Source organism: Dipteris shenzhenensis, chromosome 21 (assembly GCF_047967505.1).
Source record: "Dipteris shenzhenensis isolate YYH24624 ecotype China chromosome 21, Dip_SZ_1.0, whole genome shotgun sequence".
In the NCBI taxonomy this organism is placed as follows: Eukaryota; Viridiplantae; Streptophyta; class Polypodiopsida; order Gleicheniales; family Dipteridaceae; genus Dipteris; species Dipteris shenzhenensis.
In genome coordinates, this window is record NC_141616.1 from 2,984,112 (window position 1) to 3,056,200 (window position 72,089).

Here is a 72,089-nt window from a genome sequence, read left to right on the forward strand (position 1 = left end):
TTCTTTTATGGGCTGATTTAGTCTGCTTCCCATAGAGACAGTGCTCACAAAATTCAAAATCAGAGAAACTCAAATGTGGTACATAACCCAAACGGCATAAGAGTTTCATTCCATTCTGGCTCATGTGCCCCAACCTGCAATGCCACACAGAAGTGCTTGGCTGCTCGGTTATTGCAACAACATGATCAAATACCCCTGATACATGTAAGAAATACAAAGTCCCACACTTGGCACCCCTACCCAAAAGCATAGAGCCCTTTGGAATTTTCCGAGTTTGAAAGCCAAAAGTGGTGTGAAAACCAGCATCATCTAGCTGACCCACTGAAATAAGACTCTTGGTCAACTTAGGCACATGTCTCACATGTTTCAAAATAAATGCAGACCCATTTGCAAAAGAAAACTTTATGTCACCTACTCCCACTATGTCACATGCATAGTCATTTCCAAGATGCACAGAACCTGTCTTTCCACTATCATAAGTGGAGAACCATTCCCTATGGGGAGTAACATGGAATGAAGCACCAGAATCCAAAATCCAATCCTAGGAATATGCATCATCTGAAGTGGTAAGCAACTCTGCAGATAAACTAGACATGAAGAGAATGTCATTGTCACTATCATGTGTGACTGCATTGATCTCCAAGATCTTTACTTTTCCTTTGTCCTCCCTTGGACTCTCTTCCTTTTGATTTGCACCCCAATTTTCATTCTTTTTCTTATCCTTTTGCTCTCTTTTCAGCTTGTAGCAATCCTTTTTCATATGGCCCTTCTTGCCACAGTGGTAGCACTCAATGTTCCATGCCGTGGATTTGCTACGAGACTTTCCTCTTTCTTGGGACTTCCCCCTGAACTGTGATCTGCCCCTTTGCACATTTAAGGCTGCATCCTGCTTGTTGCCGTCCATAGACTTCTGTCCAATCTCCTCGGCCAACAAGCTACCCACAACATCATCAAATTTCAGTACTCCACTAGGTGCAGAGTTACAGATAGCTGTACGGAAGGTATCCCATGAGGATGGCAATGAACATAAGAGAAATATTGCCTTAGTCTCTGCATCAAAATTCATCTTCTGAGCGTGAAGCTGGCTGAAAATAATATTGAATTCATTCAAGTGAGAAGCAATGGAGACCCCTTCCTTCATCTACAGCTCAAACAACCTCTTCATGAGGTAAACTTTATTAGAGGCAGTTTCCTTTTCATAAGTGGCACACAGTACAGCTCAAACAACCTCTTCATGAGGTAAACTCTATTAGAGGCAGTTTCCTTTTCATAAGTGGCACACAGTTTCTTCCACAAATCTTCCGTAGTCTGCTCATTTACTACTGTGAAATAAACTGACTCTACAAGATGAACTCTAATAGTAGACTTTGCTAATGCATCCAACTCATTCCAATCATCCTCAGACATATTTGCAGGCTTAGCTTCAATCCCTACCAAGGGTTTAATCTGCTTCTTTTGAATAAGCACATCCCTTATCTGTTCTTTCCACAAAGAAGAGTTTGTCCCATCAAACTTTTTAATGCTAAAAAACTCCTTTTGAGACATGGAAGAGGATCCATGATGCAAATAAAGCAAAATCCCAAATGCTAGTGCCTACAAGAGAGAATCACACCAAATACCAGGTGCACCCAAATGTGTATGCCACAATAGAGTGAAATATCACCAAAATTCATGTCTCAAAGCATCTGACTCATGTGCATATACTATGCATCCATATGAGCAAATCTGGCCCAAAAGAAAATGCCAACTGCAATGGCAATCCAAAATGCCAATAAGTGCCAAATGACTCAAGCATAAACACCGTCCATGGGCATATACATTAATAATATCTCATCCAAGAGAGCATAGCACTATCAGTGCATCACATGCAATGTGTCAAAGCTGTCCCTCAGCATAAAATAGCATCCATGTGCAAAGCGTCCATAAAAATAGGATCCCACAAGGCAATTCGGGCCTATCAGCACATCCAATAAGGACAGCAATGCATCCAAATGGCCTATAAATCATCCACTGTAACCCAATGTACACCACGAATGAGCGCACACTGCTCAAACTGCAACCAGAGTGATCTGCATAAGGTATGCTCAAGAAATCATAGTCCCACGGTAATGACCGCTACTAAAAATAGAACTTGAGATGCCTTAAAACATGGGCGCCATTGCATAATCGGACTCAGCAAGAAAATCTGCAAATATCTCTCTTCTGCCGGAACTCCAAAATCCCAACCAATGAGTGAGAAATGGGAGTCAACACTTATCCACTACCATGTGGCATAAATCTAAGGTTTCAAAAACTTAGAATGAATAATGCATAACAGAGAGACAAAATCGAATACACAGAGATCTATAACTCTGAAAATCCTCCACCGAATCGCATAAGAACTGATAGGTGGGGGTTTTTGGGCGTCCGGAACGGAATGGGACAGACGGTTTTGGAAACCGTGGTCTCAATCACTGGGTCCAACACACGGACTGAAAAACGTTTTTGGAAACAGAGTTGTTTGTAAACTCCACCGGAGTGCGAATGATGAGCAACATAGAAGTTTTAGGACCTCTTGAGTCCACCGAAATTGACAGATCTATAAATGGTTGCTCCAAGCTTGAGTTTCAACTTTCAGGCAAAAAAACGCAGAAACTGACAGTGAGTCAGAAATCCAATGAAATGATCCCAGATTTAAGAATAAAGGTGTTTCCAAGCTTTCGAAGTGAAGTGGACACCAAAAGCAAGCAATAGTTGCCTCTACAAGTCAATACAGAGTCTGTCATCGAATGCAATAGGGAAAAGCTCAAAAAATGACTTTTTCTTTGAAAACACTTAACAGGCTCTCAAAACCACTTCGCAAAACCAAAGTGACTTTTCCAAAGGTTCCTCCAAGGTCTCTGCACACTCGGATGCAAGTAAAGTCACCTACAAAGCTTCCCACAGAGCTTCTCCTTCCTCCCACAGAGCTGTTGAGCTTCTAGGCATTCATGCACGCTCAGCTAGATCACCCGGGCTCTGATACCAGTTGAGAGTGCTCTCAATAGAAGCAAGAACGGAAGAGGGAGAGAGAGAAACAGAGAGCCACACAAGTTTTATGGGTGCAGAACACCCTAATCTTCTTTTTCATTCATTTATATATGTGTTTGAGTATTGTACATAACCAGGGTAAAGGCACAGTGACCTTTAACCCCCACACTTAGAGCATTTGTGGAAGTGTTTACAATGATGTTGGGAGGTGTCTTTTAGCTTGAATCCCATGAAACGCACATTCACAGTATGTAGCAGGTGACTCGTGGGTCATGTTATGTCAACGGAAGGAATTGCGATTGATCTAGACAAGGTGGCTATGATCATGCAAGCTCCTGCACCAACAACAACTAAAGAGCGCCTGTGGTTCCTGGGTCAAATCCGATGGCATGGCGGACATTTGCGGTTCCTGGCTCATATGGCAATTCCCTTGAACGCACTCAGTCATGTAGAGACAAAGGCATTTTTGTGGACCGAGGAGTGCGACAAAGCATATCGACAACTCAAAATTCAACTCTCACGAGCACTAGTGTTGATGTCTCTCGATTGGGAGAAGAATTTTCACGTGTTTGTTGATGCTTCGGTGGGGCAATTGGCAATATCTTGATGAAGGAGGATGTGGACAAATGGTATTGCCCAGTCTATTATGTGAACCAATGACTTTCTACCACTAAAAATAATTATTCCGTCACTGAACGAGGAGTGGGAATGATTTATTCAGTCAAGAAATTTTGGTACTACCTGTTGGGCCGACCTTATGTGTTTCATGTTGACCATTCTGCATTGCTGTACTTAGTTAAACAACAAAATCTTACAATTCGATTGGCACGTTGGGTGTTGTTGCTACAACTGGAGTGGAAGATGAGTTCCTTGATGCAACGATTGTGGCTATCTTCCCAGCAGATATGATCGACATGGAACCCGAGGTGGTTCCAATAGGCTCGTGGTCCTGGTATGATGAGATGCTCTCATTCCTGACTACTGGAGTGATGTTCAAGTACCTGAATTGAGACCAAAGGAAGCGATTGGCATCGCGAAGCCGTTCTTTTGAAGTAGTGCTAGGCCAATTGTATCAACGACATTTGACGGAGGCCTTGCTATGGTGTTTCCAACCTCATGAGCAAGAGGCAGTGCTAATGGAGGCCCATTGCGGGGTTTTGGGTGGACATTTTGCGGGGGCAATAACCGCAAAGAAAATTCTACAAGCAGGCCTATGGTGGCCAACCATGTAGAAGGATGCCCAGTGGTTTGCAAAGAGTTGCAATCTTTGTCAACAATTGGGTCAACCCATTGTGAAGATAGTGGGAGAGAGGGAAGGAGTCTCACTTGAGGCTTTCTCACAAGCACAATGGGGGAATACACACAAAGGTGGAGGCTGAAAATAGTTTTCCTCTTCTTAGTTGTGTAAGCCAAAAAGAACTCTAGTACAAAGAAATAGAAGAACCCTATATGTGGGTCTCAAACCAAACTCAACTAACTAAGGTGGCATACTAACTGAGCCACGAACTAGTGTAGATAAGGATAGCTGTCATCCAGCTATTATTCGTGGGAGGTGTACCAACCGCATCTGTAGCTAACAAGTCGGTGACATAAATGCACAACGGTCACCATGGCATATCGCGAGTGGAGCTCGATATCTCAACACTCCCCCTCGAGCTCAATCCCAATTCCTGCACACCAAGCAAGTCTCTGAACTTGCGCAGCTTCTCTGCGCCCAATGCCTTTGTGAATATGTCAGCTACCTGATCCTCTGTGCTGACATAAACTAGATCAATAAGACCTAGTAAAACCTTCTCCCACACATAGTGATAATGCACCTCAATGTGCTTTGTTCTAGCATGATAGACTGGGTTATTTGCCAAGTGTATACTGCTCATGTTGTCACAATAAATGACAACTGGCCCATCTGTAGACTGATGCATATCATAGAGTAGCTTATGCAACCAAGCTACCTCACATGCAGCCATTGCTGCACCCCTGTACTCAGCCTCTGTGCTCGACAAGGCAACTGTAGGCTGTTTCTTGCTGCTCCAAGTGACTGCAGCACTCCCAAAAGAGAACACATATCCACTGGTAGATCGTCTATCAGAAATACTACCAGCCCAATCAGCATCAGTGTATCCATGCAACTGTATCTGAACCCCAGCCTCATAAAATAGTCCATACTGCAATGTGGACTTCACATACCTGAGTATGCGTCTAGCCACATCCAAATGCGGTTTCCTTGGAGCCTGCATAAACTGACTTACCAACCCAACAGCATAGCTCAAATCTGGCCTGGTAATAGTCATGTAAATCAAACTTCCTACTATGCGTCTGTACATAGTAGGGTCTTCCAGAAGCTCACCTGCATCTGCGCTCAGCTTCACATTCTGCTCCAAAGGAACTGAAATAGGCTTACAGCCTGTCATCCCATATTTGGACAGCATGTCCAGTCCATACTGCCTCTGCAAGAGCTGTATCCCACTTGGTGATCTAATCACCTCAATGCCCAAGAAATAACGCAACTCTCCCAAATCCTTCATCTCAAACTTCTGCCTCAATAGCATTTTCACATGAAGGATATCTTCATCACTATCACCTGTGATGATCAAATCATCAACATAAATGACAAGCAGCATAATCCCTTTCTCTGTTTTTCTCACATAGAGTGAGAAATCTGCCTTGGAAATCTGAAAGCCAACAGTAACAAGATACTGTCTTATCTTGTCAGACCATGCTCTAGGTGCTTGCTTCAAGCCATACAAGGCTTTCTTCAACCTGCAAACAAACTCAGATAGAACAGCATGCACATAACCTGGTGGCTGCTCCATATAGACCTCTTCTTGCAAATCACCATGCAAGAAGGCATTCTTTACATCCATCTGATGTAAAGACCATCCCTTTGATGCGGCCATAGCAATGAATGCTCTTACAGTCGCCATCCTTGCAACTGGACTGAATGTTTCTTCATAATCAATGCCATATGTCTGTGCATACCCCTTGACAACTAATCTTGCCTTGTATCTGTTCACAGAACCATCTGCATTGTGCTTCACCTTATAAACCCATTTACAGCCAATTGCATTCTTGTCTTTAGGCAAAGACACCAATTCCCATGTTGCATTTGCATCCAAGGCATCCATTTCTTCATCCATGGCTTTCTGCCATTTTTCTTTTCCCATGGCTTGCTCAATAGAAATGGGTTCTGGTTCCTGTATCACTTTGACGATATAGGCATAGTGAATGGCTGTAAATCCGTCATATTTCAGCCTATCCACAGGATACCTAACCCTGGTAGACCTGCGCAAAATAGGCTCACTTCCAGGTGCTCTCAAAACATCCCTGGTCTTCCTTACTCCAGGTGTAACAACAGAAGGAATACCGAACTCATCATCAATGCTCTGCTCTGAGCCACTGGATTCACGATCCACATAAGAGTGACCTGCATTCACATCAAACATGGGCTGATCTACCTTCTCTTTTCCTTTTCGTGATACTTGCGTACCACTATCTGCATTGCTTTGAGGAGATTCTCCTGATCTCAATCTACCTGTCCATGGCGAAGTATGTGAACCACTGCTAGAGGACACTGCAGGTCCACTGATATTTTGTGATTGCTGCTATGAATTTTGTGCAGCATTACCATTTTGTGCATCTACATCAATCATCACATTTACTGGTTTATACCAGCTGCTCATCTCATCAAAAACAACATCTCTGCTCACTGTGAACTTACGTGTAGAAGGGTTATAGCATATATACCCTTTCTGCTACAGAGAATAACCAATAAAGACGCACTTCTCAGCCTTTGGATCCAACTTGGACCTCAACTCATCTGGCACATGAACATAGGCAATGCAACCAAAAATTTTCAAATGAGAAATGTCTGGTTTCCTACCAGTATACATCTCCTCTGGCGTCATGCCATGTATTGCTGCAGTGGGAGTCATGTTCATTATATAAACTGTTGTAGCAACTGCTTCAGCCCAATAATAATCTGGTAGATCTTTTTCATTTAGCATGGCCCGAGATACCTCTCCAATATGCCTGTTTTTCCTTTCTGCAATTCCATTTTGTTGTGGGGTATGACTGCATGAATATTGCTGCTTTATGCCATGCTCCTACAGGAACCTTGCAAACTCATTTGAGAGGTACTCTCCCCCTCCATCTGACCTTAGGCATTTTATTTGCAGGCCTGTTTCTTTTTCAACCGTAGCTTTAAAAGCTTTGAAGTGCCCAAACACTTCACTTTTCTTTTTCATAAAATACACCCAAAGTTTTCTGCTGAAGTCATCAATAAATGTGACAAAATAGTGACAGCCTCCAATAGATGCAGCTTTAGTAGTCCACACATCAGAGTGGATTAATTCCAATGGCTTTTTACTCTCTTGAACATGCTTAGGAAATGGTTTCCTTGCCTGTTTTCCAAATTGACAGGCTTCACACACCTTATGCATTTCTGCAACCTTGAATTTAGGCAATCCTACAACAATATTTTGGGCCTGCATTGATTTAAGTCGCTGTACATTAACATGACCAATGCGTTTATGCCAGATATCAATATCTGCAACTACACCGGTCCCATGTGCAAACATTGCTGCACTCAATTCAGGCATGTCCGCATCCAGCGTAAACATCCTGCCTTTCTTCTTTCCTTTTGCTATCAAGCGACCATTATTTTTCATATCCTCAACAAAACATCCATGAGGATTGAATCTGACCTGCAAGCCCTGCTCAACCATTTGACCAACAGAAACCAGGTTCTTGGTGATGTTCGGGACATGAAATACATCAGACAAGTATTTCTTTTTCCCATCCTGCATAGACAAAGGAATTTTGCCAATCTGCACAATAGGATGTGCAGTATCATCACCAGTCTCCACAAATCCTAGTTTTTCCATTTTCCTTGCATCCTGCATCCATTCAGCATGACCTGTCATGTGGTTTGACGCACCTGAGTCAACATACCACACATCATTGCTTTCTTCTGCACTTGTCACAGAATTTGTCATATGCTGTACCATAAACAAATTCTCATTTCTGTCATCACCCTGTCTACTAGAGGATGCATAATTGCCTTGCTGCAATTTTCCATTCATAATGTCATTCTGCTTTTTGTAGCAGTCTTTAGCCATATGCCCCATTTTACCACAGTAGTAGCATTCAACATTACTGTTTGCATTTTGGCCTCTCTGCCATCCACCACGACCTCTTTGGCTCCCCCTGCCTCTAGAGTTACCACGTCCTCCTGCATAGGACTGGTTTTCTTGAGTTTGCTGCCCGAGTGCTGCGGAGAACTTCCGCCTCCAAAACGGGCCCCGAAATGACCTCGAATCAAAAAAATAAAGTCACCTAGGGCTTTGCCCTAGTCCCGCAGCATATAATGCCCTCTCGCCACACCGCGAAGGGCATCTCAATCTGAGACAGTTCACTCTTGCACTTCCGGCTGTGCTACCTGCAGAGATTTGCTCCCAAACTCGAAAAAGGAAAGCAACACTAGTCCTCTTACCAGGACACTGCGAACTTGGCTTGCTTTCTTGAGCTCCTTACCACGAACAAGGCTCTGATACCATGTGAAGATAGTGGGAGAGAGGGAAGGAGTCTCACTTGAGGCTTTCTCACAAGCACAATGGGGGAATACACACAAAGGTGGAGGCTGAAAACAGTTTTCCTCTTCTTAGTTGTGTAAGCCAAAAAGAACTCTAGTACAAAGAAATAGAAGAACCCTATATGTGGGTCTCAAACCAAACTCAACTAACTAAGGTGGCATACTAACTGAGCCACGAACTAGTGTAGATAAGGATAGCTGTCATCCAGCTATTATTCGTGGGCGGTGTACCAACCACATCTGTAGCTAACAAGTCGGTGACATAAATGCACAATGGTCACCCTGGCATATCACGAGTGGAGCTCGATATCTCAACACCCATAGATCATGATCGGATGCCTCTCGACCCCATCTTACCACTTGAGCCATTTCAAAAATGGGGTCTGGACTTCATGGGTCCATTCCGGCCAGCTGCCTCCACGCAAAATTGTTACACGCTGGTGGCGACTAGTTACTGTACCAAATGGGTGGAGGCATGGGCTTTACGAGATAACACCACAAACTATGTTGCAAAATGCCTCTACCGAGATGTGTTCACTCAGTTCTCTATCAAATTCAAACTACCTTAGTGGCTATAGAGGCAAGGAAATTGGCAATTCATCTTTCTCAAATCTAGGTGGAGAGGGGACTCCATGCTCAGATGTAGGTGGAGCAAATGATCTTGCGTTAGTTGCCTAGGCATTGGTTGCTCTTCCTTTGCATATTGAACCACCTTCTTCTTGTTGACTCTCTTGGGAGTTTGGAAAAACATGATACCAATCGAGAAGCATAAGGTTTTCTGACTCCTTGAGCTCAAAATTTCTACCTTCTTAGACCTGCATATACATAGGATTAATTGTTGCAAAGTGTGTAGAGATGGCCACAGATATTGAACTCATCCTTATATTCTTGGCCTTGCTCATGCACATTGCATTCAAATCTATGCAATACTTTGTAGCTATTGGTGCTTATACTTCAATTGTCATCCTATCTTACTCCACCACTAGTGTAGCTTGAATGGTCTTGAATGGTCTTGAATGGCCTTGAAACTTACATACGTCATGCTCTTCCATCCTAGCACTCTATGGTTGTAATATTATGTGTGAACACGTTGATTACTATAAGCTCATTAAAATTCTAGCATCCTTGCTACTACACACATGCTTCCCAAATCCTCTATGTTTGAAATAGGCTGCATGTATTTAATGAGGACTTGATCCGGTGCCTTGAACGGGGACCTAATGAACATGTTCATGGTGAAGCACACATGCAATGAACAAGCTCTACTTGATATCCTTTTCACTATTGAGTTAGAGGCATGCCATTGCGCGAATGTGAACCATCTAAAGCAAGAGGTAGTCAAACATTAGTAGGATATCGACATTGGTATCTTGGAAGAATACATCGACTTCCTATCAATCAAGGGAAAGGCACAATGATAGCTTTTTAAAGATTATCGTAGCCCACCTAAATTCAAAGGCATCTCAAGGAAGTTGCAACAACTAAGGAAGATGATGAAAGTGGAGAAAGCTGGGAGAATTCCAACAACGTGTCGATACCTAGCTCAAACAATGAAGTGTTGAGCTTGCTTTGTCTTCTCTTTGTAATCCTACTCCAATTTGAGCCATTAATCTTCATGAGATTAGAGACCTATTTGGTGTCTATTTTCACCATTGGACCTCATAACTCACTCATTGATATAAGAAGTACTAGTAATCCACAGTTTCCAAGAGAATCCACAATAAACTAGGTTTTGTCCAAGGTACCTTCATTAAACTTGCCAACTATACTGTTTTGATTCTCAGGACTACATATTTGCACTCATATTTCTAGACCATTATGGATGAGTTTGACAAAACAATTTCTATGGATTCTAGGAATTTTCTAATGTAAATTTCAGTTTGAAACTTTTCAACGCATCGGGAAAAACCTTGACCCTAACCCTAAGGGGTAAATTTGTAAAATTTCTTCATCATGTTCATAATACATGTAGTGTATAGTTATAGTACCCTAAACTTAACCCTAAGGGGTAAAGTTGTATATCTTCTTCATCATGTTTATAATATGTATGTAGTGTATAGTTATATATCTTGTGCACTCCTCTCTCCCCCACTCCTCAATATTCCCTCATACCTTTTGTGACTTGCAATTTGTGCCATCCTCCCAAGGAACCTGAGTATCTCCAAGGTTTGGATCGTGAGGACTTCATCTAGTTTGGCCACAATGTTGAGCCTTGACACCTACTTGCTTGGAGTTTGCATGTCGATACTCATGATATTATCACCTTGTCCAATCAATTGGATTCTAGGTATTGTGTGTCAAGAATATCATGGTGTTCTTAAGCTTGGACATAAGTATCCCATGCATGGAAATCTTTCATATGCATCTTCGTACACTTTGCACTTGTTTGACAGCACAAACTAGTATTTATGTTAATGGTTGTTCTTTCCATGAGTGTATGAAGTTCTCCCATAGGCGAGTAGATTGCATGAGTAAGGGTTTCATGTAAGAACTAACACACTTAGAGAAGATGAGGAAAATTTGTCCAAACAAGCTAAAGACAATGCAAGGCATTGCTTTGATGAGATAAACATGGAATTTCTCTGATAAGAAAAATAAGGAGATATTTGTGTGCTTCTCACCCCACTTGAGATGGTCACTCTTTGGAACGATTCCTTGTTTTTGTGGAATCTAATATGTGTTTCTGGCAAGTCCAAGCAACCTTAGCTACTACTAAAATCAATAGTACATGGAGCCTTAACATTGTAGCATTACAAGAGACCAAATGTGATGCAAATTTTCATTTTTTTGAGCTCTTTTCTTATATTCTAAGTAATTTCTGCAGAAACCAATTTGTGGTGTAGAGGTAGTAGCCATTTTGGTAAAGGACTACTATTGTGATATGGAAAAGAGGACACATTATGGCCTACCTAGGAAGGTATAAAATGTTATCTTTGCTTTTGTCCTACTCTCAATGTATGTTCCTAATGATGTTCTTGACCAATTCGGATGCAAATAGATATCATACTGATAATGATTAAGAGTGAGATGAAAATAGAGCAATGCAGAAGTCTAGTCAATGCACATCACCTCAAAGAAGTAGTACCTATTTTGGCTAGGCATTTTGCATCTTTTGGGACTGCTACAAGGATGTCATTCCATATTTACTGTAGGGACGTACACCAATATTTGTGACTGGTCATGTGTCAAGAAGGTCCATTGTCATCAATCATTGATTCTTGACCTTCTTTGCTATTTCCATCTGTTATCAAGTCTCCTTGATTTATGTCCTCCTTGTTTCTCTGATGGCGACTTGTTGTTGTGAGGCGTTATTATAGGTGTCTCTAGACCTCCTTGTTGCTATGAGTGTAGCCCAATTTGAGGTACTAGTGGACCCCCAACACTGAAACATGAATTGCACCATAGGACCCTTCATATAGGGTTGGAGAAGATCAACCTCATGTGAATGGACTTCCTTTGGATAGATTTCTTCTATCATGAAAAACAGCTCCATCTTAGCTTGAGAACTATTACTAAACTCTTTTAGCATATAGTCTGTCTCCTCTCTATAGCCTTGTTTCTACTCTTATTTTGAATAGGGATGCTTTTGTTGCAACAGAAGCATTTTATCTTTCTCCTCTTCTTATCCTTTGAAGAAGAGTAGTTACTCGTGTCTTTACCTTTCCATTCTTCAACCTTGTAGAGAAAGATGAATCATGTCGTACCTAGCCTTTTAACGCATCTCCTCCTCATGAAGCATGGTGCTAAAATCCTCAAAGGTAAGTGAGGATATCTTAAGATGCACATTCAACACCATGATGATGAAGCTATTGTACTTGGAAGAAAGAATGTGGATGCACCTTCATCCAAGGTACTCATTGAATATTAAAATAGCGATCGTACACATTTGATCTCATAGGTTCTTCACCTTGGTGATTAACGATTCTACTGCTTTAGACTTAGGTAATTTCTCCAACGCAAGTTGGTTCTCCAAATTTTGGATCCTCGTTTGATTTGTGGTAGCATATGGGTTCTTGAGCGTTGTCCATGCTTCTGCAGCTAGTTGAATTAGAGCCATAATCGAATCATTGTCAGTGAGACGATAATGGAGCATGGTGTATCTATATCCCTTCTCCTTCATGCTAAGACCTCAATAGCCATTGATACAATTGTCTTTATTGCATCGATAGGATGCAGTTGTAATCGAATCATGTCAACTCTTTCTAACTTCTCCCATAGCTCATAAGAACTCAAATAACTTTCAGAAGGTATATCTTGTCAAGACAACTTTCCTTAAATCCAAACCATGGTGGTTGTACTCTTGTTGCGCGTTGGGAAATCTCTCCAAACCTTCTAGCAAACAAAAAAGGACTACTAAAACTTCTTGTCTAAAACCAAAGTACCATGTAAGAAAATACAAATTTTGTGTGTAACATAGACAACAAGGTCTTTGTAGATGAGAGAGAGAGAAGAAGAAGAAGAAGAAGAATGTATTACCATCCTCTGGGGGCCAAAATACCGACCCATGGGACCCATAAAAGTCACGATACAAGTGTCTCTTTCCTTTTATGGAAGGGGGGGAGAACAATTATTTTGAAATACAACATTCACGATATTTAAGAGAGAGAGAGAGAGAGAGAGAGAGAGAGTCTATGGAAGACTGAGGGATCTATGAGACTGGTATTCTACTTGATACAACAAGCGAAAAGGGTGGAGCTACCAAAAGAGAGAGAGAGAGAGAATTTATTATACTCTACAAAAGACCCACAGGCCTACGAGACTAGTAGAAAACCTAATACAACAAGTAGAAAGGGTGGAGCTACCAAACGAGCATCATTACCCATGTTGAATGCTAAGTCCTAAGTAGTACATAGTCATATCATTATTAAAGTGGCATCATCCTCATCATCATCATCACAATCCTTATCATCATGTCAATCAATCCACAGCATGCCAGCTCTGCCCAATACAATGTGGCCTCACAATGTGTAAATGTCAAGGGGAGCTCAAGAGGGGGTGAGGTTCTGCTAATGCGTAGCTAGTGAAAGAGCGTTGGTGACTGTCTATGGGCATTGTCTGTCTTGACCTCCTGGCAGTGGATTTGCACCTAACCAAGGCTACTGTAACACCTATGGGTCATGTGCCAGGTATTCAGTCCCTATAAAAGAAATAAAGAAAGGAAAGAAATTAGTGAAAACGGGGATGACAATTAACGAGGAAAATCTTTGAAAATGAAAATAGTGATGAAGGGTATGGAATGTAATGAGGGAAATCATTTGAAGATGGTGGATGAAACCTACACCAGCAGGTATACATCCTATAAAAGACAGAAAAGAAAAAAATGAAATTAATAACGAAAGGTAATGGCAATGTAACGAGGGAAATCACTGACAATGGTGGATAAAACTTACACTAGGAAGAACACACTATCCGCTTTCCTAATGAAAACAGAAACATGAAAAAGTGTGTGTGTTAGGCCTATAGGAATCTGACCTAGGAACAAGTAGTGGTTTTGGACCTAGTATTGCGAGTGAAAACTTCTTGCAATTCTTTATATTACATTTAGAATGAAACATGAGAAAACAATAAGGTAGAAACCCTTTAGAAGTTAGAACAGCCAATATGGGGTGACCATGAGCAAGCAAAGCAATGAAGATTTGATCTTATTGGCAGCTACATTGAGGCGTATTCTAGTGTCGGGGACTGTTACCTGCATCCATCCAAGAGAAGGTGATGTTAGAATAGACACAACTTCTAGCTTGGGACTACAGGTGTCATAGACCCCAACTGCTTGTTATCGCAGTCAAGAATACGACCCAATAGTCAACCAAGAGATCATAAATTTTGGAAAGAAAATCTTTTGGCTACCCGTGCCACAAGGAATCATGAAGATGCCATCATGTCATGATAGAAAGTATCCGCATCATAGTTTTCATATTACTCTTAACATTGTAATGCTATGAAACATATGTTAGTAGACCTAGCCGTATACATGGATATATAGAGCTATATGATTATACTCTAATGTGTATTTGAAAAAAGATGGTTGAGCGTAAATTCCCTTTGAAAACATAACTAGGGAAGCTGGATACCAAACAATTGAGACACAGAGAAAGAAACAATAAACTTATACATTGCACTATCAGTTTTAAATACTGAAATAAAAGGCAAGGCAATGTTGAGTGCCCTTCAAGTCTTCTCATATAGCCAAGAATTTTTATGGATTCTTGTGGGATCGTAGGTTGCGACAATAGAGCGAAATCCTCTACTACAAATGTGGGTAATTCAACCAGAAAAACCAGGACCCCATATGAGAGAAATTATGGATTAAGAACGCTACTTGATGCCTGTTTGAAGCAAGAAATGGTGATCACTGTAGTATATCATCTTAGAACATGACAATTAATTGATGGCAAGCCACCTTATCAATTCATAGCAGTCTAGTAGGAAAATGACTAACAATGGCTTTCGAGAGCATAGCAAAAGATATTGGATCATTTTAGAGGTAGGGAAACCCCCATGGCAGCATATGGTGGTTTTACTGCAATGCAAGATTGCAAAAGATGCCATCATGACAATAGGACTCAGATCTTAGAGTTGGAAAAAAAGTAGATATCAGAGTGAGATATTACAAGGTTAAAACGATGCTGAGACAACCGCTATATACAAGCTCAACGTATGTTTTAAATCATGCAAGAGAAATGACAATATATAGTCAAATGCAAACCTCTTGGTGAAACTATCATTCTAGATTACGGACTAAAATGTCTGCAGCCAGTAAGATATACTCAGCGATATGATTCCATAGGAATTAAATCCACAAATTTTACCAAAAAATTTTGTTAGCAAATTGTGAAAAGAAGTCAACACTAAATCCATCTTATCAGCCTAGAGTAGAGATAGATGAAACCATCGCAACATTTTTGCATGAAAGAGGTTCCGTGGCGATCCGTAGCATCCAATATTTCTCTTCTTAAGAATGTGCAAATAAAGAAAAAACCACAACCAGGGACCCGATACCACAGTCAATGACGAACTTATTACGGAGGATCATGGAGAGAAGGCAAGACCTACACCGACTGCTTCTCTTGCGACCAGGAAAGGTTAAGTGAACATGTAGCTAAAAGCTTGTTTGAGAGCAAGCAACATAGGGACACGATCTAAGCATCACTCAAGCAACACCAGCAAAGTTGCAGGGGACCTTTAGAAAAAGGGAATTGTTTAGGGAGGAATCATCGCTAGAAACCCAAGTATAATAGTATGCAGCAATTGGATAGGGACCTAGTTGGAGTCGTCATAGCGTTGTAGACTGTAGGGAATCCATTGGCAGCATGCGAGAAGTTCCAGAGTAGCCAAATTTTCAAGCAAGAGGGAGGGATAACTGAGACAAACGATGAAGTAAAGGCTCAAGAGAATCCCAAGAGCAACGAGCTCACATGACAAGGAGGTAGAGGCAATGTAGGCTTGTGAGAAAGGCACGGTAGCGGATGAAGAAGATGTCAAGGGATGAAGGCCTTGAAGAAGGCTTGGGCGATACCTCTGAGAAGGGAAGCTTGAGGGGAAAAACCTGGAGAGGGAGAACAAGGGAGATGAAATGAAGGAAGGAGAGAAGTAAGTCGCCAAAGAAGGGAACATATATTAGCAAAGGGAAGGAAGGAAGGAGAAGCAAAGTGGGGGAAAAAATCCAAGCGCTTATTACCTGAGGATTGCTATGAAGGAAAAGGAAGGAGGTAGTGCTGGTCCATGAGAGAGCTATGGCAGGGGATGTCCTTTAGGGAGTTCATGGATTTTTGGGGCTCTATGTTGCTCTACTCGATTTCCTCATAAGTGCTAGAGATAGGACTAAAGTACTTTGAAGAATTCAAGCCTTTTTTACTCTTAAAGGTATCCAAGGCTACTATAGCCGATTTTCTCATAAGCGCTAGGACTAGGACCATGTACCCTTAAGGGTATAATTAAGTGAGTGGTCCAAGAGAAATGAGAGGTCCTTTGTTCAACATAGGCACCCTATAAGCATGCAATGTATTAATTTTGAAGTAACAACCATATTACCATAGTCTCTTTAGACTCTTTAGTGGACCTAGTGGTAAAAATGACCCCAAGGATGAAAATGATGCCTTAAATACCATCTTAACATTTGAAGTCAACACCTAGGGTAGGGTGCTAGCACCCATTATTAGATGTAGCTAGAGTGGATTGATAATTCCCTATACTCTAGGAAAATACAACATAAGGACATATGGCCAGTTGGTGCCATAGGACATGGCTTGCCAAGTGATAACCGAAAATCCAAGGCTAGGAGATATCCATTCTCTAGGGAATTTTTTGGGACAGAGAGAGAGAGAGAGAGAGAGTTTATTATAGTCTATGGAAGATTGATGGGTCTATGAGAGTAGTATTCTACTTGTACAATAAGCAGAAAGGGTGGAGCTACCAAGAGAGAGAGAGAGAGAGGGAGAGAGAGGGAGAGAGAGAGAGAGAGAGAATTTATTATACTCTACGAAAGACCCACAGGTCTACGAGACTAGTAGAAAACCTAATATAACAAGCAGAGAGGGTGGAGCTACCAAACGAGCATCATCACCCATGTTGAATGCTAAGTCCTAAGTAGTACATAGTCATATCATGAGTAAAATGGCATCATCATCATCATCATCACAATCCTTATCATCATGTCAATCAATCCACATCACCAGGTCATGCTAGCACAATACGGCCTCACATCGTGTAAATGTCAAGGGGAGCTCAAGAGGGGGCGAGGTCCTGCTGATGCATAGCATTGGCGTCTGTCTATGGGCATTGTCTGCCTCGATCTCCAGGTAGTGGCTCTGCTCCTAACCAAGGCTATTGTAACACCTGTGGGTTGTGTGCCAGGTTTGAACAAGGATGGGGAGGTCACCCAATGTGATCTGCATGTCCGTTCACTGTCGAGTATAGCATGACTTGGGCTTCGGGTCCCTACTGCATCTGTAAACAATTGTGACTGTGTGGTCCATATGATCTGACTGGAAGAACTCTATGATCTTGCTCTGAGAAGAGTCAAGCAGAGTGTCTCTGAGGCCTGCCTCTATATCTAGAGTAAGTGCTCTCTATGTGAAACCACCTCATGAATGAAAGCAGTGAGGCATCCCTAGTTTGGATACAAAAGGAGTCTGGAGAGGGGCCCAAATCCATCTCTAAAGAGACAATGACAACAACCATGGATCTCATAGTACATGGGGCATCAAAGTGCAAAGTGCTCCTCTGACTCAACCTCCTGCTTGTTGCATAGCGCACATAGGCATTACTCTCTAGGTTTCCCCTCAGCTCATCTGCTCTTGATATGGAGTCAGTGTCATGATACTCAAAAATGCCCGATGGAGATCCTCAATAAGTGCGGTAAGTGAATACGAGTGTACTCTAAACAACGAAGCCCTTCTCAGAGAGATGTGAAGGAAGTGGTCTTTGTAGAAGCTGAGCTTCACTAAAATCTCTCTCGGCTCCAACCAAGTCCTGAAGAGATCCTCTCAAATGACCTGGTTGACCTCGTGGTACCCAAGGGGGGTAGATGGTGCATATAAGCTGTTTTGGAAGGGGGATAGATTAGGCCGTATTGGAAGGGGGGTAATTTATCCATGTGGAGCCCCAGTATCTTGAGTGACCTGCATGTCTATGTATACCAGCCTCTCTCCTCCCCTCAATCTGCAAGACTCATGGATGGACTAAACCAGAGCCAACTCCTCGATGTGCAATCTCCAGACTGTGTGACATGGTGCAAATAAGTATTGGTCTATAATGCTGCATCTAGCTACAATGGAGAAGTACCAAACTTGGCCTGAATGATATGATGTGGCACCGATGGTTTCTCTCATATCATCCATGAGAGCAAGAGAATTTGTAGTCGCTTGACTCGAGTCCACTTTGTGTCTAAGAGGTCGGGTCCCTTTAAGGGCTACCTTACATGCCGGCTAGTCGAACCAAGGAGTTAAAGAGAAGAGCCTTGGTCTGAGGGTCCTCAAAGTCCAAGTGGAAGAACTATCTCTCTAGTTGGGCAAGTGAGGCATATCCCTTGCTCAACCAGGTCTGCATTTTCCAGTCTCATCATGAAAATTGAGCTATAGAAGACAACACCCAAGTAGGTATATGAGGAGACAATCTCAACTGGGGATCTGTCAAATGTGAATTGCTCCCTGTGCCTGTCTGATCTAGACGTGTTGAAGATCATAACGTTGGTGTTACCGAGGTTGACCTTAAAATCATGACTCACAAAAGTCCTACAATGCATCCAAATGTCTTTGGAGGCCCTCAAGGGAGGAGGACATCTGTACCATATCATGGGCATACAAGAGGATTTGAATTAGGGTATCGGGGAGGGAGCACCCAACCCCCTTAAGTGCTCTCATTAAGGGTCTTGAGTTCATCATGTAGAGGCCAAACAAGCTTGTTTGGCCTCAATGGTACTCATAATCACTCGCCACCTATTCGAACTCAGCACTCTCATAAAGCACCATAACTGTCCTGATGAGATCAACTGGTCATACCCCAACTCTTGCAGGCGCCTAATGAGGTAGGCTCATGGGATCGTGTCAAAAGCTTTGAGAAAATCCACAAAGCAACACTGCACCCTCTGCTTCTATGATCTGGCCTCCTCTATGACACTCTTGAGTGTGAGTATATGATCTATCATCCCATGGTCCCACCAAAATCATGCTTGCCTCTTTCCCGTGAGTCCCTGCATCTCTGCAAAAACTGCCTGACCTCTGTGTCAAGTAGAAATGCATAGATCTTGGACATGACATGCCCAATAATAATGGTCATATAATTTTCTAGGCTCATGGGATCCCTGGCCTTGTGAATAAGAGTGATGGCGTTAAGGGTCCATGCGTGTGGGAAGCCAAGGCAAATTACGTCATTGAAAAGCTTTGCTAAGATCAGGGCTAAGATGTTAATCCCATATGCAATAAACTCATTACATAGTCCCTTGTGATTTTTTGCTTGGCCATTGTGGAGCCTCAATGCCGCATCCGAGAGAGAGAGAGAGAGAGAGAGAGAGAGAGAGAGAGAGGGGGGGGAAGGGGGACGGAGGGAGGGAGGGAGGGAGAGGGGGAGAGAGAGGGAGAGAGAGAGAGGGGGGGGGGGGGGAGGGAGGGAGGGAGGGAGAGGGAGAGAGAGAGGGGGGGGGAGAGAGAGAGAGCGAGAGAGAGAGAGAGAGAGAGGGGGGGGGGAGAGAGAGAGAGCGAGAGAGAGAGAGAGAGAGAGAGAGAGAGAGAGAGAGAGAGAGAGAGAGAGAGAGAGAGAGAGAGAGAATTTAGGGTGACATCTACCTACCTTACTTAAACTCTTTACAAGTACCTCAACTATTAAAAGTGAGAGAATCACCTGTCTTGAACCGTTTATACCTACTCATAAATTTAACAACCTAAAATTTTCTTTCTAGATGTTTTTGGCCTTCTTCAATATCCACAAGGAAAGTTTGAATCACCACATCATTGAAGACATCCCTTATTGCCAACATAAGGATCTCCCTAGTATTAGTAAGCTTATTTGAAGATTTGTCTTCTATTCTCACCTTTCTCCTTCCCCAATTATGTGATAATTTAACACCTTCTAGCATCCCTTTAGCCCACCTCTCACATAGGTCAACCTCCTTAGGTAGCATTCTTTGATTTGGAAACCACTTAATTTCAATAACGATAGTCACTCAAATAACTCAACTTTTAGCTTCAAGGGCTTGCCACTAGCCTTATCAACCCACAAGGTACTGAGAAGGACCGCATCAAGGAAACATGATCCAGCACATGTGAGTAACACTCTTCCTAAAAGAGGGCTTCACACCCACTACCAACTTATATTATGTCAATATAGTTATTCCAAAACTTTGCATCTCTTTGTTTATTATTCTAAATAAAAGAATTGGAAGGCCCATGCTCCAATTGATTCCAACAGTCCCCTACACTTCTCGCTATTTGGATCTCACTTGGTTTTTGGGGGAGGATACCTCCTCGAATCAATGGGAATGCTCTATGAACATGGCTCACCACAACCCTCCTTTTTCTAAGATCACAGAGGCAATTATCCTTCACCTATGGACAATACCCTAGGAAGATATACACTTCTAGCTTTTTGCATCTCACTTGGTTCTTGATACATTTGGGAACTGCACATAAGAATCACTTCCAAATGTTTTGAAATATGCATCTAAAGGTTTTAAACTTGTTGAGGGATATTGCTTTTACTGCTTTAATGTCGCTTCAGTTCTTAATATACATTGTTGTGTTACATGCTTGAGCCCAAAAAGCTTTAAGTAGATCCTTTCCTTTGAGCATGATACTCGACATACATAAATTTTATGTTATGATACTCCTTTTTGTTATGGTGTATGGGGAGGGGACTTTTGCTACTTGATTCCATTCCTCCTTGAGAATGTATTTAATGTGAATTCTCCACCTCATTCCAATCTCAACATCTTCAACTTCTGACTTGATTAGTTCTCAACCATTGCATGTCATGCTTTGAATCTTCTGAAGTCCTAGTCCTTAGCCTTCAAAAAACTTATCATCTATTCTAGTTGTCATTCAGCATCATGAAGAAGGAAGAACCATCCAATGCTTTCATATTCATCTTCTGGTAAAGGTCCCATGCAAATGACCTATAGAGGAGATTGTGCTCTACTTGCCTTTTGTGAAAATACTTGCCAATGTTGATTGCCCATCATACAAGCTTCACACACATGTGTTGGTAGCTTAGATGATCAAACCTTTCACGCCACATCTTACTTGTACCCACATCGACATGACGAGCGTAAGCCAAAAGTGCATAGATATTGTTGTGCTATGTGAATATGTCACTAACGATCAAGATTCTTGTACCACTCTTATCAAAGTGAATTTTGAGGTCGCGATTGGTGATAACTGCAAACAGACAAGTCACATACAAGACATCTGAAATCTTCTTAGCAATTCCATTAGACTTATATCTTCCTAAGGTATTTTCAATAGGTGAAGGATAATTATATCTATGAACCTAGAAAAAGGAGGGTTGTGGTGAGCCATGTTCATAGAGCATTCCCATCGATTCGAGGGGGGATCCTCCCCCAAAAACCAATATATCTTTGCTCGAAAGACACAACTGCCAATTAAAAACATATAGGCCAAGCCTCCACGGAAGATGAGAGGCCCGACTGAGGATTAAGAAAACAAAGATAATGACAATGAGCTTGCAAAACCACAAAGACAACTATCACCGAAGTGGGTGAAGCAGCTTTTGGACCATAAGAACCCTCTGGTCATCAAGGACTCACCATTCGATCACTTCCCATTCAAACACATTAGAGAAGCAATGAACGGCCCAAGCTCTTAGATCACTTAGTCAAATATGTGATAATGATTGTGTAATAAAGGTGGATGAGCCCACAAGTCTTGTAGAAGTACAAGGCAACCTGAATTGGATGGAAGCTATGAGTCAAAAGTATGTTCCAATCATCAAGAACAACACTTGGGACCTTGTGGATGTCATGAAAAATGCAATGTCATCGGCAATGAGTGAATTTACAAAGCCAAGTGTAAATTCGATCGCTCATTGGATAACAACGAGGCCTAGCTCACACGTAAAGTCTTTTCAAGTCAAAGGATTCACCTATTAAGAGACATCTGTCCACTGTAACCATGCTAGCATGTGGCCAGCCATTAGGGAAGCTGTCATAGCATAACGTATTGCACATAAGAAATTCATTGGCATTTGGGCTTCTAGAACTCTACAAAGATTGCACCTGAATTGTCCTATTAATAGTAACTTGGAGTGGCAACAAACTTTCAAGTACATTAGACTTCGTCTTCCTAGGTGGAAGCATGGTCGCAGCTGAGGAGGTAAAGCCTCACATAAACCAAGAAAGGCGTGCTTGTAAGCCCAAGCATGGCTACAATCCCCTTTCATTGTAGATCTTTCTTTTATAGACTTCTGTTCATGTTTAATTTTTATAACATGAATTTAGTATGTCCCCCCATACATTGAAAAATGGGAAATTCCCATTTAGCTGTGGAGAAGAGAAGAGGTGTGAAAAGCAAGAGGGAAAGGGCATGATTAAACTAAGGGATAAAGGGGGTAGGGAGAGTTTCAATTTAGAGGGACCACTTAAGAAGGGCGCATTAAAGAAGAAGGCAAGTGCTAAAGGGGGAGGGGTACTAGGGACCAATTAGAGAGACAAGCGATAAAGAAGGGCGCATTAAAGAAGAAGGCAAGTGCTAAAGGGGGAGGGGTACTAGGGACCATTTAGAGAGAAGCGATATCTATACAATTTTATAACATAACAAAGGTCTTAGGTTCTTGAATAGACACCTTTGAAAGTGAAATAATACTGAGATCACTCCAGGACCAAGTGACATTACCTAGCTATTTTTGTTATAAACTTCATCAAAGCGAGAGAAAACATTTCATAAATAGCATACTTAAAGCCCCTCAAAAATGTTTGTCTTCTATAAAAGACAGTTGAAATATACTCTGCATAGCCTACACAAGGTGCCTTATAATCTCTGTTCAAACAGCAATACTTTTCCTTGTCTGTACAATTGGATTATATTGATTTAAGTCATTCTATTGGTGCAATGACAACCTTGCCTGTTGCCCGCCCAGTTTCCAAATATGAAAATGCCTCTACGACTTCTGAAAATTTAAAATGGCCTTTCGGGTCAATGATAGGCTTCACCTTCCCACTCTCTAGGTAGGGATTCAGCTTAACCAGACTTGCTCCATTCGATGTCACGACAAAACGGAAGCCTGGAGGAGTCACTGCACCAGTCAGGACAACCACAGAGCCACCTTCTTTTATCACCTTCACTGCCCTATCACACTCTCCTGCGTTCATAGTTCAGCATTGCATCAGTGGTACCCATCCAAATTGTCATATCCAACCACCAGTGTAGCTCTTAAATGGCTTAGGAACAAAAATAAAGCTGCAGTGTGAGAGAAATTGTGTGCATGTGTGTGCTTTCATCGTGCATGTATTTGTGTATATGCATGTCTGTGTAGCATGTGCATGTGTATTCTTGCATAGTAAGTCCATGTTTGTGTATGTACATTGTGCCATCAGATGCGTGAATGTTTATGATGTGAGAGCCAAACTTCTACCTGTGATCAAATCCGTAGAAAAAAGTAATTAAACATAAAGAGTCGTTCACTGTCCAGAACAACACATAACAAATGGCATGGCTTGTGTTAAGGGTCCAGAGTTTTCAAAAGGGGTGTGACTACTCAAATGTCTGCATGACCAATCCGATTTCATGAGTTATGCTCCTTGTGAAAGGACATGACTCTATATTTGAATTAAAGTACATGAGGCCTACTATATATATCTTCTATGAGTATGCCTCACCTTAATGGGCACAAGTTCCAACAAGTGTGCAATCTTTTCAGCACTTCTGCCTTTTCCATTTGACTCCTCACTCTCTCTTGTAAAGTCTCATGGAACGCACAAAAATCACTTTCCTACTTCCTTGTAGCTGTGTGGGTCTGTGCACGTGTGTGGAGAGAGAGAGAGAGAACTAACTTACCCACTGCATCATAAACAACATCATACTTCTCAGGCAGATCTTCATACTTGTGTTTCGTGTAGTCAATGACTACATCTGCCCCAAGGCTCTTCACAAAATCCACCTTTGAAGTACTTGCTGTTGCTGCCACTAATGAAGCCCCAAAGACTTGCTTGGCTAGCTGCCATAGACAACCCAGAAAATACACGTCCAATGTATGATGGTATATAAGAAATCAGTATAGAATCTCTCTCTCTCTCTCTCTCTCTCTCTCTCACACACACACACACACACACACACACAAAGTTGTGCTATTAATATTTGTTTACTTCATGCCCTTCTTATTACACAGCACATGAGAGGAGGAAGAAACCCATCACGTCACAGCACATAGCCAAAATTCCACAAGGGAGCAATATGTGTGTGTGTGTGTGTGTGTGTGTGTGAGAGAGAGAGAGAGAGAGAGATTTTGTAGCCTTTTATAGATACTAATGCATCCATATACAGTATTATCTGCTAGAAACCAAACACACACACACACACACACACTTATTATTTATAGTGAAGTCTCTCACACACACACGCGCATGCATGTGCGAATTGGGATGGAAAGAGCTTCCAATTCCCAGCTGGGATGACAAGCATGACATGATCGCTTACCTGAATGACAAGGCTTCCTACCCCTCCTGCTCCAGCCAATACAAGCAATGTTTGCCCTTCCTTGAATCCAGCTCTTTCCAGTCCTTCAAGAGCTGTCTCAATGGCAAGTGGCAAGCTTGCTGCTTCTGCAAAGCTCAAGTTCTTGGGTTTTAGAGCCAACAGCTTCTCTTCCACTGCTGTATACTGGGCAATAGAGCCCCACTGTTTGGGGCCATTGAGAGCCTGTTCGCTAATGTTGCCATAGACTTCATCCCCTTCCTTCAGGGATGTCACCTGGCTGCCTATCTTGACAACTACACCAGATACATCATATCCTGGGACAGTCTGGTGAGAGCAATAGGTAAGTCAGTCATTACTGCATATGATAGTTCGCCTCAACAATGTTTAATGCTACTTCGCCTAGACAGCCCGTTATGAAAAATGAATGCTACTCATTAAAAGTGCGTTACAACGTGTCACAATAAGGCTCTGCGCCAATCAATATACAACACCAATTAACGGCTTAATAATGCGTGACAAACGAAATCTTGTACACGACTGAACTAGAACTGACGAGACCCTGCACACGAATGAACTGAATAGGAACAATGTCATCGCGTCCCAGCAATCAGAATCCATATGCACGCCAATGAGAAGTACTAAGCATTCATTCCAAGTCCTGTCAAGTCAGAACAAACTTGCAAAGACTTCGAATTAGCAGCACTCAACCATGCATAGTTAAAACGCATTCCTTCGTGTCGTCATATTCCTTCCACACGTTCCTACTCTACCCGATGAATGGGACCGCTAAAAAATTTTCTCACTTCCAACCATAACAACGATTCGCGCCCCTGCCTAGACGAACTAGCATGCCACCCCCGGTGGAGGAAAAGAAACAGAAGATAATGAAGTACCGGGAGGGGCGAGTCGGTTGCCTTGAACTTGCCAAGGCGTCTCTTGAAATCAACAGGGTTCAATGCGGCGGCATGCACCTTGACAAGGACCTGGTCAGGGAGCACCGGAGGCACTGCAACCTCCCCAGGTTTCAATACTTCTGTTGCAGGGCCATACTCGTCATAGAGCCAGGCTTTTTGCAGGGAAGGAACAGCGCAATCTGCAGAAACAACTGGCGTCTCAACTGTGAACTCGGCTCTGGGGCAGCGCAAGGGAGGTCGAAGAGGGAAAGGAAGGGATGTGGGTGGTACGAGGAGCAAATGGGAAGAGGAGCGGGAGAGCTGAGGAGCAAGGGAATGGAGGGTGGAGCGATGGGCAATTGATGGGCAGCGAGATTGATGCAAAGAAGGAATGTGTAGGTGATGGGTTGCAATTGAGCTGAAGGCTTCCATAGAGCACCAATTCTCAGGAGCAAAGCAAAGAGCCTCTCTCATAGACTCTGCAGAGCACCAATTCTCAGTAGCAGAGCCTCTCTATCTCTCTCTCTCTCATTTTGTAGTTGCACTCAAATCACTAGATCGTTGGTTTTTTACAAACATTACTCCTTTAGCTTTCATCTTGCCTTCCCTTGTGGTTGAGAATTGTGGATAGGCTTTTCCTTCATCTTTCGCTCGCACCCATCACCAGATTTTCTTTTGCTCTCAAACCCTTTCCTTACATTCTAGAGATTTCCACAACATTCTTCCAAACTTCACCTCTTTTAAGGTTCTCTTTATCCTAGACTCTTGTTGTCTCTTGTTCCATGCCAGCAGCCTTTGAAGAGCCTCTCTCATTATCCCTCCTAAGATTCAAAGAGCTTCTCTCTCTCTCATTACCCCTCCTAAGGTTCAAAGAGCCTCTCTCACTACCCCTCCTAAGGTTCTCGTTATCCTAGAGCCTCTCTTAGGGCGTTTACGCACTAGGCCCACCGTGGGCATCCCCAAGGTGCATGTGGTATGATATATAATGCACAATCTACCACACGGGATTACAATAACTACCGCACAGTATTGTTAATTTATCGTGCGATATAGTTGAGCATATATAATGTGCACCCACCTCATACTATTTGCATTCCTAGTTGGCAATCCTACAGGCACTCATGGCCATATAATACCCCAAGATAGACCCTCTAGCACTAGCTAATAACAATCGGCCCAAGTAAAATAAGGAGTGTGTGCAATGCTAAAAGGCCAAGATAGAGCACTTTAATAAATTTGAAAGAATGCGGACTAGAGTGGTCAAATTGTATTTGACTAAGCCCACAACACCTGAGTCTCCAAATTTTGAATGGGATCCTAAAGGGCTTGAAGGTGCTTGAGACTCCTATTGAAAATCCATCACTAGTCTCATAAAGAAAAATACTTTGAAAGTTCAAACCCAATGTGAGAATGAAGAGTGAAAAGGCGAATATTAACAAAAAAGAAGAGCAAGGGAACATAGCTAAATCGGACCAAACATCTTCCACCACATCAAGTGGAGCTAGCAACCAAGCAAGCACCTCAAAGTGCCATGAAGGCCTAAGGGAAGTTCCCGATTACTTCAAAAACTACACCAAGGGAGCAACAACAATAGCAAGAAACTAAATCTTGCACCGGCGATGAACAACTCACATTAGAAGAAGAAAAAGAATTAAAAGCATTGCTAATGGAATATAGAGATTGCAAGGCTTGGTCCTACAAAGAAATGAAAGGGATTTTCCCTGAAGTTTCAGTACATACCATACCAATAAGGGAAGGATCCAAACCGAAGGTATGCAGACCCTACATGTCAAATCCCAAGTATGGCATCCATGTCTATGAAGAACTAGAAAAATTATTAGGTGCTAGTTTCATTTACCTGCTATAGCATCTAGTAAGGAATCACAAACTGGTAGAGGAAAAGGGTCAGTACTGGTGGTAGCATTGAGCTTTCTATAGTCCACACATATTCTAAGTTTTCCATTCTTTTTGGGCACAATGACAGTAGGTGAAAGCCATGTAGCATGGGTGAGAGGATACATAAAACCCACTCTCAACAACTTATCAATTTCCTCTTTGACTTGTTTTGCATTGTTGGGATTCATTCTGTATCTTCCTTGAATCATTGGGACAACATCTTGCTTCAAGTTGATCATGTGTTAGCATAACTTAGGGTCTACTCCCTTCATATCAATATAATGCCAAGCAAAGATGTCTTTATACTCTATCAATAAGTCTTTTAATTCCATTTTAAAAGGTGGAGGAAGACCTGTACTTACCAAGAATGTCTTGGGGTTGTCGGGGTCTCCAAGGTTCATCTCTTCCAAGTCAACCTATCAGACTCTGGCACTCTTTTGCATATGCTCCTCAAATTGAGTTTCACCTTATAGGATGGCCTATGCAGTTGATTTCTGATTGTCTTCTTGTAGAGTGTCATTTGTGTGCGCAAGATTGTCACTTGTCATACTGTAGTTGATAGAATCTGCCTCCGACTATTTTTCGACCGTGTTCTATTTTACCGTGGTGGGATGTAGGTTGGTTGTGTTTGTTGATTTGAGCATGTATACTGCTCAATGATTTTGATTACATCAATTACAAATATGGGGAAAACAATAGGATTTCTCCTAAGGAAAATTTCCTCCTCATCTTCCTCAAATTCAGCTATCATGTTGATGCCCTCTGCTTGTAGTGGTTGAACTTGTTTTGGGAAGCTTCTCTTTGAAGAGAGATTGATTTTAAACTTTATTTTGGCTTTCTTGATTATTATTCTTTCTGATCCCCAGTCTTGTTTTACTTAGGTTGCTCTTAGGAATGGCCTCCCCAATAATATGGAATAGGCACAATCTCTTTCCTCCATTTTGAGTACTACAAATGTAACTGTGAAGGATAGTCCCATAATGGTAATTTCCTATCCTCTTAGTATTCCAAGAGGTTGTACTCTTCTTTAGTCATCCATTTTGACCTGAAATGGTGCTGGTGCAAGTTCATTGTTCGTAACAAAATTTCTTAAATAGATCCTCTGAGAGGATGTTCACTCCTAATCCTCCATCTAACAATACTTTTGGTATCCTTTGTCTTTTATAATCTTCATCTATGAGTGGGACTTGATAATCCACATCTTCAATGCTGGATGTGTAAATATCAGGTGTTTCCTCTTTATCATCACTCTCTGGGTGATTTGTTGGTTGAGGAACATCAATAAAATGAAAATTCTGACATAATTGATTCTTGAATGCTGGAACAAGATTCAGAAGTTGATCCAATGTTATATGAACTTTGGAATCCAAAAGCTCCTTAACGAAGAGTGTGGGGTCTTCATGTTCATGTTTGGCCTTTTCTTGTATCTGACTTCTATTCTTCAGTGTGGTGTCTGCAATTGGAACGGCTTGCTCCTCTTTGATTTGTCAGTTTGGCCCTATCACTACTATTTTTCTGTTCTACTGAGCCCAAGGAGTTGGTTCCATCTAGCAAATCATTTTTTTCTTTGGGAATATATCTCCAGTTGGAAGAAGCTTGTCTTGTTGTGTGTGTATCTGGAACTTTGTTAAGTTGTTGGATGTTTCTTTGCTAAAGTTGATTAGATGTAGGTTGATGTCAGACGTTTCCATCAAAAGATTATCAGACTATGTTTGGAGTTCTCTAAGGTCGAGCTAAGCCTTACCCTTATTTTGGAGCTGTGATGCTCTTGCTTCTATTGCTACATTACTCTCAAGTATTTGCTGTAGAGCTTTATGCTTGATTAGGCTAGTTCATTGGCTTTGTTGTCATTCTTGGTACATCTCCAAGGCCCATCATGGGCTTTGTACCTTTAGATCTGGTCACTACTAGTGCATGTATATTACCTTGATTTCTTTGATTTTTTTGATTTTGTAATCCTCGTTTATAGGATCCAAATACACCATATGAACACTTGGTGGTGGTTGTTGCTGCTACTGCTGATTTTGGTTACCTCTTGCATTATAATTGATTATGGGGATTCCTCTTTCTCCTCTATGCTTGCACCAAAGCTCACATTGAGGACCTTGTTTGTGGCCTTCCATGCCACAGTATGTGCATGCTTGATCTTGGTTTTTTCCTTGTTGATTTCCCTAATTCTGTTGATTGGGACTTCTTGGTGGTGCATTATTGAATCTTTGTTGTTCTTGCCTACCTACTACTGCAATCTGATTAGTTGCCATGGGTGGGGCTTAATTTTTTTAGTTTTACACATGAGGAGGGACTCTCCCCCTATAATTCGGATTATACTAGCATCTCTCTTTCTCATGATTGTCCTTCCCACAAAATGCACTAGTAACTTTGGGTGGGGGTGGGGTGTTTTTAAAGTTTCCAATTGCTCCTTAATCCTTTGCTCTAACTTAAAGAGCTTGTCTATTTTCTTCTTGCCTTTGGATTTCTCTTTATTCTTGCTCTGTCTTTTCTTTTTCTTTGAGGTCTCTTCCTCTTCACTCTCGTCATCTGATGTATCATCTTCTGTAGCATCACTTTCCTCATCTTCTGCATTAGTATTTGTCTCTGTGTCAGAGTTAGAATGCATTTTCTTCTTTTGTTTTTCAGACCTTGACTTCGTGCACAGTCTTCATTTTGCTCTTTGTGCCACATTAACCATGTTGTTAAAATCATTTACTCCTCCAAGCTGATCTCTGCCAGCCTGTCCATAATTCTTTGTTTAGTCCCTTACAGAAATAATCTCCCAACTGCTCATCAGTGGGTTGTTGATTGTTTTCAACCTTCTATTCAGATTTCTGAACATTTGTGCATAGTCTTCAACTAGCAGAAGTTTTTGCTTCATATTTTGAAGCTTCTTGAGTGTATCTTAAGGAGTTCTTTTAAAATGAAAACGGCTTAAAAATGCAATTTTCAATTCATCATGAGGAAAAATGAGCTACACCACATTGCATAAGCCAAATTATTGCCTTACCATTAAAAGTCATTGCAAACTGCTCTTTTTTTGTGAGGTCTGGAAGTTCTCCAAATCCGCTTGTAGCCCACCTTGTTTCAAATTATTTGACATGACTATCTAGATCTTATCCTTTCTTGTGGGTGAATTTGGCTGACTTTACCAAAGGATTCTTCATTCTTGGCTATTGTTGTTGTCTTTGAACTGGAGCTTTTGTTGTTTCTTTTTTGGAGGTGGAGGTAGTGGATTGAAGTCGAGTTTCCTTTGAGCTTGAACAAATAAACATGCTGCAAAATTTGTTGCAATACTCCCCTTGATTAATTCTTCAGTGGGTGATTGCACCATCAATTTGCTGAGTTCGATTTGAACCTCATTTATTTCTATGCCACATGCACATAATTATCAAAAGAACTTGTTCCACTCGATGTGTAATCTGGATCATGGAAAATGTAATCTTGATCATCTATTTGTGGGCCCGCTTCCAGTCTAGCATGGTTTCTTGTGAAGTAGGCATAGCCAATTCGGCAAGGTGATGTTTTCACCTGAGAGTTATCCGACATGGACCAAGGTACTCGCCATGTATGAGAGAAATAGAGCACTGTTGTCACTGGCTACTGTTGAGTTGCCTATAGTGCTCTTTGATAAGGAATTTGCTGTGTGTAATCTGGATCATGGAAAATGTCACCTTGATCATCTGTTTGTGTGTCCGCTTCTAGTCTTGCATCGTTTCTTGTGAAGTAGGCATAGCCAATTTTGAGAGGTGACATTTCTCCTGAGAGTTATCCGACATGGACCAAGGTACTCACCATGTAAGAGAGAAATAGAGCATTGTAGTCACTAGCTACTGTTGAGTTTCCTATAGTGCAATTTGATAAGGAATCTGCTTGCACTTTGCTGGATCTTGCCCCCTTGACTATCTGATTGTGCTTGTTGCACAGTCGGACAACTGTCCGCTAGTAATCCGATGCTTACGTGCTGGCTTGTCTTACTGTTGTTGCACACTTGTATGGTCGAAAAGGTGTCAGAGAACAATCCACTTCTTGATGATTGTTGACTCCAAGCCATAGCTTTGTAGACACCTCACTCGTCATCAGAGTGTGTTCACTTGTCCGAAGCATTGTGGCAGCCATCCAGCTGATTTTCATCATGAGGAAGTCGTTTACAGAAGTCTTGAAGGAATTCCGATGATAGTGGTCCGGATTCAAGTGATTTCTGAATGAATTCGCTCGTTGAATGTGGTTGTATGCTATTTTTGCTTTACTAGACGTTGTCTTTGCAACAATACGTTGTTGTTGATTTGATTTTCTTGGGAGTTGTTGCGTCTACTAGTCTATTTTTCCTGTAGTCATTGTAGATCATATGGTTTTCACTCTTTTGCAGAATTGCTATGTAGAAGCAATTGATAGTCAGAGCTCGAATGCAAGTAGAGGACCACCAATAGTGTTAATGGTGTCTCCAAAAGATTGAAAAATACCTACACGTATCCACTCCTGGAAATGGAAATGCCAGGGTTGCTGACTAACATCGAAAAAAGGAAAAGATAATACAAAACATATAAATAACTGAGACAACTATTTGTAGAATAGAAATGTTGCAAATAGTTTGTATTTCCGCATATGGCAACAACCACCCTGATGTAGGAGATGAAGATCAGCTTATAACAACATTCGATAATGATCCAACTTCAGTCAAGTAACAGTAAAAAATAGACACAGTTCAAAACATGATGTGGTGGATAAGGCCACTACTACTGGCTGTCAGGGACAGTTATAATTGTCCCTACAATTACAAAATTATCCACTACATACTATTGTAACTCCCTTTTACTAGGGGTCTACTAACCCTCCTTGGTTGAGGTCTACATGGGTGGAAAGGTGATTCTCAACACTGTATGACTAGTGGATCCATTGCATCATCTTGTTACTCTTCCTCTTGTGGGGTTCCCTTATTTTGCTTTGGATTTCCCTTGTCTAGAAATTGCTTAATAAAATTTTCCCAAAATGCAGCAACTAGACTCAACAAACTGATCCAGTGTGATCTTTATTGATGCTTGCTTCAGGGCTGAAAATAGTTCTGCTAAGACAACATCCTCCAATTATTTCTAAATCTGCTAAGACAACATCCTCTAATGATTTCTAAATCTGTCTCTGTGTCCGTGTCTCTTTCTTCATCTGAATTTTAATCAAATTCTTGATTATTTTCTTTTGCGCTTTTGTCTACACTCGTTGGCTTCTTTGAGGTTTTTCAACACAATGTTGCTAGGATCCTCAAGTTCCGGAAGGTCAGCTAGTATACCCTCAATATTAGTTCCACTTTCAATGGAATAAACTAATGGGAATGTGACGGTTAGTCCTTCTAAGATCTAAGTCATCTGAATCAAGCACTGCAAAAATTTCTGAATAAATATTAAATTGGTCTTCTGGGCTCTGTGCCTTGTCGTCCTACCTAGATGCCATTAGGACCTAATTCTCCCTCAATGGGATTTTAGAGTCACTTTCACTTTTGATTCTTTATTTTATTGTTGTGTTTGCTCTCTTTGGAGTCGAACTTGAAGATGTGTCCTTTGCGAGATTGGTTCTTCATCATTTCTTTTCTCCAACATTCATTATCTTGGATTTGCTCTGCCATGCCCACATTTGTTTTTCACTTATTGGTTTTTCGAAACAACTCCAAAACCATACTTGTTTTGTTGATTATCATAAAGGTCAAAACTCACTTCTTTACAAGTTTCCATATTTTAGGGAATTGCATGCTTGCTTACAACTACCATTCTATCTTCATTTTCATCAAATAGTGCTTGTAATTCCATCTGGTATTTGTCCTTCTTAACAAATTTTTACAAGATTTGCATCAGACGCTTGTTCACTATCTCCGCTTTCCCATCCCCTTATGGGTGACGAGTTGTAAGCTTTTTGGTCTTTGAGGTCACCTTCTTGATTGTATTTTCATCTTTTTCCATGTTTTCCCTAAGCCATCAATGGAATCATAGCATTAGTCTCAACCTTCGCAGGTGTGAGTGCTGATCCTCATGAGATCGCGCACCATTCCCCTCTGCCATTACTACAGGGCAAGGTTGCCATTCATCTAGTCCTCCGATCACCAAACTTGATTGAGTTTTTGAACCCGCAAGATCACTAGTGTTAATGGGGTTGACTACTCCGCATTTGTATTTAGATTGAAGAGGTTGCAAGACAAAGGGTTAATGTTTCTTCTTAAATCTCTCACCACACTCGGAAGCATTCTCAATGCGCATTCTAAAAGGGACTCTTTGTCTCTCTCACTTCATATTATAGATTTCAGGAAAAGATAAGCGAAGACATTCAGTATGTAGATAGACATGGAAAACAGTAAATCAGATCTCAAAAAACATTCAGTGCTTGATACATTCTCTGTTCTAGAAGATGATCCTTCTCTCACACATTGTGTGGATTACATTTTTTCAGTTACAACCGATCTCCAAAAGTTACACCATTATGATTGTACCCTTTCAGATCATACATGCTTTTTCTCCTTATCTGAGTGGTCATTTCCCTACGTTAACAAAATTAAGATAATCAATGGTATTTTTATCTTGAATACCAGTGGTATTTCATCCATATTGTTCTGACCCAAGATGGTGGTAACATGTGGTCCAAGTTGCTCCTTGAAGTAAACCAACTTTTGAAGATGTGGATATCGATATAGAGATGCCAAGGGATCCAATTGATGCCAATCAATCTCGGGAATAAGATGTAAATATGGCATGGGAGAAGGTGGAAATAGCAACATCACAAAAGTAGAAGGTGGAGATTACAACATTGGGGAAGAAGATGGGTATCATGTATTGCCTAATATTCATCAAGAGGGTGAGTTAGAGCATCAATCCTTAGGTAGTATAGACCCTGCTGATCTAGGTGAGTTGGGAATATAACTAGAGATAGGCATATTTGGCGGCGTTTGATGTAATGCTATTAATCGATTCTTTTGCCACTGAGAGGACTTATTATCCTTGGCTCTTCCACTTAGACTAAACTTACATTACTTTAATCTATATATTAAGCTCATCATGAATTCATGGGTATTTTGATCCCAAACTTGGTGTGCTTGTTCTTGTATTTTTTATCTTTAAAATGATCAAAACTTGTAGCTCAAAAGTGATTTTGGGTCCTATAATTGAGAAAATATTTATATAATTTCATCAAGGAATGCAAACATCAGTTTGGGTGTCGTTATTTGTGTTAGTATCTAGTATAGCTATTGACGTTTGTGTCAGTATATGCATCGGTATAGAAGTGTGGTTGCTAGAGATATCAATGACTATACTGACACACATATCGACACCTACACCAATGAATTCACGCCTACAAACCCTACGTACGATTTGCTAATTGTGGTGTAAAAATAATTTTGAGGCCTACAAAGCATGGAGAAATAAGTGTCAAAAATGGACTCCACTGTAGTAGTGTGAAGAAGATGAATCCTATGCCCAATTCTAAGGAAACTTCTTCGTAAATAATGTTAAGACTTTCATTGCCTTGCCTATATGAATAACACAGAGGGATAGGACTATTTCTAAGTTTCATTATGCTTATGGCATTGCATAGAATTCTCTAATCTTAGTACTTATTGATCAATGAAGGTAGCATTGATTGGATCAGGCTATCTAGGTGATAATGCAAACAAGAGCAATGTGATCTGTTGAAGCGAGTGGATGGCGAGGATGGAACTAATAGTGAGATCTAGTGTAGCTTTCCATTTGTCAATGAAATCCATGACAAACTCATTCTCATAAAGTTAAATAAGATTTAACATCTGTAAATGAACATTTAATTGAGTGGAGACATCAACGTGATCAAAAGTGGAAATGTTTTTGTCCCAAAGTATTAATCATCAAGTCATTAGAGCATGAACTAACTAGCCTTCTATGTCTCCATTACTGGACAATGATGTTGGAATGAGGTTTGGAGTTTGCAAGACCTCATGCCCAGTGTAGGTCTAGTAGACCCATGCCTGCATCCATAGAATTTCCACCCATAGTTCGGATCAAATAAGCAACATTTCCATCTTGATGGAAGAAATGCAATAATTTGTGTTAGTACTTTCTTGATCTTGTAGGTTCTTTTTCTAGAAGATGCCATTTTCTTGAATTCTCAGTAATAGGTTCCTTAAAGCATTTCAAAAGAAGAGTAGTGGCATAATGCAAGACAATGTGATGGTCTTAGTCGAGGATCATTCCATATATGGAAAAAAGATGAGGAAGAACTACCCGCCCACTGTGTGGTCATGATACCACAAAGCTGTAGGGGGTTGTGAATTGGCATAGGTATAGTTTTTCTTGACACAAGAGTCTTCGATATCAATGTGGTTTGGAGTGAACCAAGCACTGGGATTCCCATCAGATGCACTTTCTATCTCTCCTTCATGCAAATGTGTAATGATCGGGATGCTGCCTTGGTGAGGATTCGCCCAATAAATCATAGGATCCACTCCGATGAAATGATCTCGATCGGAGACGTGATTCTCCCACTTGACATAAGCTAGCTTATGTTGTGTTGCCTGCATAGCATTGATCAACTTTTAGAGCACATTGTGAGAATAATGAAATTGCCATATATAGATCACTACGAGACAAAGCTTAGCGACCTAGATCTATCCCACGAGTGCCCGTATAGATTTCACATTCTCAATGGTTGTAATGCAAGGGCTCTAGAATTGCATCTAAACCACTCGGGCTTATCATTTTGCCAAATTGGGATGGATGGTGGATTTCTCATGGAACCTAGAAACCTTAGCGCAATTGTCATTTTTTCGGCAAAAAGAGTGGACATCATAGTGGATTTCTCTAGCCTAGAGAGTGGAACTAAAGTGTTGCTGGGGATTTCATAATTTCCCCTTTGGAGTTCATGCCGATCAGGAATCCTTGACCAAAATAATGAAGATTGTTATTGTCGACAACGGAGGCACAGAAGAAGGGTTGGTTGAGGACCTATCTTTGTAAAAGCTGCCTTCGATCTTGCAACAAGCTAATTAGGGTATTTCTTCTATGCATATGCTGATCAAGTGGGCGTGGTTTGGACAATAGAAATGGTGCAAAATGTGTTACCTAATGGACGTGTGTCTAGTATGTCCTTTGGAAATCGTACGTGGATAGACCTAGTAGATTTGGCACCCATTATTGGAAACACTGAGATGTGGGAAATCATCAATCCAACTAATTCCGGTCATCCCTTGCATGTTCACCTCATTCAATTTCAAGTTCTCAATCAGCAGGAGTTCAACATCAAAGACTATAGGGATGGTAGATGCTATTTGGATTTACCACCATATCTAGAGTTAGGAAGCTACTTCACCGAGTACCCTAGAGAACCTGGTCGGTACCAAGAGGATGGAAGGACACTGTTACTATTTATCAAGGTCATGTAACCTGTTTGTTATTGTGATTTTCCCCTAAAGATGGCTCCTCATTCCCCTTTGATCCCACCCTAGACCCTGGCTATCTTTCTGCTACCATATCGGCGTATATGAAGATCATGAGATGATGAGACCTTTCAAGCTTCAATATGCCAAAATAGACAATTAACATTTTTGTTCATCTTGTCGAGAACAACTATACAATTGGTTGAAGCCCATTTTATGCTGATGGGGCTTTTTTTTCCATAGTAGAAAGCTTTGTACTCAAAATTTAGCTTGGGCCAATTCTAATCTTAAGTGTATGATTCCTAACTTCACTCTTTATTATCATGATTTCTTTGATTTGTGAGATAGAGACGGTTCCAAGGATTCTTATTCTTATCCGATGATTTTGTTGGATAATTTTCTTTAAATGTAATAAATATTGGTAGTTAAGGTTTACTATTCCTCTTTGCATTTACATCTATATTTGAATTTGAGAGTCTCTCTAAAAAGTTCTTATAATTTCCCACTCCATTGAAACTTAACGTTAAATGGCTAAGTTGCAATACGAATATGTGCAAGGTAAACATTGTGAATTTATTCATGTTATGGATGGAAAGATTTACATTTTTGGGGTCATTACAATCATTGAGGTCATTGTAATCAACTCAAGAGTCAAAAGGTAAGAAGCACGTGACTCCATATTCAAAGAGAAAATTGTATTAAGAAATTATGATCTAACTACGTAATCTACAATTGTTTGATGTTATAGTAGGTGACATGAGGAACACAACCTTTCCATGGAGACAAAATGCATTGCCAAATGCCTCACTTGTATCAATAATTTCAATGTTTATCCATAGACTTGTCACTCCATGTTAACAAGTCTCCCGTTAACCCCTCATCTCCCCTCCCCACACCCACACACACCTCTTTCCCTTAGGGTCAATGTTTGCTTGGGTGTAGCCATTTTTAAAGAGGTTTAGGGCATTTTTTGTATATAGGTATCTTCCTAACCCAAACTTATGCATTGCTCAGTGGTATTTGGCACAACTTGGTCTTTAAGTTGTAGTACACATTCCAAACATGAATATGAGACTAAAATTTAATATAAAATATTAAAAGTTCTATGCTATATATGAAGCATGCATCCCAAAGAGTACAAGATATAACAATTTATTCAAAAACATCAAAGATTTATTCTGCACATACATGCAACCATGTAATCATTCGAAAGTACACTATGTGAGCTTCTCTTCAACCAAAGGACATACCTAATTGAGAATATGAGGTATGGCTTAACGGGCCTCCAATGTTGTGCTAGAATATAATTATAGGTCCATTCAAGGGTATGATTCATAACTTTCTCTTAATTTGTTAAAAATAAGAACCGATTGAAAAAATCAAATCCAAACTAGTGGGACTACTACATGGTGGTCTTTAAACATTGATAGTTCGTGATATTGGTATGTAAATTCAGCCTAGAATGGAAGAATTTGAAAATGTTACATTTGGGCATGTGCGAAGATCTTTAATAAATCGAACACTATTAAGAATTTTGTATTGATTGTTTTTATATGCAAATCCTTGCTATATGGCTCATAAAGCATGTCAAAGGTCATTGCATTTCATAATATAGAGCATCAAACCCAATAGCATGCCCTTTGGCCTATTTGTGTTTTGAAGCATTTTAGCCCACATTGCAGTTGCTTGAGAGTAACTAGTATATGTCATTATAATATATGTCCAAAGTGTAATGGCATATTTAACTTGTATAGGAGTCCCATCATGTTACAGTATGCGAAACCAAAGATCAAATGAAAATGTTGCTCTAATGCCAAGAACTTCATACAATTACCAGGCATGAGGAGCATTACAAGTTGGACATGCATTCCTAATCTTTAAATTATTTACAACGCAAGCCAGGTGAAACCAATGGTGACATGCGACAGCATAATAGTCAGTATCTATATCAAAACGATAGTAATAAAGGTCCATCATCCACAAATTTAAGTAATAGGCACCAGAATGGTATAGGGGTTTTCTAATGGCCAAGCCGAAAAAATTTGGATCCAAGCTACGAACGCATCCTCCTTCAATAATATGTTGAAGTGCAACTTGTGCATCTCATGCTTATTGATAATATGAAGCTATAATTTGGCATTTCTCCTCATAGACATTTTGGATGTATTGCCTGTGTCCAGATTGTTGGAGCACTAAGTGATTTGTTTTAGCCAGGAGCCGTTTCTTCTCACTCACTACCACTGATGCTTAAACATGGCATCTCACACTATGATGCTAGGAAAAGTCAAATCTTCCCTTGCTAGATTTGAGTCCTATTCACCGTCACCCCCCTCTGCACCATCATCCCCCTCTGCACCATCATCCCCCTTTGCACTTTCACGCACATTCATATTGAGTTCATTGGAAGTCACAGAGACTACTCGATGCAAAATAATTCTAATGAGTACATGATCATCGATATAACAAGTATTCACACAAATAGAACATATTGGCATACACTTCAACATATATCACTTTGATCACTTGAAGATGGGATTCTCGCATTTGTGGGTGGTGATGCTACCATGGGGATAGTGATTGTGGTGGCTGTCATTTCCTGCAATCGCCATTGCGTGCATGTTTGAGGGTAAGAAGTGAAGTCTATAGGTACGTCGAGCGTGAACTTTGCACATGACATCTTTGCAAAGTATAGAGGCACACATCTACTATGTGGCTTATTTGAATGGACCATGCAATAAATGTAATATGCATTCTTTGCATAGCTCTTTGCTTGCAAAGTCGGATGGGCCAACGTCCAGGTGAGGGATCGCCGCCACTATCCCAAAATGCTGCTATGTCATTGGTGTTGACCATGATATTGTGATGCCAAATTTTGATATTTTTTATTTGGCATTGGTGAGGCATTGGTAGTGTTTTCTTCTATGTTTGTTGATAAGAGTTTGAGTATCAAGTGATAGCCTAGTGGCTTTCACTTATTTCTATTTTCTAAGATATTGTATGGGATTGAGAGGATGAGTGGAATGGATCATTGTAAATACCATGTGTATGAATGATAAATACCTTGGTATGGGGTGACATATTGAGTTCATTGGAAGTCACAGAGACTACTCGATGCAAAACAATTCTAATGAGTACATGACCATCGATATAATAAGTATTCACACAAATAGAACATATTGGCATACACTTCAACATATATCACTTTGATCACTTGAAGATGGGCTTCTCGCATTTGTGGGTGATGATGCTACCATGGGGATAGTGATTGTGGTGGCTGTCATTTCCTGCAATCGCCATTGCGTGCATGTTTGAGGGTAAGAAGTGAAGTCTACAAGCACGTCGAGCGTGAACTTTGCACATGACATCTTTGCAAAGTATAGAGACACACATCTGCTATGTGGCTTATTTGAATGGACCATGCAATAAATGTAATACGCATTCTCTTGCATAGCTCTTTGCTTGCAAAGTCGGATGGGCCAACGTCCATGTGAGGGATCGCCACCGCTATCCCAAAATGCTGCTATGTCATTGGTGTTGACCATGATATTGTGACGCCAAATTTTGATATTTTTTATTTAGCATTGGTAGTGTTTTCTTCTATGTTTGTTGATAAGAGTTTGAGTATCAAGTGATAGCCTAGTGGCTCTCACTTATTTCTATTTTCTAAGATATTGTATGGGATTGAGAGGATGAGTGGAATGGATCATTGTAAATACCATGTGTATGAATGATAAATACCTTGGTATGGGGTGAGAGTTATTTGTGTATGGGATATTATGGGGTTTTTAGAAAATAGGAAGAGTGAGTCATATAAAGAGGTGGGCTCATGTCCATGTGTTCCAATAATATAAGAGAGGCCACATGCCAAGCATATGGAATGCATGTGGAGGAGTGTAGAGTCAAGAGGAATCCTTCTAGAATTCCTATGTGGAATAAGGAGGATGTGGACATATGGAAAAGAGAGGGTCCCTATGGGCTCCATGTGGGGAGACTCTTGACTTTCTCAATACTTTAAGAGTCTTGAGCATCTTTTGATGGGACACATGGTAAGAGTAGCCAAAAAGGACATGGATGGTGACATACGGGCTTATGGGATTGATGGGGAAAGGAATCTATAGGCAGCAATTGTAAATGGGTGAAGGAGGGTAACAAAATCTCTATAAAAGGAGCCCTCCTCACCCTTGTTCATGATCTCTTCCACCATTAGGCCTCATGTTGTTGTATCTCTAATCTCCTCAAGCCTCTTCTATGAGCCTTCTCTCCCTCTTGTAGATATCCTCTTATGTAGACTCTTGAGTCCCTCTCTCTCTAGTTCATTCTCTCTCTATGAGTAGTCTTGGAGCTTTCGCTCCCTCTTGTACGTATGAAACCTCTTCTTCTCCCTTGTGTTTGTAGTATTTTGAGTTGCATTAGAGTGGAGTCTCACTCTATTGGTAATGAAGTTTACTTCAGGTTCTCTCTCGAGTGTCTCTTCCCTTTTTTTCATTGTTTTCTCTTCCAAAGTGCTCAAAAGTGTTGTCTATTCAGCCGCTCATTGCACATACATGGTTTATCTATTTCCCAAGTCACAGAAGGGGCTCTTCTTTCACTCATAGGCAACTTCTATGGGACTTGGATCGTTGATGAATTCTAAGCATGGAGGTAGTATTCTCCCAAGTCGGCACCCGTAGGAGTAGGTGTTTTTTTCATCATAGTTTGACCCCTTGTCAGTATTTTTGTGATAACTTTTCACTCGATGGTCCGATTTAAACGAAACTTATATCAACACGAAGCTCTCTTAAGGAGCATCATCTTATGTATTCAGTTATTGTATTAGATGTCAAACCAAGAATTTATGACTCTCTGTGTGTGACTATTTCTTTTTCAAATAGTTTTTACCCTTGTCCAGTAAACTCCCCATATCTTTCCAACCGCTTCTCTATTTCTTAGGAAACTTATATCAGAGCAAAGCCCATTTCAAGGTGCATCTCAATATTGATTGAATATTTTATATCGTGTCTCCGTTGAAAGTTATGAGTCTCTGTGTCTTATGACAGTTTGGAGAGTGTTTTGAGCTAAGTGTAAAGGTGTCTATGAAGGAGGTGCAATGTTTCCTCGGAACCTACCCATCCGACCCAATCATCCCCTTAAAACTCCTTGATATATATTAGTTCATGTCATGTTGAGCTGCAAGATCTTCTTTCAACAACATATCACTCTTCTCTTTGGTGTAGACCGGCTTGCTGAGATTATGGCCTCTGTTGATCCTTTCCTTCTCCCTATGCTTGAGTAAAACATCACTTGGGATGTTACCATCTTCATTCTCATATAAGGGAGGATAGTATGGTGTGGTCTCTTGGTATAAAATCTTCTTTTTAATGTCCCTTTCCCAGTGATGAATATCTCTATCACTCAATTCGAAAACAGCAGGAAGTGAAGAGGTGCGTGAAGTTTATTACCCCCAACTTCATGTCACATCTTTTGGTGGAGACGCCAGGTACGTTTGGTATTGGATTCATCCCACCTTACTAAACGGTCTCGGGTGTACTTGATTGCATGTAATGCCTAGTATAGGCATGTGTTTTCTGATGTGATAAAGAAGATGCCTGGAAGAACTCTATTAGAAGAGATTGCAGCCCATTTAAGAGAACTAGAAGATTGTGAAGGTGATGTTCAAGCTATTTGCATGGTCATCATGATCATATCCTTTATGTTTGCACTCTTGAATATGTTGGTGAATCGACAATGCTGTCAGCAGGCACAATGATAGATTGGGGATTGTTTCATGCACTGGTAGCTTGGTGTGAAGAAGAGTTGTGTCTTTGGGTAGTTTTTGACTATAACAATGGAGTGGTGATTCTCAATGCTTTCAACTTCTTTTGCTATGAAAATGATGAAGAGTACAATATCTTGAAGCTGTTATGTGCACTTCCAATTATGAGAAGGGTGATTCTTAAATGCATGTATACACAATGTTTTCATGGTGTTGGTTGGTCACTTATTTTTGAAGATTTTATTGAGGATCACATTGTGGAGGGTTTTTAACAAGTGGTTATGCATAATAAGTTGGCCTTGGTATACTAAGGCTCTGTGGGACCTTGTTTGGATCCTATTTGGGGAAGACCCAGAGGCTTATCTTCGAGATTTTGTTCGAGGATGCCGGATTTTTGGATGGTCCATGAAGGATCGGGCAGAGATTTTGCCTGGTTTGCTTGAAGGTGTAGCCTTGAGTTGGCATGAGGCCTTGCCAAACTTTACCAAGGAGGACTAGGACCAAGTGGCTGCAATGAAGCAGAGATTTGGGGTAGTGGAGTCACCAAATGCTTTGATGTTGCTGTTCGACCAGTTCTATCAAGGAGAGGGTGAGATGGTCTCTGCATTGGCAATCCGATATGAAACTTTATGGACAAAGTATGAAAGGGCAGCTTCGCAAGCTATGTCATCTGCATCATCGGCCCCTCCTCATAGGGATGGAGCACTTAAAGATGAGTAAATTTGTTATGGCTTTGGAGTCTCGTCTTTGCTCGAAAGTAATGAGTAAAGATCCAACAATATACATGGGGGCACTTGGCATTGCGGCCAAGAAAGAAGCTTCTCTAAAGATTGAATCCTCTTTTGTGTCTTCAATAGCTTCAACTTCTAAGGTGGAGGTAATGGGCACTTTTCAAGTACCAAAGTCCTCTGAGTTAGATCATAATATCTCCCAATTGATGGCATAGTTTGCTGATTTAAAATTGCATTTGGTTAATGCACGACAACCTAGAGCACCAAAGAGTGAGGGTAGGCCTCGAGATAAGAGTGGGTTCACTTGCTATGAATGTAATAAAAGAGGTCACTATTGCCCTGAGTGTCCTAGATTGAGAAAGAAAGAAGAAAAACAAGTATCCTTGTTAGAAGCTTCTTCAGGGGATGAGGAAAGAGAGGTAATGATGGCTAAACGGGGGTGTGGTAAAGCAAAAGAAGAATAAGAAAGCAAGGAAGAAGTAGATAAGGAACATCAAGAAGAGGAACACCGTAGTAAGAAAAAGAAGGCATCTAGAAGAAGAATTAGCCAGCCAGACTTTTCTTGAGGACAAGGCATTGGAAGCTATGACTTGTTGTCCGAACTTAAAGAAAAGGAAGCTCATATCACCTTTCATCAATTACTTGCTTTGTCTCCAAAACTACGAAAAGAATGGGGAAATCTAGCAAGCATAAGAGTGTCAAAGAAGAAAAAGAAGAAAAGTTCCATTCCTATTGTTCAAAAGGTAGATATGGATGTTGGTGATGATGTACCTATGGTTGATGTGATCATTGATGGTCAAGTGATTTCTAATGTGTACATTGATGGAGGTGCATCGATTAATGTCATGAGTGAGAAGACCATGATAGATGCTGATTTAAAATACTCTAGTACTACCTCTCCTTATCATATCAAATTGCTTGACAACACTAAGGTAAAGACCTTGGGAGTTGTGAAGAATCTAGAAGTGGATGTATGTGGAATTTTTGTGTCGACTACTTTTCAGGTGATCCTTACCAAGCCAGATGCACATGCCTATCCATTGATTTTGGAAGGCCCTGGCTACACAAGCTGTAGGCTGTTCAAAAGTGGGATACTGGAGAATTGATTTTGCAGGGAAATGATAAGGTGCGCTACAACATCAGAAGCCATAAAAAGAAAGTTGTCAATTAGGAGTCTTCAACATTAGAGAGTTCTAACTGATGAAGAAGAAGAGACAGGGCATAGCTTCGAGGAGTCCAGCTCAGAGGGTGAGGTGGAAGGAGTGGCCTTTGGTCTTTGTCTTGGTGCTGATCGGGATGAGTCAAGAAGGAACAAGGTGGTGGTGCAAGAAGATCCTATAGAGACACTTCATGTGGAGGATGTGGAGCACACTAAACGATGGCAACGCAATAAAGAGCTTCTTGGTGATTCTCTATCAGGTAGTGAGAAGCTCCAGTACTTGGATATGCCAGATGATTTCCCATATCTCTTTGCAACAAGCTATTCACAGGTTCGACCAATCTCTCTTGTGGAGCACAAGATTGAGTTGAAGCTAGAAAGCAAGCCAGTTGTGCAACGATTAAGGCAATTGGGGGTGATCCAAGCTGAGGCACTAAAGAAAGAGGTAACACAACTACTTGGGGTGGGATTCATCTTTCTTGTTAATGATTCAGAATGGATATCTTGTGTAGTTGTCACACTAAAGAAAGAAAATAAGTGGCAGGTTTGTGTGGACTTTCGTCCTTTGAATGCATGCACTAAGAGAGATCATTTTCCTTCGCCATTCCAAGATGAAATACTAGACCAAGTAGCAGGGCATGAGATGTATTCTGTATGTGATGGGTATTCTGGGTACCTTCAAATTATAATTCGGGAGGAAGATCAAAAGAAGACATCATTTGTCACACCTTGGGGAGTTTTTGCTTATAGAGTCATGCCCTTCGGGTTGACCAATGCACCAGCTACATTTCAAAGGTTCATGAGTCAAGTCCTTGAGCCTCACTTGGGAAAGTTCATAAGGGTGTTTTTGGATGATTTTTGCATTTATTCTTCATGCATAGATCACATGGAGAAGTTAAAGATGGCCTTAGCTAGTAGGATTGATGAAGCAAAAGGGTGTCTAAATCCTAGGAATTGTCAGTTGGCTCAAATAAAAGTAGTCTTGTTGGGGCATATTGTGTTTAAAGAAGGCCTGCAAATGGGATCCTAACAAGGTTCAAGCAATCATGGCATTGCCAAGTCCTGAGAGTGTCACTGGTGTTCGCAAAATTCTAGGAAAAAGCAAGTATTTCAATGCTTTTGTGATGATTTCACAGAGATAGTGCATCCCATGAACTTGTTGACAAGAAAAGGAGTTTCTTTCCAATCGAGTGTGGAGCAGCAAGAGTCTTTTTTGCAACTTAAGGAGGCCATGAGTAAGGGTCCAATATTGAAGCCCCTTGATTGGTCTCAAGACTTCTATGTCAATCCAAGTGTATCTTTGCATTCAGTTGGTGCTATATTGCTACAAAAAGGAGAGGCAGGTAGAATGCAACCCATCTATTATGCCAGCCGACAGCTTACAGAGGTATGAAGAAATGGAGCAGCAAGCCCTCTCTTTGGTATTTTCAGTTAGAAAGTTTCGCTCCTATTTATTACCTCGGCCATTTTTCTTCCTTACCTCTTAGTCTGTATTAGCATATCTAGTTTGCAAGCCTAATCCTGGGGGGAGATTTGCAAAATGGTTGTCAGAGATTCAAGAGTCCTGTTTCTCTTTTGTCACTGAAAATACCACTAGGTCCACTATGGCAGATTTGCTCATAGGATGGCAGGATCTAAGAGAAGAAAAGAAATATAAGGAGGACATTAATGATGAAAGGGAGACACCACCAACAGCTTTTGTCTTGTATTTTGATGGGGCTTTTAGTCCTTCACGCCAACAAGGAGCCGAGGGGATAGTCTTGATGAATTCTGAAGGTCAAGAAGTATGGGCAAGAGGACAAGAGCTTCCAGATATCACAACTAACAATGCAGCTGAGTATAATTCTTTGATTCTTGGTTTGGAGGGTTGTCTTCAAAGTCAAGTTAAAGAATTGGAAGTAAGAGGAGATTCTCAGCTTATTATAAAGCAAATGCAAGACCATTACAAGACAAGAAGTCCTCATTTGAAGGAGCTTAATCAAAAGGCTATGGCACTATGTAGTCAATTTAATTTTTGCAACTTTGTTCAATTAAATAGAAAAGAAAATCAAAGGGTGGATGAGTTAGCTACTCAAGCCATTGTAGTACAAGACCGGGGGTTGGTTTCTTTGGTAGACACTAGATGGCCAGAACAGCAAGATGTTCAACAATATGTGGAAGAAAGCATGTTTTCTCAAGGGTTAACTCCACAACAGAAGCAGAGATTGGTAAGGAAGGCTTGTCCCTATACTATTGTTGATGACATTCTTTATAAATTGGGAAAAGACAAGGTGCTCTGTTGGGTGGTCCATCCCATGGAGATTAGGAGAATCCTAGAAATGTGTCATGAATGCTCCGCTCATTTTGCTTCAGCGAGCACAGCTAGGAGAATTCTTAATGCATGTTACTTTTGGCCACGTCTCCATAAGGATGTATATGAATGTCACCAATGGAACCTATCAGCTTGAGGATGTTGATGGCATGGTGATACCCGAATGCACCAATGAGTATCGCCTTACATTCTTCTATGCTCGACCACCTTGAGGGTGAGCAGACCCTCTCTGTCCCTAGAGAGGATCTATTGGGGGGGGAAAGATGTGACACCAAAAATTGATATTTTTTATTTGGCATTGGTATTTTTTTCTTCTATGTTTGTTGATAAGAGTTTGAGTATCAAGTGATAGCCTAGTGGCTCTCACTTATTTCTATTTTCTAAGATATTGTATGGGATTGAGAGGATGAGTGGAATGGATCATTGTAAATACCATGTGTATGAATGATAAATACCTTGGCATGGGGTGAGAGTTATTTGTATATGGGATATTATGGGGTTTTTAGAAAATAGGAAGAGTGAATCATATAAAGAGGTGGGCTCATGTCCATGTGTTCCAATAATATAAGAGAGGCCACATGCTAAGCATGTGGAAGGCATGTGGAGGAGTGTGGAGTCAAGAGGAATCCTTCAAGAATTCCTATGTGGAATAAGGAGGATGTGGACATATGGAAAAGAGAGGGTCCCTATGGGCTCCATGTGGAGAGACTCTTGACTTTCTCAATATTTTAAGAGTCTGGAGCACCTTTTGATGGGACACATGGCAAGAGTAACCAAAAAGGACATGGATGGTGACATACGAACTTATGGGATTGATGGGGAAAGGAATCTATAGGCAGTAATTGTAAATTGGTGAAGGAGGGTGACAAAATCTCTATAAAAGGAGCCCTCCTCTCCCTTGTTCATGATCTCTTCCACCATTAGGCCTCATGTTGCTATAGCTCTAGTCTCCTTAATCCTCTTCTATGAGCCTTCTCTCCCTCTTGTAGATATTCTCTTATGTAGACTCTTGAGTCCATCTCTCTCTAGTTCATTCTCTCTCTATGAGTAGTCTTGGAGCTTCCGCTCCCTCGTACGTATGAAACCTCTTCTTCTCCCTTGTGCTTATAGTATTTTGAGTTGCATTGGAGTGGAGCCTCACTTTATTGGTAATGAAGGTCACTTCACGTTCTCTCTCTTGAGTGTCTCTTCCCTTTTTTTCATTGTTTTCTCTTCCAAAATGCTCAAAAGTGTTGTTTATTCAGCCGCTTATTGCACATACATGGTTTATCTAGTAGGAATCTATCTCAATCTGACAATGCTTCCAAGAGTTGAAGATACATGTTACAAGAACTTCAATAATCCATATGTACAAGCCCAAGACATTACAAATTTAGCAATAAAAATTCAGTTCATATGGTTCAAGCTCAAAAAAGATGCAGCCTATGTTCAACAACACGTCTTCATTTCCTCAACAGGTCACATCCTCATTTACATTGAAACTACGCACTTACAAATTTGCTTCCATCGTAGCTCGCTCCTTTGGATCAGTCCTACATAGTGATGAGTTCCCACAATTAGCCAAGAGTGTGACTACAATGTCTCCAGCAAAGAAATTTGACTTTGGTGTCCATGCACCCTTCGGATTTGGACGTGTATTTAGACTAGCATACAATTTTGGCACAAACCATGGAGCATAAGCCGGATCTTGTGGATACCTGCTTTCAGTCCAATCACTACAAGATACTAGCTGATTTTTGACACCGATACCGACGCTAAATACGAAGGGTTTTTTTTTTAAAACAAGTGGAAAGTGTCAGAATTTCTGTTAGTGTGGATGTTCAAAGAAACCGTTGGTGTGGGAGTCAGTATCACCTTCGATAAAATATGCCTGACAATGGTGTGGGCATCGATATATATCGACATTGAAGTTTTGGTGCAGGCATCGGTATATACCGATGTTTTTACAGAAGCTTTAAAAAAAATTTGTGGGGCAGGATGGGGCTTGTTGTAATCCCATCTTGCCCCAGATAATTTTTTTTCCATTAAAGTTATGATTAAATGTTACAAATGCAGAGGTGTATATCACAATTTTGCAAAGGTCTACAAAGTAATGGCAAATGTGCCGAAGCAATGTGCTACAAAATAGCAAATTAGCTGAAGTAATGCGCTACAAAATGGCAAAAGTGTCGAACTCCAAAATGGAAAATTCGCTGAAGTAATCTGCTACAAAAGGGCAGAAGTGCTAAAATACTAAATGACTAAATGTCATATCCTACTATTGCTCCTCCTTGTCCTCCTTGCCTCCTTGCCCTTGATCTCTCTGCATGCATCCTCCTCGCCCTCCTCGCCCTCAATCTCTCTACATGTGCTCGATCCCTCGCCCTCCTCTTCTGCGAGCCCAAACTGCTTCTCCTTTAGATCCAGTCTCTCTTTAAGGATCTACGAATGGGTTGAACGTGCCTTCCTAAGAATGAAACAAGTTAGAAAACTAAGAGCATCGATTGTAAGACAATGGTGATAGTCAAACAATAACTAAGAGGAATAGGGTATACTCACATGATGCACCGCCACTGTTTCCCAATCAATATGGACTCCTTCTTTCTCCTTCTCTTTAAACCATTTCTTAAACTCCAATTTCGAATGCCCTTTTGTACTTCTCGTTGTATAGAGGCCTTCCAATCACAGATTCTTGTGGATCCAAATTCAATTAGCTAGATATGAATGACAAGACATTTGAGCGATTGAACATATTAGAAATCCAGTAGAAGATAAATATATACTTACCACCCATGCCTTGTTGCAGAGTCTGCCATTGCTTCTAAGGTGCAAAGGACCTACGATCTCAAGGTGTATCCTTGCCGCCCTCCGCTGAGGCTCAAATGCATCTGGATTCTCCTTATAATCCTTCTTTGCTCTCTTCCAATCCTTTGGGTCCGCCCACCCTGGCTTGTGCTATCCATTCTTAACTTCATCCCTCAATTCATATCTACAAGATGTAAGGAGCTCCCCCATGCATATAAGGATGGAATTTCAATCAAACTCATACGAAAATTGTCTCTTGAGGGCATCTATGATCGCCTCCTTGGCTTTATTGTCTTATTGGTTCCAAGGTTTAAATATATAATTGGGGAAGTGGGTGCTCACCAACCTCCTCATGCATCTTGTGACCGCCTTTCTATCATTGTCCTATATAACCTCCCCAATGCTGTTCACTCTGTAGGATAGGTCCTTGGGAAAAAAAAGTCTAAAGGATTTTCTTCCATTGGCCCTCGCCAATCTTCCATTGGTCCTCCCCCCCATCCATTTCTTCTGCCTCCCCCATTGCCACCACTCCCATCCCACATTTCCACCACGTCCCTGCTCCTCTAATTTCCCCATCCCACCCTTCCATTTCCCAAAATCCCACATTTTCCCATCCCACCCTCCTTTTTTCCATCCCCTATTAACTCCCCTCACTCATTCCACTCCCTTATTATCCTACTCCCCTATAACGCCCCCCTCTCCCATCCCACTCCTCCCTCCCCACTCTCACTTCCACTTCCCATTACTCACCTTCCATATATAAAGGGATCATATTTTGGTTTCTTGAGCTCTCCTTGAGCCACGTGTCATACATTTGGTTTGATCTAAATGGTTATGATATAATCTTTTGCTAATTATTGTAAACAATAAAAGGGATGATATAAGTTTTCTAAGTTCTTCATGAAAATCATGCTCGCTCCCAAAAATCCAGACAAGCTCATCCCATGTCCTCACTACACAAAATCAGTATATACATCCCTTCCCTCACTATGTCTCTATACAACCAGATCTCACTGCCTAACTACCATGATAAACATCCCACATTTGCAAACTATTTATATATTATTATACTATTTTTTATACTATTTGCAAACTTACATGCTAGCAAAATCACAGGTGTCAAAGCGAACCTATCATGGTCATACAACAACTATGCTTTTATTCAAGGGTGTATTTATCCTCATCATCAACAAGCTTATTTCAATGTTTATTTTGATACAATCCTCAAGGTATGAAGTGCATGATTGGTGGATGAGGTGTTTACTTTATTATATCAAAATTGTTTGCCACACACAAAAACACACACACACACACACACACACACACACACACACACACACACACACACACACACAAAAACATATCGAGAATTTGCTAATATTATTGCATCTACATTTCTCTGATGCGCACAAAACTTTTTACACACGTCAAACTAGGTGGTATTGACTTGCATGCAAAGTAGTACACCCATCCCATAAGTACTTGTTCGGATAATACACTTGCGAGCACATTTTTTTACGGTTGTGCATAACAGTAGGAGGAAAACGGTGTATAATGCATGATTGACTATGCAAACATATCCAATAGGCACAATACTTTGCATGCACCTCAACCTAGGTAGTATTGACTTTTGTGCAAAGTGACGTCCCCATCCAATAAGTACTTGTCTGAATAACATACCTAGGTTTGTGTTTTTTGACGGTTGTGCATGACACTAAGGAAAAAATGGTATTTAATGCTCAATTGGCCATGCAAAGCATATCCGATGGGCAAAATACTTTTCAATCACCTCAAACTTGGTGGTATTAAGTTGCATGCAAAGTGGCATGCCCATTCAATAAGCACACACCTAAGAGCGTGTTTTTTGACAGACGTGCATAACACTAGGGGGGAAATAGTGTATAATGCATGATTGACAATGCAAAGCATATCCGATAGACACAATACTTTGCACGCACCTCAACCTAGTTGAACTTGACTTGCGTGAAAAGTGGCTTCCCCATCCAATAAGTACTTGTTTTAATAACACACCTAAGATCGTGCTTTTTGATGGTTGTGCATGACACTAAGGCAAAAATGGTGTTTTATGCTTGATCGACAATGCAAAGCATATCCAATGGGCACAATACTTTGCACTCACCTCAACCTAGGTATAATTTACTTACATGCAAAGTGGTGTGCCAATACCATGAGTACTTGTTCGAATAACATACCTAGGACCATATTTTTTAACAATTGTGCATGACACTAAGGCAAAAACGGTGTTTAATGCTTGATCGACAATGAAAACAATATCCAATGGGCACAATAATTTGCACACAACTCAAACCAGGTTTTATTGACTTGCGTGCAAAGTGGCACCCCCATTCGATAAGCACTGGTTTGAATAACACACCTAGGACCATGTTTTTTTATGGTTGTGCATGACATTGAGACATAAACGGTGTTTAATGCTTGATAGACCATGCAAATCATATCCAATGGGCATAATACTATGCACTCACCACAACCTAGGTGGTATTGAGTTGCATGCAAAGGGGTGTGTCCATTTGATAAGTACTTGATCGAATAACACACCTAGAGGAATGGTTTTTGACGGATGTGCATCACACTTAGGCAAAAACAAAACTTAATGCTTGATCGACAATGCAAAACATATCCGATGGGCACAATACTTTGCACGCACCTCAACATAGGTGGTATTGACTTGCATGCAAAGTCGAGCACCCATCCCATAAGTACTTGTTCGGATAACACCCCTGGGAGGATGTTTTTTGACGGTTGTGCATGACACTAGGGAAAAAACGATGTGTAATACGTGATCGACCATGCAAAGCATATCCGATGGGAAAAATACTTTGCATATGACTCAACCTATGATGTATTTAGCTTTATGCAAAGTGGCGTACCCATACCATAAGTATCAGTGCTCGGATAACACACCTAGGACTGCGTTTTTTGACAATAGTGCATAACACTAGGAGGAAAACGGTGTATAATGTGTGATTGACCATGCAAATCATATCCGATGGGCACAATACTTTGACCCCGCCTCAATGTAGGTGGTATTGACTTGTGTGAAAAGAGGAAGTACTTGTTCGAATAACACACCTAGGAGTGTGTTTTTTGACAGTTGTGCATGACACTAAGGAAAAAATAGTATTTAATGCTCGATCGACCATGCAAAGCATATCTGATGGGCTCAACACCTTTTACCCACCTCAAACCTGGTGGTATTGAGTTGCATGTGAATTGGCACGCCAATTCAATAAGTACTTGGTCGGATAACACACCTAAGAGCGTGTTTTTTTACGGATGTGCATAACACTAGGGGAAAAATGGTGTATAATGTGTGATCGACCATGCAAAGCATATCTGATGGGCACACTACTTTGCATGCACCTCAACCTAGTTGAACTTGACTTGTATGCAAAGTGGCGACCACATTTGATAAGTACTTGTTTGAATAACACACCTAGGACCATGTTTTTTGATGGTTGTGCATGACACTAAGGCAACAAAGGTGTGTTATGCTTGATCGACACTGAAAATCATATCTGATGGGCACACTACTTTGCACACACCTCAATATAGGTGGTATTGACATACATGAAACATGGCGCACCCATCCCATAAGTAGTTGTTTGAATAACAAATCTCAGACCGTGTTTTTAATGGTTGTGCATGACACTAAGGCAGAAACAGTGTTTAATGCTTGATCGACAATGCAAAGCATATCCAATGGGCACAATATTTTGTACGCACCTCAAACCAAGTCATGTTGACTTGCATGTAAAGTGGCACCCCCATCTGATAAGCACTTGCTCAAATAACACACCTAAGACTGTGTTCTTGTATGGTTGTGCTGACACTGAGGCATAAATGGTGTTTAATGCTTGCTTGATAGACCATGCAAATCATATCTAATGGGCACAATACTGTGCATGTGCCTCAACCTAGGTGGTATTTAGTTGCATGCAAAGTGGCGTGGCCATCCAATAAGTACTTGATCGAATAACATACCTAGGAGCATGTTTTTTGACGAATGTGCATCACACTTAGGCAAAAACGAAACTTAATGCTTGATCGAAAATGAAAATCACATTTGATGGGCTCAATACTTTTCACACACCTCAACATAGGTGGTATTGACTTGCATGCAAAGTGGTATGCCCATCCCATAAGTACTTGTTCGGATAACACACCTGGGAGTGCGTTTTTTGACGGTTGTGCATAACACTAGGGAAAAAATGGTGTATAATGCATGATCGACCATGAAAAGAATATACGATGGGCACAATACTTTGCATATGCCTCAACCTATGTGTTCTTGAGTTGCATGCAAATTGGTGCACCGATACCATAAGTACTTGTTCAGATAACACACCTGGGAGTGCAATTTTTGATGGTAGTGCATAACAATAGGGGGGAAATGGTGTATAATGTGTGATTGACCATGCAAAGCATATTTGATGGACACAATACAACACACCTAGGATCGTGGCTTTTAATGGTTGTGCATGACACTAAGGCAAAAATGGTATTTAATGCTCGATCGACCATGCAAAGCATATCCGATTGGCAAAATACTTTGCATGTGCCTCAAAATAGGTGGTATTAAGTTTCATGAAAAGTGGCATCTCAGTGGCATGCCCATTTGACAATAAGTACTTGGTCGAATAACACACCCAAGAGCGTGTTTTTTTACAGATGTGCATAACACTAGGGAAAAAACGGTGTAGAATGTGTGATCGACCATGCAAAGCACATCTGATGGGAACAAATATTTGCATGCACATCAACCTAGTATTAATTGACTTGCGTGCAAAGTGGAGCCCCCATCCAATAAGTACTTGTTCTAATAACACACCTAAGACCGTGTTTTTTTTTTTGTTGTGCATGACACTAAGGCAAAAATGGTGTTTTATGCTTGATCCACAATGCAAAGCATATCCTATGGGAACAATACTCTGCACGCATCTCAAACTAGGTGGTATTGACTTGCATGCAAAGTGGCGTGCCCATCCCATAAGTACTTGTTCGAATAACATACCTGGGAGCGTTGGACGGTTCTACATAACACTAGGAAGGAAATGGTGTATAATGTGTGATCGATGATGGAAAGCATATCCAATGTGCACAATACTGTGTATGCACCTCAAACTAGGTCATGTTGACTTTCGTGCAATGTGGCACCCCCATCCGATAAGCACTTGTTCGAATAACACACCTAGGACCGTGTTCTTTTATGTTGTTCATGACACTGAGATACAAACGGTGTTTAATGCTTGATAGACCATGCAAAGCATATTTGATGGGCACAATACTGTGCAAGTACCTCAGCCTAGGTGGTATTTAGTTGCATGCAAAGTGGTGTGGCCATCCGATAAGTACTTGATCGGATAACACACCTAGAGGCTAGGAGCGTGTTTTGTGACTGATGTGCATCACACTTAGGCAAAAATGGAACTTAATGCTTGATCGACAATGCAAAGCATATCCGATGGGCACAATGCTTTGCACGCACCTCAACATAGGTGGTATTGGCTTTCATGAAAAGTGGCGCACCCATCCCATAAGTACTTATTCAGATAACACACATGGACGGTTCTGCATAACATTAGGGGGAAAACGGTGTATAATGCATAATCAACCATGCAAAGCATATATGATGGACACAAAACTTTGCATATGCCTTAACCTATGTGGTCTTGAGTCGCTTGCAAAGTGGTGCGCCCATACCATAAGCACATGTTTGGATAACACACCTGGGAGCACATTTTTTGACGGTAGTGCATAAGACTAGGGGAAAAATAGTATATAATGTGTGATTTCAGACCATACAAACCATATCCGATGGGAACAAATCTTTGCTTGTGCCTCAAACTAGGTGGTATTGACTTGTGTGCAAAGATGAGCCCTCATCCCCGATAAGTATTTGTTCGAATAACATACCTAGGACGGTGTTTTTTGACGGTTGTGTATGACACTAAGGCAAAAATCGTATTTAATGCTCGATCGACCATGCAAAGCATATCTGATGGACACAATTCTTTGCACACATCTCAAAATTGGTGGTATTGACTTGCATGCAAAGTGGCGTGCCCATACCATAAGTACTTGTTTGGATAACACACCTAGGAGTGTGTTTTTTTACGGTTCACAAAAACACAAAGCAACTATAGATGCGCTTGGTAGACGCACAAAATAGCGGGCACGTCTATAGGCATTGCTTGAGTAGAGGAATTACGGGCGCATGTAAAAGCACGTCTAACAACTCGTCTATTTGCGCATCTAAATAGCGCGTCTATTTGCATGTTTAAACTGAGAAAATATGGGCCCGTCTAACATTGCATTTATTAGCGCATCTATTTACGCATGTATTAACACGTCTATTTGCACGTCTAAACTGAGAAAATATTGGCCCGTTTAACATGGCGTTTATTAACGCATCTATTTGCGCGTGTATTAGCGTGTTTATTTACGCGTTTACACTGGGAATCAGACGCGTATTTAGATGCGTAAATAGATGCAAACCAAAGAATACAGAAAGTGAGATTTTGGTGTACATCATTGCTTTCCAAACATTGCCCATGATTACCAAAGCACATAATTTTAACAAAAACATCAATGCTTTTTTGCAAGCCCACATATACAAGAATTAAGTGAGGTGAGGAGAATGAGACAATATGTAAAATAGTTTTGCCAATATCAATGATGGGCTACGGTTCAATCTCATCCTCAATGAGATCAACCCTTGCCAAACATAGTCTACTTCAAAATCCAAACAAGTGTTTAGATCTACAAATACATTCAACCCACTACTACTTGTGCTACTCATGTGCTCATCGAAATTAGCATCACCAATGGTAGGCTCGTCCTCACGGGTAATGGCCTCAATATCTGTATCTCCTATCTCATGATCATCCTCCTCTCTCGTATCACGGTCATCATCACATCCATGGCCATGATCATCCTCCATATGCTCCATATTAGTAAATGTACTATACATCACTTTGGAACGTGGCATAATAGGTATGACATGCCACCATCTATTATTATCCACCATTGGTTGATAGACAACCTAATTCAAACACAAATACAATCATGTTATTTTTCTTGCATCAAATATTTAAAAGTGAGTATTTTTATATGTGTGCACAGTACCTGTTCACATTGTTGCGGTAGTACTAGTGTGTCCTTCCTACTTTGCCAAAACTTTGTGGAGTCAATAGTTACAAAGCCACTTGCATGGCATTTGATTGTTGCATTAGGGCCTCTTTCCACCATGTCCTTAAACCACTTTACATCCAAAACATACACAAAGAAGCGTCGAAAGTCAAGCATAATAATATCTTGGATTATCCCACAATAATCATCCATGGCTCCATTAGCTCCCTCAAAGCTAGCAATGATGCCGCAATCTTGTGTGTTTCTCTTATCATCAATCCGTTATGTTCGAAAATGCTTGCCCTCACACCATATAACATTGAACATAGTGCACTACACCAAGAAAAAATCAATTAAATAAGCAATCTAAATTATTGAAAGCTCCTAACTTATGCATAACATTCTATATACTGACCTTGCTCATGCATCCCCTAGCATACTCCCATTCTTCCATTGTGATATGCATCCCCTCGTCTTTCTCTGCTTTCTCCATTTCGTCAAGTAGCCAATCCACATGAATATCCTTTGGAAGTGCTCTTAGATACTGAGGGTATGGCACACGACATCCGTGGTGTGTACGAAAGAGGGCCCTTTCTTCTTGTCTTCTTGCCTTTGCATCCCCGTATCTTGTCACCCATCTTTTCATCACATCACTATTAAGCACGCAAAAGAGGTTGATACTATTATGCAACTCCATGTCTATTACTTTGTTGTGTCCTTTCCCTTGAGGCACAATAGAGGTCATCCTTAGGTCTTCATCATCTCTCCATAGTCGTGGGAGAGAGCTATCCACATCAACAAGAAACTCAGAAATATATACAAGTGACTCTTGTACCAACCAACCCTCGGCCATGCTACCTTCGGGTCTTGCATTTTGTCTCACGAAGCCCTTCAAGGTCTTCATGAAGCGCTCGAGGAAGAACAACCATCGTGCATGTATAGTATCGCATATAGCAATCTCATCCACCAAATGCACTATAAGATGTAGTTGGCTTGTGAGAATAGAACGTGGAAATGTCTCATCCACTAAAAAAACCACCTCCACTGACATAACTCGAGCATTCTCAAGCGTGGTGGGATCTATTTCCTTTGAGCTCACATACCTAGAAATGAAAACGTATAGCATATTAGCAATATGCATTCAAACTTGCATGGAGCATTGATACGCATCATATTTTGTATCATGTAAAGTACCTCACAAGCTCGCCCATCTTGTAAATACAATCTTTCACGTCCTTCGATGCACTACGTGAAATGCTAATAGGTAGTATGAATTGAACCCACGAGGAGGTGGTTGATTAGTTGCTTATAATTATTCACTCACAAATTTGAAAGGAAAAAGATATTATGCACATAAAATACTTACTTGGAGCATCTTGTGCCAATCATGAGATTTCAAGCCATATAATTGCTCTACACCTCTTTTCTTGCTCTTTGTAAAGGCTCCCTTCAAACACCTCATGCATCCAGTGGGAATACAAACTGCAATAATAGCGCACTTTATCGTCGCCATCTCTAGCTTTGATAACATCGAGATAACATCCACGGTGCATGAGGTAAAATAACACGCCCATTTGGTCTCTCTTGTGGCCAAGCTTCATGCATCCTCCCTGTGGTACATAGATCCTCCCTTATGCCTACGGAATCTCGTGTCCCATTCAAATGCTCCCAAATGGTAAATGCCACATTCTTGAAGATATGCATGGGATCAAGCAGGTGATTGATCTTGAGGTGGGACCAATATGGTAAATGATAAAAGATGGAGTATCTAAACAAAATAAAGTGTTAGCGGGCAATCTTTATTTCCAGCCAATATAGCACACAATAATTACAAACCCTTACTGGCTCATGCCAAGTGGTGGAGGAGTCGTGGAACCGTCCTAAATTCTCATCCAATCTCCCGCGGTGAGTGATTGTGGGAGGACTTCATTCCAAGGGGCAACATATCTAGGATGATCGGGTGGGAGAAATCAATGGTGATTCTCATAGATGACCTTATTCAATGCATCTGCCCGTGAGGCAACTAGCGAAGGACCACAAACAGGACATGCATGGTAACCCGATGTAGTGAGACCTGAACAATAGACGCAATTAAGAGTTGAAGGTGGGTTTAGGGTGCCACATCCTTTGCCTATTCATAATTAGAAGTGCAATGCTTACCTGAACACTCGCCATAGCCTGGGAAGTCATGCATCGTCCACATCAAGACTGCTTTGTAGTTGAAGTCTCGTGACGAGGGAGGCCTACTCACATCATGCACCTCGATACCTCTCCAAAGTATCTCTAGCTCGTCAATCAAAGGCTCCAAATAAACATCAGGGTTTTTGACTTTATGTTTCCCTGGAATTAGAAGGGATAGCATAACACGTCCTTTCTTAATAGCCATAGAGGATGGAAGATTATAATTCACCAATATCACTGGCCATACACTATAAGACGTGCTTTTCAGACCAAATGGGTTCACACCGTCCATACCCAATCCAAGTCTCAAGCTCCTAGGTTCTTCCTTGAAGCTTGGCCATGTGTCTTCAATATGCTTTCACGCAGGAGAGTCCGCGGGAGTTCTCCACTTGCCATCGGTTGATCGATGGGAGGAATGCCATGACATGAGCTCTGCAATAGATTTGCACTTGAACATATGTTGGATGCGAGGGATTATGGAAAAATGTCACAAAACCTTACGAGGCACGTCCAAAGTTTTGAGATCTGCTCTATATCTTGCCTCTCCACAAGTAGGACACTCTCTTGCATCCTTATGTAGTCCACGAAACAAAACGCAATCGTTGACACATGCATGGATGCACTTGTAATCTAATCCTCCAAGAGAGGTCACATGTTGCCTTGCCATATCTCTTGAGGTCGGTAATTTATTCTCCCTTGGAAGCATTTTACACAATAGCCTGCACGTGAAGACCATAAATAAGGAAAAGCATTCGAGTAATTGACCCACTAGCATAATTCACCATGTTTGCAAAATAGACTTTAAAGCTTACTTGAGTAATGCATTCAAACTTGCATTGCTCCATCCATAGATGGTTTGCAAGTTTAGTAACTCAAGGGGAGCTCAAGGGAGGCACGTAGAACAGAGAATGTGCACCCTTCAAACAGTGGAGTTGATGCTGCAGTAAAAAGATCATCCTGCTCCATGCTATCATCCCTCCCTTGATGGACATATAAATCTCGTACCATATCATCAAACACCTCCTCCTCCACGGCTTCATGAGGTAATGGTGGAGGGCTACTATCACCATCACTCCATGCATCCATAACGGTCCCTCCTGAAGATCCCACCTCATATCGCCGATGCTTCGCCTCCTCACGGCGAGCATAGGGCAACATATGTGGGTGTGGCACTGCATCCTGTATCAAATTAAAACGGGATCATAACTCAAACATATGAACACCCATAGGTATCTCAATCAACCTTAACTTACAAACCCTTACCCTGTTTACGGTCACATCCCATTCTCCATACTTTGAGGTGTGATTGAGTGTAATCCTGCGTGCACGATACATGTTTCCTCGACATCGATCACACATACATTTGATTTTTTGCTCCAACCACATTTCGCGATGGTGGATACGGAGGGATTCATCCTCACTGGAGCTACTTGTTGAAGATGAAGACATCCTACAAACAAACCCCCCAAAAAAATTTTCTCTTCTTCAAATGTTTAATTTTAAACTCTGTGGCGCGTCTAAAGGTGCATCTAAAAGCACGTCTGTTTAATCTGTGGTGCGCATCTAAAAGCGCGTCTAAAATCGCATCTACTCTATGTATTTAGACGCACCTATAGACGTGCTTTTAAATGTGCCTATAGACGCGGCTTTTAAACCTGCTTTTAGCACGCTCGCTTTGCTTTTCTTCACATTACTTATACTTCGTGTGGCTTCCTTGCTTCCTTATTAGCAGATCCACAGTTTCGATGCTTAAGAGGAAGGCACCCACACTTACTTCCAAGCTTACACTTAAGAGGAAGGCACCCACACTTACTTCCAAGCTTAAAGGAGAGGAGGGCGAACAAGGAGGAGAAGCAACTTTGAAAAAGGAGAAGAACCTTCCATACCTCTATCCAAGGTAAGTCTTTTTGCAGTTGATCTTTTTTGGAAGTTTGCTCTCTTTGGATTTGTACTTTCTCGTATCCAAAAAACACATGATCTGGGTATCAGTGTCACGTTTGTGTGTCGGGCGCAATGTCCTTTTCTACTTTTTAGAAAAGTCCATGTGTCGGAGCGCATCTATAGGTGCGTCTCAAAGCACGTCTAAAACCGTGTCTACAGGCGCGTCTAAACGCGCATCTAGCCTGTTTGCAAACATAGACAGTCGCGTCTATAGACATGCTGTTATACGTGAAAATAGACGCGCTAATCAGACGCATCTATAGACACGCTCCGATAGTAATCCTCTCTTTCCTTCCCCTTTCTTCTTAGCTCACCAGTAATAGATTTTTTTTCTTTTTTCTAGTTCATCATGTGGCCTGGAAGCGCTTCCAGCTCACCTGATCCCTGGGAGTCTATTTTTAGGGACTTATATAACCTTTTAGGGCACCCTCCTAGTCCTGCGGAGTTATACGGGTATATGACGGGTACTCTAAACACCCCCCAGGAGTCGGCACTACAGACTCGAAACCACCCCACACCAGCTGAGATCACCCCAGCGGAGTTAGCACAGCCCAGCCGGCTACACAGCCGAGGCCCATCTCCCATGCCATCTTATGCCCCTTCCCCCATGCCGTCAGGAGGTCCTTTTGTCTCACAGAGCCGTACTCCTGGACTCGGTTCTCTAGCTACGAGTGGTTAGCGTAGTCTCGTGCAGTCTCCAGCTATGAGTGGCCAGCGTACGAGCTCGACACGGCACGGTAGCAGGCATAGTAGCAGGAAGAGTGGTGGGGGATGCATGGCACAGAGCTTTGGGAGGGGTGTCGGTGGGGACGATGATGATTCAGATGATTTAGACGTGTCTCCGGGTGATGGTACGATATTCTATGACATCACTCAGATAGGAGGCATCTTGATGGATGCGCGGGGGAAGGACATCATGGCCTTCATGCGCTCTGTAATTGCTAACAATTACAGAGATTGCTTTATCCACTTCAAAGACCAGCCAAAGAGGTTGGCTGATGAGACCCTCGCTGCTGTTCGCTCTAGGTATCCTAACCCCTCCAATCGCCAGTTCACAGATAAATGGGCCAAGTCAAAGATTGTTACGATACTTGGCAATAAAAGATCTTCGCTTATTAAGAGGCAGGCACTAGCGGAGCTTGCTAGGCTCGAGGGAGGTCATCCACCAAGGGGCTTGCCCCACACCGCTCACAAGTGTGAATGGAAGAAAGCAATGAAGTCAGCGAGGGAGGACCCCAGTCTACAACACGTGGAGCATGAAGGATCCAGATGGAGGAATATGGAAGCGTGCATTTTGGAGCAGGGGGTGTTGAATCATGGGAGGCACAATTTGTAAGTATCGATCTCAAATTATATTGCTTATGTAGTAGTTTATTAGGAGGTTGTTTCTTTGTACTAATCCCTCCGCAAATTGTGTCGTCTTACAGCTTGAGATCGTGGGCAGATACCCTACTCTTATGGAGACAGCCTACCACCGCCACCATCGCAGAGGAGATACATGGAGGCACTTCTATGATGACGGGTTGATTACTGAGGAGCAGTATATCCGGGCTACTAGAGCGGCCCCCGAGGTATTCGAAAGTAATTAAATAATGCCAATATTATAAGTAAAGATTTGATTTTCCATACATTGATATATGTTGTCCCTTGTTTACAGGCCCGTGCACAAGATGACGAGGAAGACGAGGAAGGAGGCACAGAAGGGAGCGCAGAAGGGAGCACAGAAGGGAGCGTGGAAGGCAGTGAGGATTAGTCGTAGAAGTAGTGCTAGCTACTCTTTTTTGTACTTAAAGCCACTGGCTTGGCTTGGTGCCTCTTGTATATACACTCCTCTTATTTTTTGTACTTGAAGCCACATGACGTGGCTTAGCTTCCTTATTTTTTGTACTTGAAGCCACATGACATGGCTTAGCTTCGTGCTATATGTACATACAAGCACTTTTTGAGCTTTCAATTTTATTGCGTTTTGGAGTTGTAATGTTTTATTTGGAATTGTAATTAAAATGCGGTTGGCTGTAAGAATTGAATTACACAATGTGGAAATGGGATTCTTATAACTATATAGCATACACAACATACACAGCATTCTGTAAATTAAAAAAAAACATTATAAAGCGCGTCTATCAGTGCATCTATAAACACGTCTATATATGCGTCTGTCTGTTCGACAGGTGTCTATTTTTGCATCGATAAATGCGTTTATAAGGGCGTCTATTTAAGCATCTAAATGCACGTCTATATGCACGTGTGTGTCCTATATAGATGCGCTGTTAGATTCGGGTCTCCAAACGCAAAAATAGATGCACGTGTAAGTTTTTTATTTAGTTCAGTAAATGTGTCTGTGTGCGCGTCTATGGGTGCTTTGTCTTGTTGTGGTTGTGTATAACACTAGGGAGGAAACGGTGTATAATGTGTGATGGGCCATGCAAAGCATATCCTATGGGCACAATACTTTGTACAACCCTCAACCCAGTTGAACTTGACTTGCATGCAAAGTGGCACCCCCATCCGATAAGTACTTGTTTCAATAACACACCTAGGACCGTGTTTTTTGATGGTTGTGCATGATACTAAGGCAAAAGCAGTGTTTTATGCTTGATTGACAATGCATATCATATTCGATAGGCACGATACTTTGCATACACCTCCAAATAGGTGGTATTGACTTACATCAAAGTGGCACACCCATCCCATAAGTACTTGTTTGAATAACACACCTATGACCATGTTTTTTTACGGTTGTGCATGACACTAAGGCAAAAACAGTGTTTAATGCTTGATCGACAATGCAAAGCATAGACAATGGGCATAATACTTTGCATGCACCTCAACCCAGGTTGTATTGACTTGCGTGCAAAGTGGAACCCCCATCCAATAAACACTTATTCGAATAACACACCTAGGACCGTGTGTTTTTATGGCCCGTGCATGACACTGAGGCACAAACAGTGTCTAATGCTTGCTAGACCATGAAAAGCATATTTGATGAAAAGCATATTTATCGATGTGCATCATACGTAGGCAAAAACGGAACTTAATGCTTGATCGTCAATGCAAAGCATATCCGATGGGAACAATACTTTTCACATGCCTCAACATAGGTTTTTTTTACTTGCATGCAAAGTGGCATGTCCATCCCATAAGTACTTGTTCGGATAACACACCTGGGAGTGCGTTTTTTGATGGTTGCGCATAACACTAGGAAAAAAACGGTGTATAATGCATGATCGACTATGCAAAGCATATCTGATGGGCACAATACTTTGCATATGCCTCAACCTATGTGCTATTGAGTTGCATGATCAGTGGCATGCCGATACCATAAGTACTTGTTCGGATAACACATCTAGGAGCACGTTGTTTGAAGGTAGTGCATAATACTAGGGAGAAAACAATATATAATGCATGATTCACCATGCAAAGCATATCCGATGGGTGCAATACTTTTCCTACACCTCAACCTAGGTGGTATTGAATTGTGTGTTTGAATAACACACCTAGGACCATGTTTTTTCCTGGTTGTGCATGACAGTAAGGCAAAAACGGTATTTAATGCTCAATCGACCATGCAAAGCATATCTAATGGTCACAATACTTTGCATGCACCTCAAACTAGGTGGCATTGAGTTGCATGCAAAGTGGTATGCCCATTGAATAAGTACTTGGTCAGATAACACACCTAAGGCATGTCTTTTGATGGATGTGCATAACACTAGGGAAAAAACGGTGTATAATGCGTGATCGACCATGCAAAGCATATCCAATCGGCACAATGCTTTGCATGCATCTCAACCTCGTTGAACTTGACTTGTGTGCAAAGTGGCATTGTAAGGAAAGTATGATATGTGAGAGGCTCAAAAGGATGTATGATTAGAAGAGCTTCATTCTACCTTTCATACAAACGGGCGGTGATGCATTGGCAGGTCATACCAATCCACACTACTTTTGTTTTTTTAAAGGGATGAAAAACCAGTAATGCAATGGCAATAGTATTCTCATGATACAAAATGGGAAGTTGAAGAACCTTACAGTCTCTTAACTTCATTTCCTAGCAAGGAAAGGTATCCAACATGGGCTCCTATACAAGAATTCAATGAGAGGTCTAACTGTGAAATAGAAGGACTAAAAGCATTTATTACAGACAAAGAGGAAATCCTTCGGAGATATCTTGATTCAAAGCCTACTTGGAGAGAGCACACTACCACTGTTATTAACAAGATACACAAATTAATAAAGGACCTTGAGAGAATGCGAGGCTCAAAGGATGTTGAGGAAGAATGCAATTTATTTTGGCCAAATGTTCATAATGATTTGCGCCCAACTCCACCAGTCTTTGAAAATTATTTTGTATCAATACTCCCATGTCCATATTGTGGACCGAAGAATAGAGAGTTCATGCCATAAGTAGACATAGAGGTCGATTGTTTTATTGTGGTTCGGCCATTGGATGATGAATATGTGAATGTGAAGTTTTGGGTTGCAAAAGTAGTTGATGTGCAAAGAGATGATCAAGGGAGAGCTACAACATTTACAGCGGTATGGTATGAGCCAAAGGGCATGAAGGAGAATATGGATAACAACACATTGTATACTAATTGTATAACGAAGGATTGGGTTCGAAATGATGAACCGGTCTCATAAGTTTCAACAGAGACAATCATAGTGTCTTAGCATTCAAGGGCGAAGAAATCAAAGAAGCGCATGGGATATGAGGTAAAAGGAAAAATAAAAATAACGCAGCAAAGTATTTTGCATATACACGAATTTTTAAGGATGCTCGCCATGGAGGAAGTAGAAGGAGACAGTGCAAATGAAGAATGTCCATGATTAAAGCTTTGTATTGAAGTCCATTGAAGGATTCAATTTGGGTAATAGGCAAGAAGCCAATCAATTATAATTGTATATTAGACTAGGTGCAACTATACTCAGTCTCATCACCTCCTATGTCAAATGAGAGACTTGAATGCAGATGTCACCCAAGGGGGAAGGCTTGGCAAGACAATAGGGAGTTAATGCAAATGGCACTTGGCAAGTGACTGTCACAAGCAATAAGACAACGGGGAGTCAATGCAGATGGCATGGAAGGCTCTTTAAGAAGAACAATTTTGTAAACATATGAATCTATATCATTTTATACAATGACTCCAGCTGAGAGCTTTGTTTCTCAATGTAAACATATGATAGCTATAATTGCTACAATTCGGATAGCTATAATTGATACAATTCTTTGGTTCAATACTTATGGCATGTCTTTTTTCTATTAAAAAGTTTTAAATTTGTGCATATTGCAAGTGACAATCTTCTTTACATGAAATATTTAAGTCTCCTTTCATGGATTTATAAATTTATCACGTTAAGGAAAAATGTTAAAAATAATTAAATTAATAAATAACTTAGGAATAGCTAGAATTTCTAAAATAGGATTCTTTCAAATTCTTGCATGTTAGTGCAAAAGTATAGATTGAAAAAATAAGATTTTTATATGAATATGAGAGTGCCACAAAGTGAACTTTTGATTTGGAAGGATATTTTCACAAAGTAAAATTCTAATTTGGGAAGGATATTTTCACAAAGTAAACTTTTCATTTGGGAAGGATTTTTGGGCTTCGTCCAAAAGCAACAGAAAAAGTCCAAAATTAATGAAATAGGTGTTAGGAGGGATAAGGGGAGAGAAGAGGGGGAGAGAGAGGGGAGGGGGAAGGGAGATGGGGAGAGTGTCACTATGGCTATGTGAGAGAGGCTCCCTCTCCCATTTTGTCTCTCTCTCTCTCCCCCTCTCCCTTCCCTCTCTCTGCTCCTCCCTCCCCCCTTTTGTCTCTCTCTCTCCCCCTCTCCCTTCCCTCTCTCTGCTCCTCCCTCCCCCCTTACCCTCCCCTTTTGTGCAATTGCAGCTATGCGAGAGGGGAGGGGAGGGGAAAGAGAAGGGAAGGAGGTGAGAGAGAGAGAGAGAGAGAGAGATTCCCTTCCCTTCCCCCTTCCTCACCCTTCCCTTTCCTTCCCTTCTCCCACCCCTTCATTCCATGTTCCTTCCCTTTCCCTCTCCTCCCCTTCCTTCCCTTTCCTTATCCTTCCCTTCCCTTTCCTTCCCCCGCCCTTTCCTTGCCATATCAACTAACAATTCTTCACTCACTACCACCACATCTTTAAAAACCTTTGTAGCTATTGCAAGGTGTTTGCCGGCACCATTATAAAGTCCTTTGAGTTTTTCCATTATTGCTTACTGAACCTCTGAAAGGTGCTTATGGATGCTAGTATTAAGGCTTGGAGGTTTTAGAGTTCTGAAGCTCTGAAAGGTGTTTAATTGACACCATATTAAGTCTTAGAGATTTTAGAGAAATTAATCTCATGCACGGGCCTTAACATTATATACATACATACATATAGATTTTTAATGCTTTTAAATTATTTTCATTTATTTAAAATTTTAATAAGTTAAGAAATTTTCTTTTACAATTTTACTTACATTTTCTTTTAAAAACTTCCTAATTTTACCATTTAAGTCCCTATGAGATGTTACATTAAATTCATAATTTTACTTTTATTTGCTTTAAAAAACTTACAAAATTGGCTTACTTTTAGTGTTTTTTCTTTAATTTGTTTTTAGGAGATCTTATTCATAATTACTTATAAAAATTAATTTGGAGAGTGCACTAATCTAAAATTAATGAAATACATGTTATGGCCCTCTCAATATATGTGATAGTCTAGTTTTCTATATAGTAATCCCCCCATGTGTCAACTTTAAAAAATCAAACAACAATAACCAAACCACATCTAAATAATTCTACTTGTGGTTTGGTTATCAACAACAATAACCACTTGAAACAATCATCCATGATTTGATTCCTATGACAACTCGTAGATAACGCCATCCAGTATTTGTATTCACCATATGATACCTATTCTAACGCCATCTTTTTCCAATCTCTAAATTTTTTGACATCATGATATTTTGAACATGGTTCACTGATTTTCGTTTGTGACTTCATAAATATTTTTACTTTCACTTTTTAATGTATGAGCGCAATTTTGATGAATAGGCCCCCCGTCGATAGTATGCACATTAATTAATTTTCATGCAGGAAGGCTCGAATGTTTGATTAACCTAGGCTTGTGAATTTAATTTGATAAGGACGGTAACACATAAGTTTCTAAGTTTCTGTCGCCCTGGGTATAATAGGAGGAGGGAGGAGGTAAAGTGCATGTAGTGGGCTATGAAGGCCTCTCCAAGGCAAGAAGAAAGAGAGGGAGAGGAAGGGGGAGAGACGAGTGGCAAGTAGGAAGGAGGGAGCAAAGGAGGGAAGGAGGCCTGAGGGAAGGTGGGAGGAGGGAGGGAAGGAGAAAGCGGAGCAGAGAAGGAGGAAGGAGATTAATTCGATTAGAATATAGATTAATACGATTGGCTTAGGTTAATTAGTGAATGCAGTGGGGAGAGATAGATTAATTAATTGGTAGGGAGCATAGATGTGAGTACGAAGAATAGGTTTTCGAGTTTGTTTAAAAAATGGTTGCTCCTTGAGCATGGTCTGCATGACCTCTTGAGTGAATCTCTAAAGGGATGTAAAATCCTTAGGGACTCATATGCATGACCTCTTGAGTGAATCTCTAAAGGGATGTAAAATCCCTAGAGACTCAGATGAGCATCATCAAAGGTCATTTTGAGTGGTTCTCACTTCTAAGGGTAGTCCCAATAAAATTTGCACATTGCAAGGAGCCCCTATTTTCAAGGCTAACATCAAGCATTTTGGAGTAAGAGTTCTATGTATGTAGCTTCTCTTCCACCAATAGAAATAGCACGATTCCCCTCCATCTCCTATAAAAGGTGGGGGATAACTTTGAGACAATTCTTGGGGATGTGTTCCCATGCATTGTTCTCTCCTATAGGAAACAAAATAGGACGCCAATTAACAATACAAAGGCAGATTCATTGCACGACGTTGAGCATGAGCATTGATTCTATTATCATGCACGTTGATTCCCAGCCTCCGAGGGCGATCTCGTGGATCTATTATCTCATTGCACGTTGGATCTCATCGAAAGACTCAAAACACAATATCCATGCTTAATATGCATCAAAAGCACACGCAGATCATTCCAATTTCAAACCATCGCAATCGCCTAGTTTGTGTATCAGCTGCTTCTCCACTTTTCTGCCCTTGCCTTCTTATAAATAGGACGCACCCAAGCTATACGGCAGCCGCGAACAGCCGTAGAGATCTCTCATTATATTTCGACGTGTGAACTTCTAGAGCCTTGCTCTTTTCTGATCGGAGATCATGAGGAAAGTGTTCGTCATTCTCGTGATTATAGGACTCCTTCGCACATCTCCTTCTCAGAGCTTTTCAGATACGTCCGCGTGTTTCCCACTCAGCCCTACACTTGAACAATTCGTGGATCCAGTGACTTTTCCCCCAGTAATTGATATTTCTGATGGCCAACAGACTATATTGGGCGCTTTCAAAATAACACAGGTAAGCGTCCTTCTTGCTTGTAAGTCACTTCTGCTTACGCACGCTTATTTGGGGAGACGATTTCGTAACTTATCATTGCTCATTTGTGCGTCTTAACGTTCGTGACTTTCACAGAAAGTGCATCGAGATCTTTCCAACACCACTATGTATGCATACGGAACAACCCAAGGGACTGCAACCTTTCCAGGACCCACTCTACTTGTAAGTTTGATAAGCTTAGTTCGAATTTAATGCAGCTATAAGATAGCAACTCGTATGATGGCCTGTTCCAGAAACTGTAAAAGCTGATCCCATTCTCATGCGCAGGCAAGACAACATAATCCAGCTCATATCAGGTGGGAGAATCACATTTCCGACCAATACCATTTCCTAAATGTGGATCCTACAATCGATTGGGCGAATCCTCGCAGCGGCGGTGTCCCAATCGTTACTCATTTGCATGGCGGAGAGGTCGAAAGTTCGTCTGATGGCAATCCAGATGCTTGGTTCACCCCTAACAACGTCGATACCGGAGATGCTTATGTTAAGCAAAACTATACCTACAATAATTCACAAGCCCCTACAGCTTTGTGGTATCATGATCATACCCTGGGCATAACTCGGCTCAACATGGAAGCCGGTTTATCGGGTTTTTATATCATCACACCGAGGCATGAGGAGGAGGAGCTATTTCTGCCGGTCGGCCTCCCCCTTCTCATAAAAGATCACCGATTCTTCGATAATGGTTCCATTAACTTTCCAGTCCAGGGATTTTCTTCTCCCAACTGGTGCTCTGAGATGGGAGACACCATGCTAGTGAATGGAAAAGTGTGGCCTTATCTGCAACTCTATCCAAAGGCGTATAGATTTCGGATCCTCAACGGTTGTAATGCAAGGTTCCTAGAACTGAATCTAAGCCACTCGAGCTTGTCATTTTACCAAATTGGTACCGATGGTGGGTTTCTTACGGAACCTATGAACCTCAGCTCTATAATCATTTCTCCGGCAGAAAGGGTGGATGTCATAATTGATTTTTCTGGACTAGAACGTGGAACTGAAGTGTTACTGGGGAATGCACAATACGGTCTTTTTCCCTTTGGCGTCGGGTATGACGATCCAGCAACCGTGACCAGAATAATGAAGTTTGTTATTGTCGAAAATGGAGGCTCCGAAGAAGGATTGATTGAGGGCGTATCTTTCGAAAAGCTGCGCTCAATCTTGGGACAGGCTAATCAGGGTCGTCCTCCTACGTTTGCGCCTGATGAAGACGTGGAGACAGTAAGGAGAATAGATATGGTGCAAAACACCTTACCTGATGGGATTGTGTTTAGTATGACCTTTGGTAATCTCTCATGGGAAGACCCGGCAGATTTGACTCCCATTGTTGGAAGCAGTGAGATTTGGGAAGTCATCAATCCAACCAACAGCCATCATCCGCTGCATGTTCACCTCATTCAGTTTCAAGTACTCAGCCAACAGGATTTTAACATGATAGACTACGACGATGGCAGATGCTCTTTAGACTTGCCATATCTAGAGCTAGGAAGCTGCTTCACCGACCACCCTAGAGAACCTCATACCTCTCTCAGAGGATGGAAAGACACTATAATTGCTTATCGTGGTAATGTGACACGTTTGTTATTGCGATTTTCCCCAAGAGATGGCTCTGCATTCCCCTTTGATCCCACCCTAGACCCAGGATATCTAATTCATTGCCATATTGGCATACATGAAGACCATGAGATGATGAGACCTTTGAAGCTCCAATATGCAACAAGAGATGTTCATTCTAAAAAACCCACCCATCTTCATCCTATTGATGGCACCACTGGGCTGCCAAACGCTTGATGTCCATTTTGGGGAGAGCTATTTCCAAAGCAACTATTTTGCTATGTATGCTCATTGCCCAAGCACTTTTCCATCCAATATATGAAGATATTTCCACAAGCAAATTTTTCTATTGGTATGTTCAATCGCTTTCCTATCTAATGAGCCAACTTCTTCATTATGTATGCAAAACTTTGGAAGTTGTTCTTCTCTACTGTCCTCACTTTATTAGGAAAAATGGAACAATTCCAAAAATTTGGAACTCTCCAACTCAATTCAGTAGCATAAAAATGTGCCATCCAATAATGTCATTGTCCAATAGAGCTTGCTTGAGGTTCTCACTTGCATTCTTATCTCGGTAACTTCTTATAGGTTTTCTTATGATTATATGATATATTTCTCATCTCTCTCTCTCTCTCTCCCCCCCCCTCCATTTCCCTCTCTTTTTCCATCCCTCCCATCCATCAATAATGTCGGTCGTTAGAGTGTAGATCCCATGTCGACATGGACAAACTAAAAGGCTCGCAAGCATGTCTGTGCCATACCACAAGTACAGTGAAGACATATGTACCAATGAAAATCCATCAATGAACCATGGGCATATCTGTGGCATGTGCACGAGTGCACGTACGCATGTGCAACAAACTTCTAGCACTAGACCTACCAATGACATACTATCAACGAACCACATCTACATTGCCATGTCAACTAACAATGCTTCACTCACTACCACCACATCTTTAAAAACCTTTGAAGCTATTGCAAGGTGTTTGTTGGCACCATTATAAAGTCCTTTGAGTTTTTTCCATTGTTGCTTACGGAACCTCTGAAAGGTGCTTATGGACACTAGTATTAAGGCTTGGAGGTTTTAGAGTTC

General features: G+C 41.1%; 2 protein-coding genes across 2 annotated transcripts; one reads left to right on the forward strand and one right to left on the reverse strand.

The window, feature by feature from the left end:
• Nucleotides 1–22,962: 22,962 nt before the first annotated feature.
• On the reverse strand, nucleotides 22,963–26,297 carry LOC147888370 (2-methylene-furan-3-one reductase-like). Its single transcript, XM_087392505.1, has 4 exons — nucleotides 25,635–26,297; nucleotides 24,742–25,065; nucleotides 24,103–24,262; nucleotides 22,963–23,407 (listed from the first exon to the last, which is right to left on the reverse strand). The coding sequence occupies exons 1-4, from the start codon at nucleotides 26,106–26,108 to the stop codon at nucleotides 23,142–23,144; spliced, it is 1,224 nt and encodes a 407-aa protein (XP_087248631.1). The 5' UTR covers nucleotides 26,109–26,297; the 3' UTR covers nucleotides 22,963–23,141.
• Nucleotides 26,298–69,268: 42,971 nt separating this feature from the next.
• Nucleotides 69,269–71,259, forward strand: LOC147888371 (multicopper oxidase LPR1-like). The gene is made up of 3 exons (XM_087392803.1): nucleotides 69,269–69,406; nucleotides 69,521–69,607; nucleotides 69,713–71,259. The coding sequence occupies exons 2-3, from the start codon at nucleotides 69,551–69,553 to the stop codon at nucleotides 71,231–71,233; spliced, it is 1,578 nt and encodes a 525-aa protein (XP_087248929.1). The 5' UTR covers nucleotides 69,269–69,406; nucleotides 69,521–69,550; the 3' UTR covers nucleotides 71,234–71,259.
• Nucleotides 71,260–72,089: the final 830 nt, after the last annotated feature.

Bases quoted from the DNA above. Each gene is read 5' to 3' on its own strand.
- LOC147888370 (XM_087392505.1), bottom strand. From the start codon at position 26,108: ATGAGAGAGGCTCTTTGCTTTGCTCCTGAGAATTGGTGCTCTATGGAA. The intron at 25,066-25,634 runs GTACTTCATTAT...TGCTCTCACCAG, and splicing joins CAACCGACTCGCCCCTCCCG to ACTGTCCCAGGATATGATGT. The intron at 24,263-24,741 runs GTAAGCGATCAT...TGTCTATGGCAG, and splicing joins TAGGAAGCCTTGTCATTCAG to CTAGCCAAGCAAGTCTTTGG.
- LOC147888371 (XM_087392803.1), top strand. From the start codon at position 69,551: ATGTATGCATACGGAACAACCCAAGGGACTGCAACCTTTCCAGGACCC. The intron at 69,608-69,712 runs GTAAGTTTGATA...TCTCATGCGCAG, and splicing joins TTCCAGGACCCACTCTACTT to GCAAGACAACATAATCCAGC.